We start from the raw sequence: 72089 nt of genomic DNA, 5'->3' as shown, positions 1-72089 counted from the left end.
ACTTTAGCTACGGAGCTAACGTGATAGCATTGGGCTTAACTGCAGATAGAAACAAATAAATAAACCCCTGATTGGAAGGATAGACAGAAAATCAACAATACTATTAAACCATGGACCTGTAACTACACGGTTAATGCTTTCCAGCCTGGCGAAGCTTAACAATGCTGTTGCTAACGACGCCATTGAATCTAACTTAGCTACGGACCTCGACAGAGCTATGATAAAAACATTAGCTCTCCACCTACGCCAACCCTCATCTGCTCATCAACACCGAAGCTCACCTGCGTTCCAGCGATCGACGGAGCGACGAAGGACTTCACCCGATCATCGATGCGGTCGGCGGCTAGCGTCGGATAGCGCGTCTGCTATCCAAGTCAAAGTCATCCTGGTTGTGTTGCTGTAGCCAGACGCTAATACACCGATCGCATCTACAGCTTTCTTCTTTGCAGTCTCCATAGTTCATTAAACAAATTGCAAAAGATTCACCAACACAGATGTCCAGAATACTGTGGAATTTTGCGATGAAAACTGAGCTTTTTGTATTGGATACAATGGCGTCCCAATACTTCCGTTTCAACCGTCGACGTCACGCGCATACGTCATCATACCTAGACGTTTTCAACCGGAAGTTTCGCAGGAAATTTAAAATTGCACTTTATAAGTTAACCCGGCCGTATTGGCATGTGTTGCAATGTTAAGATTTCATCATTGATATATAAACTATCAGACTGCGTGGTCGGTAGTAGTGGGTTTCAGTAGGCCTTTAAGGACTTACTGCAAGAATGCTAGTCAAAGATCGTATAAATGACAAATATTTGTATACCGACACGTAACTTCTTCCCGGAAGCGAAAATATGTGGTGCTCAACCCATCCAAGTTGGCTGTTGTACAGCAAGCAGCGCGCAAACTATCGGAGTACCAAATAGGCTTAAATCTTCCTGCAAAAAGAAGATACAAGCAAAAATGTAAACTGTGCAATAGAATCTATCCCTATACTTTATCCAAAAAAAAGTGTCAAGTGATATCAAGGATTATACGTCGGTCGCCTTCCCTTATCAAAACATATCAAACTGTTGTCCATTTATACACGACAAAACAGGTGGAAACATGGCAAGGCATGGAGGTCTACAACTTCTTTGTGTGTGGCTGGGTTAAGGAAATTGGTTGCCCCGGGAGAGGGGGGGGGCACTGAAATTCGGGAGTCTCCCGGGAAAATCGGGAGGGTTGGCAAGAATGGTGTGTGTGTGTGTGTGTGGTACACAGAACATAAAATTCCACACTTCTATTAGCCCCGGGTCCAGTGGACCAGGACATCCTATATGTAATAGAAATGTGTAGGGGGGGTGTGTGGTCATTAAATATGTATTCTGATATATGTTCTTCACAGAAAATGAGCCAAAGTCAGTGAGTCTCAGTTTGAAAAATTAATTAATTGTATCATTTTTCTTTGAATAAAAAATGAAAACGGGTCCCACAGACCCGAACACCACACAAGGGTTAAGGAAAAAAGCGGTAAAAAATGGATGGCTGGATAAACCGAATAAAGGTGACGTCACACACAAACAGCTGCACTGTATGTCGTATACATACACGACTGTAGCGAATATTCTGCCATTAGGTAGTGTCTTATAAATCCATGTTAATACCCAAATGAACATTTCTACGCAGAAACGTAAATGCCTCACAAACACAGCTACACATGAAAACGTTTTTATGCAGCTACGAACGACAAACGTAACTTATTTCAGGCTAGGAGCTAGCTGGCTAGCTATCGAGTATCAGCTTTAACAGAACTTACCAGAACAGAAGTCATCATGTCTGCTGCTGGAAGCAAAGCGAGGACTACTGGAAGGAAGAAGATACCTCAATGTGTTATTTTAGGAGTGACACGGTGCTTAAAGGAGATAGATAATGAAGCCGTCGACCGGCTACCGTTAGCTACTTGTAGGTAGACTAGCTTAGTAACAACAACAACGTTTTAGTTTCCGCGCCGCTATTGGGCGGGCGACTTCCGGTCGGAGTCCTTAAAGGGGACGTTGCACATTTCATGCAAAAAAAAAAAAAAAAAAAAAAAAAAAGGCTAAATATATTAAAATGAAATCATAAGGCGTAGTATGCTAGAATGTGGAATTCCACAAGGTTCGGTTTTGGGACCAAAATTGTTTATTTTATATATTGGGCGGGCGACTTCCGGTCAGAGTCCTTAAATGGGGACGTTGCACATTTCATACAAAAAAAAAAAGGAAAAATATACTAAAATGACATCATAAGGCGTAGTATGCTAGAATGTGGAATTCCACAGGGTTCAGTTTTGGGACCAAAATTGTTTATTTTATATATTGGGTGGGCGACTTCCAGTCAGAGTCCTTAAAGGGGACGTTGCACATTTCATACAAAAAAAAAAAAAAGAAAAAAAAAGGAAAGGAAAAATATACTAAAATGACATCATAAGGCGTAGTATGCTAGAATGTGGAATTCCACAAGGTTCGGTTTTGGGACCAAAATTGTTTATTTTATATATGTGGAATGTGGAATTCCACAAGGTTCGGTTTTGTGACCAAAATTGTTTATTTTATATATTGGGCGGGCGACTTCCGGTCGGAGTCCTTAAAGGGGACGTTGCACATTTCATGCAAAAAAAAAGAAAAAAAAAGGCAAAATATATTAAAATTAAATCATAAGGCGTAGTATGCTAGAATGTGGAATTCCACAAGGTTCGGTTTTGGGACCAAAATTGTTTATTTTATATATTGGGCGGGCGACTTCCGGTCAGAGTCCTTAAAGGGGACGTTGCACATTTCATACAAAAAAAAAAAAAAAAAAGGAAAAATATACTAAAATGACATCATAAGGCGTAGTATGCTAGAATGTGGAACTCCACAAGGTTCGGTTTTGGGACCAAAATTGTTTATTTTATATATGTGGAATGTGGAATGTGAAATTCCACAAGGTTCGGTTTTGGGACCAAAATTGTTTATTTTATATATTGGGCGGGCGACTTCCGATCAGAGTCCTTAAAGAGGACGTTGCACATTTCATGCAAAAAAAAAAAAAAGAAAAAAAAAAAAGGCAAAATATATTAAAATTAAATCATAAGGCTAGTATGCTAGAATGTGGAATTCCACAAGGTTCGGTTTTGGGACCAAAATTGTTTATTTTATATATTGGGCGGGCGACTTCTGGTCAGAGTCCTTAAAGAGGACGTTGCACATTTCATACAAAAAAAAAAAAAAGGAAAAATATACTAAAATGACATCATAAGGCGTAGTATGCTAGAATGTGGAATTCCACAAGGTTCGGTTTTGGGACCAAAATTGTTTATTTGATATATTGGGCGGGCGACTTCCGGTCAGAGTCCTTAAAGGGGACGTTGCACATTTCATGCAAAAAAAAAAAAAAAAAGGCAAAATATATTAAAACTAAATCATAAGGCGTAGTATGCTAGAATGTGGAATTCCACAAGGTTCGGTTTTGGGACCAAAATTGTTTATGTTATATATGTGGAATGGGGATTGTGGAATTCCACAAGGTTCGATTTTGGGACCAAAATTGTTTATTTGATATATGTGGAATGTGGAATGTGAAATTCCACAAGGTTCGGTTTTGGGACCAAAATTGTTTATTTTATATATTGGGCGGGCGACTTCCGATCAGAGTCCTTAAAGAGGACGTTGCACATTTCATGCAAAAAAAAAAAAAAGAAAAAAAAAAAGGCAAAATATATTAAAATTAAATCATAAGGCTAGTATGCTAGAATGTGGAATTCCACAAGGTTCGGTTTTGGGACCAAAATTGTTTATTTTATATATTGGGCGGGCGACTTCTGGTCAGAGTCCTTAAAGAGGACGTTGCACATTTCATACAAAAAAAAAAAAAAAGGAAAAATATACTAAAATGACATCATAAGGCGTAGTATGCTAGAATGTGGAATTCCACAAGGTTCGGTTTTGGGACCAAAATTGTTTATTTGATATATTGGGCGGGCGACTTCCGGTCAGAGTCCTTAAAGGGGACGTTGCACATTTCATGCAAAAAAAAAAAAAAAAAGGCAAAATATATTAAAACTAAATCATAAGGCGTAGTATGCTAGAATGTGGAATTCCACAAGGTTCGGTTTTGGGACCAAAATTGTTTATGTTATATATGTGGAATGGGGATTGTGGAATTCCACAAGGTTCGGTTTTGGGACCAAAATTGTTTATTTGATATATTGGGCGGGCGACTTCCGGTCAGAGTCCTTAAAGGGGACGCTGCACATTTCATGCAAAAAAAAAAAAAAAAAGGCAAAATATATTAAAACTAAATCATAAGGCGTAGTATGCTAGAATGTGGAATTCCACAAGGTTCGGTTTTGGGACCAAAATTGTTTATGTTATATATGTGGAATGGGGATTGTGGAATTCCACAAGGTTCGGTTTTGGGACCAAAATTGTTTATTTTATATATTGGGCGGGCGACTTCCGGTCAGAGTCCTTAAATGGGGACGTTGCACATTTCATACAAAAAAAAAAAAAAAACGGAAAAAAATACTAAAATGACATCATAAGGCGTAGTATGCTAGAATGTGGAATTCCACAAGGTTCGGTTTTGGGACCAAAATTGTTTATTTTATATATTGGGTGGGCGACTTCCAGTCAGAGTCCTTAAAGGGGACGTTGCACATTTCATTCAAAAAAAAAAAAAAAAAAAAAAAGGAAAGGAAAAATATACTAAAATGACATCATAAGGCGTAGTATGCTAGAATGTGGAATTCCACAAGGTTCGGTTTTGGGACCAAAATTGTTTATTTTATATATGTGGAATGTGGAATTCCACAAGGTTCGGTTTTGTGACCAAAATTGTTTATTTTATATATTGGGCGGGCGACTTCCGGTCGGAGTCCTTAAAGGGGACGTTGCACATTTCATGCAAAAAAAAAGAAAAAAAAAGGCAAAATATATTAAAATTAAATCATAAGGCGTAGTATGCTAGAATGTGGAATTCCACAAGGTTCGGTTTTGGGACCAAAATTGTTTATTTTATATATTGGGCGGGCGACTTCCGGTCAGAGTCCTTAAAGGGGACGTTGCACATTTCATACAAAAAAAAAAAAAAAAAAGGAAAAATATACTAAAATGACATCATAAGGCGTAGTATGCTAGAATGTGGAACTCCACAAGGTTCGGTTTTGGGACCAAAATTGTTTATTTTATATATGTGGAATGTGGAATGTGAAATTCCACAAGGTTCGGTTTTGGGACCAAAATTGTTTATTTTATATATTGGGCGGGCGACTTCCGATCAGAGTCCTTAAAGAGGACGTTGCACATTTCATGCAAAAAAAAAAAAAAGAAAAAAAAAAAAGGCAAAATATATTAAAATTAAATCATAAGGCTAGTATGCTAGAATGTGGAATTCCACAAGGTTCGGTTTTGGGACCAAAATTGTTTATTTTATATATTGGGCGGGCGACTTCTGGTCAGAGTCCTTAAAGAGGACGTTGCACATTTCATACAAAAAAAAAAAAAAAGGAAAAATATACTAAAATGACATCATAAGGCGTAGTATGCTAGAATGTGGAATTCCACAAGGTTCGGTTTTGGGACCAAAATTGTTTATTTGATATATTGGGCGGGCGACTTCCGGTCAGAGTCCTTAAAGGGGACGTTGCACATTTCATGCAAAAAAAAAAAAAAAAAGGCAAAATATATTAAAACTAAATCATAAGGCGTAGTATGCTAGAATGTGGAATTCCACAAGGTTCGGTTTTGGGACCAAAATTGTTTATGTTATATATGTGGAATGGGGATTGTGGAATTCCACAAGGTTCGGTTTTGGGACCAAAATTGTTTATTTTATATATTGGGCGGGCGACTTCCGGTCAGAGTCCTTAAATGGGGACGTTGCACATTTCATACAAAAAAAAAAAAAAAACGGAAAAAAATACTAAAATGACATCATAAGGCGTAGTATGCTAGAATGTGGAATTCCACAAGGTTCGGTTTTGGGACCAAAATTGTTTATTTTATATATTGGGCGGGCGACTTCCGGTCAGAGTCCTTAAAGGGGACGTTGCATATTTCATACAAATAAAAATAAAAAAGGCAAAATATACTAAATTGACATCATAAGGCGTAGTATTCTAGAATGTGGAATTCCACAAGGTTTGGTTTTGGGACCAAAATTGTTTATTTTATATATTGGGCGGGCGACTTCCGGTCAGAGTCCTTAAAGGGGGACGTTGCACATTTCATACAAAAAAAGGAAAAATATACTAAAATGACATCATAAGGCGTAGTATGCTAGAATGTGGAATTTTACAAGGTTCGGTTTTGGGACCAAAATTGTTTATTTTATATATGTGGAATGTGGAATTCCACAAGGTTCGGTTTTGGGACCAAAATTGTTTATTTTATATATTGGGCGGGCGACTTCCGGTCAGAGTCCTTAAAGGGGACATTGCACATTTCATATAAAAAAAAAAAAAAAGGCAAAATATACTACAATGACATCAGAAGACGTAGTATGCTAGAATGTGGAATTCCACAAGGTTCGGTTTTGGGACCAAACTTGTTTATTTTATATATTAATGATATATGTGAGGTATTGAAATGTGTATTATTTGCGGACGACACCAACTTTTATAGTTCCATCCATCCATTCATCTTCTTCCGCTTATCCGAGGTCGGGTCGCGGGGGCAGCAGCCTAAGCAGGGAAGCCCAGACTTCCCTCTCCCCAGCCACTTGGTCCAGCTCCTCCCGGGGGATCTCGAGGCGTTCCCAGGCCAGCGGGGAGACATAGTCTTCCCAACGTGCCCTGGGTCTTCCTCGTGGCCTCCTACCGGTCGGACGTGCCCGAAACACCTCCCTAGAGAGGCGTTCGGGTGGCATCCTGAGCAGATGCCCGAACCACCTCATCTGGCTCCTCTCGATGTGGAGGAGCAGCGGCTTTACTTTGAGCTCCTCACGCTATCTCTAAGGGCGGAGGAAACTCATTTCGGCCGCTTGTACCCGTGATCTTGTCCTTTCGGTTATAACCCAAAGCTCATGACCATAGGTGAGGATGGGAACGTAGATCGACCGGTAAATTGAGAGCTTTGCCTTCCGGCTCAGCTCCTTCTTCACCACAACGGATCGATACAGCGTCCGCATTACTGAAGACGCCGCACCGATCCGCCTGTCGATCTCACGATCCACTCTTCCCCCACTCGTGAACAAGACTCCGAGGTACTTGAACTCCTCCACTTGGGGCAAGATCTCCTCCCCAACCCGGAGTATAGTTCAGGACATGTCTTAAAAGCGTTATCAAACATTATTGAACAGGAAATGATTAACCTTAAGAGATGGTTTGACGTCAATAAATGATCATTAAATGTAAAACAAACAAAGTTTATGATTTTTTTGTAAGAGGAAAAGGGAGGAAACGATCAAACTGTCAATAGATGGAATTGATATTGAAAGGGTTTCTGAACTTAGATTTTTAGGAGTGATACTGGATGACGGTCTGACATGGAAATCTCATATTGCACATGTACGGAAAAAGATGTCTAAGAGTATTTTTCTATTAAATAAGGTAAAATATGTGTTAGATTATAGAATTGTGCACTCATATTGCCATATATCAGCTACTGTGTGGAAGTGTGGGGGAACACATTAGAGTAACATAAAGGCATCGTATTAACTACAGAAAAGAGCTATAAGGATTATTCATTAAGCAGATTATCTAGAACATCCATCCATCCATCCATCTTCTTCCGCTTATCCGAGGTCGGGTCGCGGGGGCAGCAGCCTAAGCAGGGAAGCCCAGACTCCCCTCTCCCCAGCCACTTCGTCCAGCTCCTCCTGGGGGATCCCGAGGCGTTCCCAGGCCAGCCGGGAGACATAGTCTTCCCAACGTGTCCTGGGTCTTCCCCGTGGCCTCCTACCGGTCGGACGTGCCCTAAACACCTCCCGAGTGAGGCGATCGGATGGCATCCTGACCAGATGCCCGAACCACCTCATCTGGCTCCTCTCGATGTGGAGGAGCAGCGGCTTTACTTTGAGCTCCCCCCGGATGACAGAGCTTCTCACCCTATCTCTAAGGGAGAGCCCTGCCACCCGGCGGAGGAAACTCATTTCGGCCGCTTGTACCCGTGATCTTGTCCTTTCGGTCATAACCCAAAGCTCATGACCATAGGTGAGGATGGGAACGTAGATCGACCGGTAAATTGAGAGCTTTGCCTTCCGGCTCAGCTCCTTCTTCACCACAACGGATCGATACAGCGTCCGCATTAGTGAAGACGCCGCACCGATCCACCTGTCGATCTCACGATCCACTCTTCCCTCACTCGTGAACAAGACTCCGAGGTACTTGAACTCCTTCACTTGGGGCAGGGTCTCCTCCCCAACCCGAAGATGGCATTCCACCCTTTTCCGGGCGAGAACCATGGACTCGGACTTGGAGGTGCTGATTCTCATCCCAGTCGCTTCACACTCGGCTGCGAACCAATCCAGCGAGAGCTGGAGATCCTGGCCAGATGAAGCCATCAGGACCACATCATCTGCAAAAAGCAGAGACCTAATCCTGTAGCCACCAAACCAGATCCCCTCAACGCCTTGACTGCGCCTAGAAATTCTGTCCATAAAAGTTATGAACAGAATCGGTGACAAAGGGCAGCCTTGGCGGAGTCCAACCCTCACTGGAAACGTGTCCGACTTACTGCCGGCAATGCGGACCAAGCTCTGACACTGATCATACAGGGAGCGGACCGCCAAAATCGGACAGTCCGATACCCCATACTCTCTGAGCACTCCCCACAGGACTTCCCGAGGGACACGGTCGAATGCCTTCTCCAAGTCCACAAAACACATGTAGACTGGTTGGGCAAACTCCCATGCACCCTCAAGGACCCTGCCGAGAGTATAGAGCTGGTCCACAGTTCCACGACCAGGATGAAAACCACACTGTTCCTCCTGAATCCGAGGTTCGACTATCCGGCGTAGCCTCCTCTCCAGTACACCTGAATAGACCTTACCGGGAAGGCTGAGGAGTGTGATCCCACGATAGTTAGAACACACCCTCCGGTTCCCCTTCTTAAAGAGAGGAACCACCACCCCGGTCTGCCAATCCAGAGGTACCGCACCCGATGTCCACGCGATGCTGCAGAGTCTTGTCAACCAAGACAGCCCCACAGCATCCAGAGCCTTAAGGAACTCTGGGCGGATCTCATCTACCCCCGGGGCCTTGCCACCAAGGAGCTTTTTAACTACCTCGGCAACCTCAGCCCCAGAAATAGAAGAGCCCACCACAGATTCCCCAGGCACTGCTTCCTCATAGGAAGACGTGTTGGTGGGATTGAGGAGGTCTTCGAAGTATTCTCTCCACCGATCCACAACATCCGCAGTCGAGGTCAGCAGAACACCATCCTCACCATACACGGTGTTGATAGTGCACTGCTTCCCCTTCCTGAGGCGGCGGATGGTGGTCCAGAATCGCTTCGAAGCTGTCCGGAAGTCGTTTTCCATGGCTTCCCCGAACTCCTCCCATGTCCGAGTTTTTGCCTCCGCAACCGCTGAAGCCGCACACCGCTTGGCCTGTCGGTACCTGTCTGCTGCCTCAGGAGTCCTATGAGCCAAAAGAACCCGATAGGACTCCTTCTTCAGCTTGACGGCATCCCTCACCGCCGGTGTCCACCAACGGGTTCTAGGATTACCGCCACGACAGGCACCAACTACCTTGCGGCCACAGCTCCAATCAGCTGCCTCGACAATAGAGGCGCGGAACATGGTCCACTCGGACTCAATGTCCAGCACCTCCCTCGTGACATGTTCAAAGTTCTTCCGGAGGTGGGAATTGAAACTCTCTCTGACAGGAGACTCTGCCAGACGTTCCCAGCAAACCCTCACAATGCGTTTGGGCCTGCCAGGTCTGTCCGGCATCCTCCCCCACCATCGCAGCCAACTCACCACCAGGTGGTGATCGGTTGAAAGCTCCGCCCCTCTCTTCACCCGAGTGTCCAAAACATGAGACCGCAAATCCGATGACACAACTACAAAGTCGATCATGGAACTGCGGCCTAGGGTGTCCTGGTGCCAAGTGCACATATGGACACCCTTATGTTCGAACATGGTGTTCATTATGGACAATCTGTGACGGGCACAAAAGTCCAATAACAGAACACCACTCGGGTTCAGATCCGGGCGGCCATTCTTCCCAATCACGCCTCTCCAGGTTTCACTGTCGCTGCCAACATGAGCATTGAAGTCCCCCAGTAGAACGAGGGAATCACCCGGGGGAGCACTCTCAAGTACTCCCTCGAGCGAATCCAAAAAGGGTGGGTACTCTGAGCTGCGGTTTGGCGCGTAAGCGCAAACCACAGTCAGGACCCGTCCCCCCACCCGAAGGCGGAGGGAAGCTACCCTCTCGTCCACCGGGTTGAACTCCAACGTGCAGGCTCTGAGCCGGGGGGGCAACAAGAATTGCCACCCCAGCCCGTCGCCTCTCATTGTCGGCAACGCCAGAGTGGAAGAGAGTCCAGCCCCTCTCGAGAGAACTGGTTCCAGAGCCCTTGCTGTGCGTCGAAGTGAGTCCGACTATATCTAGCCGGAACTTCTCAACCTCGCGCACTAGCTCAGGCTCCTTCTCCCCCAGCGAGGTGACGTTCCACGTCCCAAGAGCTAGCTTCTGTAGCCGAGGATCGGACCGCCAAGTGCCCTGCCGTCGGCTTCCGCCTAGCTCACAATGCACCCGACCTCTATGGCCCCTGCTATGGGTGGTGAGCCCATTGGAGGGGGGACCCACGTTGCCTCTTCGGGCTGTGCCCGGCCGGGCCCCATGGGGACAGGCCCGGCCACCAGGCGCTCGCCATCGTGCCCCACCTCCGGGCCTGGCTCCAGAGGGGGGCCCCGCGTGACCCGCGTCCGGGCGAGGGAAATCTGGGTCCTTTATTTTTATTCGTCATGGAGGTCTTCGAGCTGCTCTTTGTCTGAACATCAGAACACACTAACATATTATTTATTAATTCTGGTTTATTGAAATTACAGGAGCTAGTAAAGTTACAGACATTATTTGTTATGTTTAAGGCTGAAAGTAAAGTATTACCAGCAAATTTACAAACAAATGTTTGTCATCACTTCTGAGAATGAAGAGCATAGAAGAAAAGGTCATTTCCAACATCAGTATTCAAGGACAACTTTAAAACAAATGTGTATATCAGTGGTGGGGGTTAAACTATGGAATTCTCTTTACAATGAGATAAAAGATTGTAAAAATATATTTCAATTGAAAAAAATATATAAAGACAGAACAATAAGATCATATGGACAGCCATAAGTGTCTACATTTTGCTTTATATTTATTATTTTACTTATTTTTTGTCTGGTTGTGTATCATCCCGTGAGGTGTATATTACTTTTTTTGTTCAGTTTGTACTTCATGAAGTTTTTGCACTTGTTTTTTTTGTTTGTTTTCATTATATTTGGATGTATTTGTTTGGTTTGTATACTTGTGAATCTGGGCTATGCATTGAGTAAGACTACTTATTATGTTGAAGGGGGCAGGAAATATAAGATTTTCTTCATCCTGTTCCTTCTCAAGCATAGGTGTGTAAATATGTGTTTAGTCGCTAAAGTTGAATTGTCTATTGATCAAAAATGCGCATCAATGAAAGAGATGAATAAAAATGAGAATGAATGAATGAAATGTAGTTATGTAATTGATTGCTTGATTTATTTATGTATTTATTTTTTATTTATTTTGTTTTATTTTTTATTGAACAACAAACACACGTATATAATGCACACAAAAGTCAAGGCACTTTCAACATCACCGACACATGTCAAGGAAAGAAAACAAAAGCAAATACAGAGTATTTAATAATAAAAATAAAAACATATGAAAAAAGACAAAAGGGGCTACTTAAATCACTTTAAATGTTTTTAACAAAGATATCAATTTAAGGGCTGTTGTACTCTTAAGCATCCTCCAAGATTTGATTGATAATTGGAAACCATTAAGCCAATTAGAAAATGTAGGTCTTACTTTAATAAATCGACATTTATGTAGAATTTTTTTTGCCAAATGGTTGATAGATTGAATGAGTTTTTTCAAACTGCAATCCCAGCCTCTCACCAGCAGATGTCAGCAGTGTGCTGTACTGAACCAGTTTGACCTCTTTGAGTTGTTCCTGTGTGTCACCTTTCAAGGTTGGTTACTTAAAAACGAAACAAAAAAGACTTTTTGTTAAATTTTTTGTTTGTTTTTTCATTGTATCGGAATATGGTGAAGACTTGAATTATTTCGAACACGTATACAGTTACAATATGATACATCATATAATTTACAAATTTGTCGAAAAGGAGTAGGAAGAGAAGCAAAGCGTATTTAATCCTAGCCCTTTTCCAATTCATAGCAATTATTTTATTTTGTCCATTTTGTAAAATAATGTCCATTAATTATTATAAATCTGAACTTTAAATGTTTAATTTGTATGTATTCATAGATTCTCCCCCAAAAAATGTGTCAATTATTTATTTAGCAATGACTTAAAAAAAAAAGTAATTAATTTATGTACTTTTTTGAATAAAGTATTTCCTAACTGCACTATTATAAATATTATACGTTAGCTGAACGGATCATTAAAACGTGAGTTTATAAAACGCTTCTTTTTCTATATTATTGACTTTTGTCAACAAAAAAAATAAAAATGTAACGTTTGTTACTTTCCAGTAACAAACCAGTAATTACCAAATATGGTATCTTTAGGCGTTACCGTCCAGATATGGAAATATTGAAAGGCAATCATTTATACTGCAATGTTTCCAGGAAAGGCTGAGGAGCCGGAAAGGAAACTAGATTACAGGAATAATGATTGAGTACCAGTAAATGTTGTATATGGAGCTTTAAAATGAGCAGCTGAGTTTTCCTTATGTAAAAAACACATTTGTAGGTGTGAGGACTTGTTCATGTGCCTGCAGCCAAATATTTAAAGTGCATTCTCTTCATGTTTGCTATATGAGCTTAATTGCCTTATGTTTGTGTTCCTCTCTTCTTCTGTTTTGCTTCTCTTTGCGCAGTGTTTATGAAAATAGCATGTGAGTATGTTGTCAGTAACAGGCTTTAAATGTCACTCACAGGAATGACTTTGAAGGGTTTTGGACATTTATCAAAAAGTGTGTCCGTCTGTGAAGACTAAGAGGAAGTGGTTTTTTTTTTGTTCCGCACCTTAAAGACTTTCAAAACCTGCTTTTCCAGATGGCGTAATATTGTTACAGCCCACACAAACCATCCATTACTTTAAGTGGCCTACGAATGGTGCGAGAGATTTTGAGGACCTTGTACACCCGCTGCTCCTATCTGTTTGGAGTCATGATTATGTAATAAAAACACACATACTCAAATTCCAAAACCCCCAAAAAATCAATATGGAACCTGCAACTACAAAACCCAAAACCAGTGAAGTTGGCACGTTGTGTAATTCGTAAATAAAAACCGAATACAATGATTTGCAAATCCTTTTCAACTTATATTCTTATATTGAATAGACTGCAAAGACAAGATATTTAATGTTCCAACTGAGAAGCTTAATTCTTTTTTGCAAATAATCATTAACTTAGAATTTAATGGCAGCAACACATTGCAAAAAAGTTGGCACAGAGGCATCTTTACCACTGTGTTACATGGCCTTTCCTTTTAACAACACTCAGTAAATGTTTGGGAACTGAGGAGACCAATTTTTGAAGCTTTTCAGGTGGAGTTCTTTCCCATTCTTGCTTGATGTACAGCTTAAGTTGTTCAACAGTCCGGGGTCTCCGTTGTGGTATTTTAGGCTTCATATTGTGCCACACATTTTCAATGGGAGACAGGTCTGGACTACAGGCAGGCCAGTCTAGTACCCACACTCTTTTACTACGAAGCCACGCTGTTGTAACAAGTGCAGAATATGGCTTGGCATTGTCTTGCTGAAATAAGCAGGGGCGTCCATGAAAAAGACGTTGCTTGGATGGCAACATACCGTATGTTGCTCCAAAACCTGTATGTACCTTTCAGCATTAATGGTGCCTTCACAGATGTGTAAGTTACCCATGCCTTGGGCACTAATACTCCCCCATACCATCACAGATGATGGCTTTTGAACTTTGCGCATATAACAGTCTGGATGGTTCTTTTCCTCTTTGGTCCGGAAGGCACGACGTCCACAGTTTCAAAAAAAAATTTGAAATGTGGACTCGTCAGACCACAGAACACTTTTCCACTTTGCATCAGTCCATCTTAGATGAGCTCGGGCCCAGCAAAGCCGCCAGCATTTCTGGGTGTTGTTGATAAATGGCTTTTGCTTTGAATAGTAGAGTTTTAACTTGCACTTGCAGATGTAGCGACCAACTGTAGTTACTGACAGTGTTTTTTTTAAGTGTTCCTGAGCCCATGTGGTGATATCCTTTACACACTGATGTCGCTTGTTGATGCAGTACCGCCTGAGGGATCCAAGGTCACAACCTTGCCACTTATGTGCAGTGATTTCTCCAGATTCTCTGAACCTTTTGATGATATTACGGACCGTAGATGGTGAAATCCCTAAATTCCTTGCAATAGCTGGTTGAGAAATGTTGTTCTTAAACTGTTCGACAATTTGCTCACGCATTTGTTGACAAAGTGGTGACCCTCGCCCCATCCTTGTTTGTGAATGACTGAGCATTTCATTATACCCAATCATGGCACCCACTTGTTCCCAATTAGCCTGTTCACCTGTGGGATGTTCCAAATAAGTGTTTGATGAGCATTCCTCAACTTTCTCAGTCCTTTTTGCCACTTGTGCCAGCTTTTTTTGAAACAAGTTGCAGGCATCCAATTCCAAATGAGCTAATATTTGCAAAAAAATAACAACGTTTTCCAGTTCGAACATTAAATATCTTGTCTTTGCAGTCTATTCAATTGTTGAAAATGATTTTTAAATCATTGTATTCTGTTTTTATTTACGATTTAACCAAACCATTTCATGAAACGGGATCTGCTATTTTGCCTATAATTCACAATCCCTATGTAAGACAAGACAGCATGTTTTATTTTTTTATGAAAAGTAAAATACGGCAAGTGTGATATGGCTAACAATGAGGCTAAAGGGATGTTACGTTCCCAGATGGCTCTGAGTCTAGGGATCTTAGGAGAACGCAACATAAAAATGCATAAACTAAATGAACAAACCACCAGTACGTGGAACGTAACAAGGGAGTACACTATTCCACCCATAACGCCCTCTAAAACTAAAAACTATTAGCAATATTCTTATTATAAGCGCTAAGGCAGATTAGATCACGGCATAATTTATTAATAAATAATAATTAAAAAGAAGAGTAAAAACTGAAGTACAAAGAACAGTCACAAAATAGGAGCAAAAAGAAGAGTTAGAAAAAGAACAGTAGCAAAAAGGAGAGTAAGAAGATTAGAAAGAAGAAGAGTAACAAAATGAAAAGTAAGAACGGTCAGTAAAAGAAGAGCCACAAAAAAACCCCACTGACAACAGGAAGAGTAAGAAGAACAGTAAGAGGAACAGAAAGTAAAATGAGAGTAACAAAAATAAGAATAAGAGGAACAGTGAGAAGAACAGTAACAACAAGAACAGTAAGAAAAAAGTAGCAAGAAGAGTAATAAAAGAAGAGTAATAAAAGAACAGTAACAAAAAAGAGTAAGAAGTACAATAAGTAAGAAGAGTAACAAAAAGAAGAGTAAAAACAACAGTAACAAGAACAGTAAGAAAAAAGAGTAAGATGAAGAGAAAGAGTAAGAAAAGAAAAGTAACAAAAGAAGAGTACTAAAAGAAGAGTACTAAAAGAAGAGTAAGAAAAAGAGTAATAAAAGAAGAGTAATAAAAGAAGAGTAGGAAGAAGAAGAGTAATAAAAGAAGAGTAAGACTAAGAAGAGTAAGAAGAAGAAGAGTAATAGAAGAAGAGTAACAAAAGAAGAGTAAGAAGAAGAAAAGTACTAAAAGAAGAGTAAAAAAAAGAAGAGTAAGAAGAAGAGTAATAAAAGAAGAGGAAGAAGAAGAGTAATAAAAGAAGAGTAGGAAGAAGAAGAGTAATACAAGAAGAGTAAGAAGAAGAAGAGTAATAACAGAAGGGTAATAAAAGAAGAGTAAGAAGAAGAAGAGTAATAAAAGAAGAGTAGGAAGAAGAAGAGTAATAAAAGAAGAGTAAGAAGAAGAAGAGTAAGAAGAAGAAGAGTAATAAAGGAAGAGTAAAAATAAGAAGAGTAATAAAAGAAGAGTAGGAAGAAGAAGAGTAATAAAAGAAGAGTAAGAAGAAGAAGAGTAATAAAGAAGAGTAAGAAGAAGAAGAGTAAGAAGAAGAAGAGTAATAAAAGAAGAGTAGGAAGAAGAAGAGTAATAAAAGAAGAGTAAAAAGAAGAAGAGTAATAAAAGAAGAGTAAGAAGAAGAAGAGTAAGAAGAAGAGTAATAAAAGAAGAGTAAGAAGAAGAAGAGTAATAAAAGAAGTGTAAGAAGAAGAAGAGTAATAAAAGAAGAGTAATAAAAGAAGAGGAAGAAGAAGAGTAACAAAAGAAGAGTAAGAAGAAGAAGAGTACTAAAAGAAGAGTAATAAAAGAAGAGTAAGAAGAAGAGTAATAAAAGAAGAGTAATAAAAGAAGAGTAAGAAGAAGAGTAATAAAAGTAGAGTAAGAAGAAGAGTAATAAAATAAGAGTAATAAAAGAAGAGTAATAAAAGAAGAGTAGGAAGAAGAAGAGTAATAAAAGAAGAGTAAGAAGAAGAAGAGTAATAAAGGAAGAGTAAGAAGAAGAGTAATAAAAGAAGAGTAAAAAGAAGAAGAGTAGGAAGAAGAGTAATAAAAGAAGAGTAAGAAGAAGAAGAGTAATAAAAGAAGAGTAAGAAGAAGAGTAATAAAAGAAGAGTAAAAAGAAGAAGAGTAATAAAAGAAGAGTAACAAAAGAAGAGTAAGAAGAAGAGTAAGTAGAAGAAGAGTAATAAAAGAAGAGTAAGAAGAAGAAGAAGAGTAATAAAAGAAGAGTAAGAGTTCTGATTAATAAATTTAATTTATAAATTAAATTACAAATAATGAGATTATATTAATTATAATTATTATTAATCTAATGATCTAATAAGCTCATGAGCTTAAGCTGCTATCTTTACATATTGAACTGGTGAGCTGCTGCGTCGCCTCTGAGTTGGTGAAAGTTCATGCCTCTCACCTGGATAGTGGAAGGTTGTGACCATAAACCGAGAAGCTGGTCAACTTTGACATCCAACTTCGGCCCGGAGATGTCAAGGAAGACATGAAAAGACGCTGGTTTGCGGCAACTTTAAAAAAAAACTTGCATGACGATTATGATTAATCCCTCATCTAAACGGGAAGATATGAACATCTCATCAGTCGGCATCCCAGTGAGAGCAGACATGGTACAGTAATGTTAATTTTGTATAACAATAATTATGTTTATTGTTTGTTTAGCACTGAATCTGCATCTGTTTAGTACTAAGCTTCTAAAAACGTGTAGCTCATCCTCCTTATATTCAGGCTCAAAAATATAAGGTTGTGGATAATCATTTGTTTCTGAATAGTCTTTGATGTCTCTCATGAAGTGTGCCGTGATTAGTTGTTGTTGGGGCGGCAAAGCTCGATTGGTAGAGTGGCCGTGCCAGCAACTTGAGGGTTCCAGGTTCGATTCCCGCTTCCGCCATCCTAGTTACTGCCGTTGTGTCCTTGGGCAAGACACTTTACCCACCTGCTCCCAGTGCCACCCACACTAATGTAACTTAGATATTGGGTTTCACTATGTTAAGCGCTTTGAGTCACTAGAGAAAAGCGCTATGTAAATATAATTCACTTCACTTCACTTGTGGCTGGTTCTATGGTTATCATCACACTTAGAATCCTGACAGAGAAGCCCCAGAAATGTACCGCTTGTTGGCCTGTTCCTTTGCATGTGTACACTCTTCTTTCACTTTCTTTCCCTGCAGAGCTAACATTCGTGAGGACCCGGAAGTTTCCAGCAAAAAATCCAACCCGGTTTGACGGCTTTTGGACCAGAGCAGGGTGACGTTTGTTGGAAGTACGTTTCCTTCTTTGGAGGACTTCCTTGTTCCTGGTAAGAATTCACTTGGGCGTGGACAAAGTGAAGGTTGCGTGTATCGAGGCAAAACACACAACAAAGATCCCTTTTAAACGACACAATAATGTTTATCTTTTTTTTTTTTTTTTTGTCCTGAAGCCACTTTAGTACATTCCTGGAAATTGCATGCGAGTGAGGGACCAGCAAGAACACTGTGGCAAAGTGGTCAGAATGTATGATAACAACAAGAAGAAGAACAAAAAGGAATGTATGATACCATGAACAGACTGTATTAAAACATATATGTTCAAATTATACCTACTCAGTGGCCTAGTGGTTAGACTATCCGCCCTGAGATCGGTAGGCTGTGAGTTCATACCCCGGCCGAGTCATACAAACCCCGTTTCCATATGAGTTGGGAAATTGTGTTAGATGTAAATATAAACGGAGTACAATGATTTGCAAAACCTTTTTAACCCATATTCAATTGAATGCACTACAAAGACAACATATTTGATGTTCAAATTCATAAACTTTATTTTTTTTTTGCAAATAATAATTTACTAAGAATTTCATGGCTGCAACACGTGCCAAAGTAGTTGGGAAAGGGCATGTTCACCACTGTGTTACATGGCCTTTCCTTTTAACAACACTCAGTAAACGTTTGGGAACTGAGGAAACACATTTTTTAAGCTTCTCAGGTGGAATTCTTTCCCATTCTTGCTTGATGTACAGCTTAGGTTGTTCAACAGTCCGGGGGTCTCCGTTGTGGTATTTTAGGCTTCATAATGCACCACACATTTTCAACGGGAGACAGGTCTGCACTACAGGCAGGCCAGTCTAGTACCCGCACTCTTTTACTATGAAGCCACATTGATGTAACACGTGGCTTGGCATTGTCTTGCTGAAATAAGCAGGGGCGTCAATGGTAACGTTGCTTGGATAGCAACATATGTTGCTCCAAAACCTGTATGTACCTTTCAGCATTAATGGTGCCTTCATAGATGTGTACGTTACCCATGTCTTGGGCACTAATACACTCCCATACCATCACAGATGCTGGCTTTTGCACTTTGCGCCTACAACAATCCGGATGGTTCTTTTCCTCTTTGGTCCGGAAGAACACAACGTCCACAGTTTCCAAAAACAATTTGAAATGTGGACTCGTCAGACCACAGAACACTTTTCCACTTTGTATCAGTCCATCTTAGATGAGCTCAGGCCCAGCGAAGCCGACGGCGTTTCTGGGTGTTGTTGATAAACGGTTTTCGCCTTGCATAGGAGAGTTTTAACTTGCACTTACAGATGTAGCGACCAACTGTAGTTACTGACAGTGGGTTTCTGAAGTGTTCCTGAGCCCATGTGGTGATAACCTTTACACACTGATGTCGCTTGTTGATGCAGTACAGCCTGAGGGATAGAAGGTCACGGGCTTAGCTGCTTACGTTCAGTGATTTCTCCAGATTCTCTGAACCCTTTGATGATATTACGGACCGTAGATGGTGAAATCCCTAAATTCCTTGCAATAGCTGGTTGGGAAAGGTTTTTCTTAAACTGTTCAACAATTCAGTGGCCTAGTGGTTAGAGTGTCCGCCCTGAGATCAGTAGGTTGTGGGTTTAAACCCCGGCCGAGTCATACCAAAGACTATAAAAATGGGACCCATTACCTCCCTGCTTGGCACTCAGCATCAAGGGTTGGAATTGGGGGTTAAATCACCAAAAATGATTCCCGGGCGCGGCCACCGCTGCTGCCCACTGCTCCCCTCACCTCCCAGGAGGTGATCAAGGGTGATGGGTCAAATGCAGAGAATAATTTCGCCACACCTAGTGTGTGTGTGTGACAATCATTGGTACTTTAACTTTTAACTTTAATTTGCTCACGCATTTGTTGACAAAGTGGTGACCCTCGCCCCGTCCTTGTTTGTGAATGACTGAGCATTTCATGGAATCTACTTTTATACCCAATCATGGCACCCACCTGTTCCCAATTAGCCTGTTCACCTGTGGGATGTTCCAAATAAGTGTTTGATGAGCATTCCTCAACTTTATCAGTCTTTATTGCCACTTTTCCCAACTTCTTTGTCACGTGTTGCCGGCATCAAATTCTAAAGTTAATGATTATTTGCAAAAAAAAAAAAATGTTTATCAGTTTGACCATCAAATATTTTGTCTTTGTAGCATATTCAACAGAATATGGGTTGAAAATTATTTGCAAATCATTGTATTCCGTTTATATTTACATCTAACACAATTTCCCAACTCATATGGAAACGGGGTTTTTACCAAAGACTATAAAAATGGGACCCATTACCTCCCTGCTTGGCACTCAGCATCAAGGGTTGGAATTGGGGGTTGAATCACCAAAAATGATTACCGGGCGCGGCCACCGCTGCTGCTCACTGCTCCCCTCACCTCCCAGGGGGTGAAGAAGGGGATGGGTCAAATGCAGAGGAAAAATTTCACCACACCTAGTGTGTGTGTGACAATCATTGCTACTTTAACTTAACTTAACTTATCAGATATTGGCAAAAACATTTGATATGTATCCGTGCCGTATGACATCCAATACAACCATATAAAGTGCCTCATATATTTTTGTCTCATTCCTGTGAGAATCCTGCGTGTGACTAAAGCTACCCAGGACTAGCTGCAGTGTGCTAAAACTAGCATCTGTGATCAGATAATACCGTGTCATCGCTTTCTCTTTCAGACTTCTCCGGGCTTCACATCGAGGAAACGCCATTGTTCACCCACGCTTTAAGCGAGGAACGAGGCAAAAACGAATCCAGACCGAGTGACAATACCATATACATGTAACTTGGGTATACTTTTGAGTAGTGGGTGTACAGCATATATAGCAGTATGTATTTACTATCCACCGAAAATGAGTCAACACACAGGCATTGTTGTCTAAATAGCTGGCTATTTTTAGCCCTTTGAGACACTTGTGATCAAGGGCTGTATAAATAAACTTTGATTGATTGATGTATAAGAATCCAATGTGAATATTTAGTGCAAGCACCATTTTTATTTACAAACCCCGTTTCCATATGAGTTGGGAAATTGTGTTAGATGTAAATATAAACGGAATACAATGATTTGCAAATCATTTTCAACCCATATTCACAACATTGTTTTTGCAAATAATCATTAACGTTAGAATTTGATGCCAGAAACACGTGACAAAGAAGTTGGGAAAGGTGGCAAAAAATACTGATAAAGTTGAGGAATGCTCATCAAACACTTATTTGGAACATCCCACAGGTGTACAGGCTAATTGGGAACAGGTGGGTGCCATGATTGGGTATAAAAACAGCTTCCCAAAAAGTGCTCAGTCTTTCACAAGAAAGGATGGGGCGAGGTACACCCCTTTGTCCACAACTGCGTGAGCAAATAGTCAAACAGTTTAAGAACAACGTTTCTCAAAGTGCAATTGCAAGAAATTTAGGGATTTCAACATCTACGGTCCATAATATCATCAAAAGGTTCAGAGAATCTGGAGAAATCACTCCACGTAAGCGGCATTGAATGACCGTGACCTTTGATCCCTCAGACGGCACTGTATCAAAAAGTGACATCAATCTCTAAAGGATATCACCACATGGGCTCAGGAACACTTCAGAAAACCACTGTCACTAAATACAGTTGGTCGCTACATCTGTAAGTGCAAGTTAAAGCTCTACTATGCAAAGCGAAAGCCATTTATCAACAATACCCAGAAACGCCGCCGGCTTCGCTGGGCCCGAGCTCATCTAAGATGGACTCATGCAAAGTGGAAAAGTGTTCTGTGGTCTGACGAGTCCACATTTCAAATTGTTTTTGGAAATATTCGACATCGTGTCATCCGGACAAAAGGGGAAGCGAACCATCCAGACTGTTATCGATGCAAAGTTCAAAAGCCAGCATCTGTGATGGTATGGGGGTGCATTAGTGCCCAAGGCATGGGTAACTTACACATCTGTGAAGACACCATTAATGCTGAAAGGTACATACAGGTTTTGGAACAACATATGCTGCCATCTAAGCGTCGTCTTTTTCATGGACGCCCCTGCTTATTTCAGCAAGACAATGCCAAGCCACATTCAGCACGTGTTACAACAGCGTGGCTTCGTAAAAAAAGAGTGCGGGTACTCTCCTGGCTCGCCTGCAGTCCAGACCTGTCTCCCATCGAAAATGTGTGGCGCATTATGAAGCGTAAAATACAACAGCGGAGACCCCGGACTGTTGAACGACTGAAGCTCTACATAAAGCAAGAATGGGAAAGAATTCCACTTTCAAAGCTTCAACAATTAGTTTCCTCAGTTCCCAATCCTTTATTGAGTGTTGTTAAAAGAAAAGGTGATGTAGCACCAGTGTTGGGTTAGTTACTGAAAACCAGTAACTAGTTACAGTTACTAGTTACTTTATTTCAAAAGTAACTCAGTTACTAACTCAGTTACTTACACCAAAAAGTAATGCGTTACTGTGAAAAGTAACTATTTAGTTACTTATTTTTTTCTCCTTTTTTTTAAGGCTCCCATTAATGCCCTTTTAGCCTTCGTTTCAGTACTGTTATTGCACTGGAGAATAATACAATGTGTTGATCAACTTGACATGCATTTGCATCACTGAACTCTGCTAAGCAATGTGGTCTACATACAACACACAAAGACAAAGATATGTTTCAAAGGGCCAATTTATTTCAGGCCACAACAAATTGACAAAACTATTTGAAATAGCTGCAACATAACATACATAAGTAACAAACCGCATAATAACAACATATCTGTAAAGCTGGCTTCACCCAAGGAAGGCACACATGACATACACAAAGCCTAATCAGGCATTTTTCTTCTCTCAAGGAATTGTGAAATAAAATGTATTCAGGAGATCAACACTGTAGTGAAGCCCAGAAGACTCTACACATTTCCCCAGTTTTAGTTTAGAGAAAATGAAAGATTGGCCTGGCCCACTAGCATCCCTCTTTATGTTTGTGAACTTTATAGTCTATACATTTAGAGTGATGTGATAATCAAACACTCTAGAAGTCTAGAATGAAATAGTATATAAGAGAATTGATAGAGTGTGTACCTTCAATGATGAGCAGAGGCAGAGTTTGGAGTGTTTTCTTTAGCTCGCTTTCCATGTTTATGTACTCACTGTCCAGGTACTTGGAACATGTTTTCTGTGCCATTTGTTGTTTGACGCCGGTATCATGCTATTTAGCTGCCAGAAAACGGGTGACTCCACTGTAGAAATAGCCTGCATGTCTTCTAGCACATACGCTGCAATGGCTCTATCAATGTTGTCCTGGCTAGCATTGCCTCCGTTAAAATCCTTAGGTGGAGGTGAAGTGGCATCGGAGTCTGTGTCTCTCTTTACTAGCTTCGTCAAAGCATGTTGCTTATGTGGCGTGGCGAAGTTGGGAGAGTGGCCGTGCCAGCAATCTGAGGGTTACTGGTTCAATCCCCACCTTATACCATCCTAGTCACGTCCGTTGTGTCCTTGAGCAAGACACTTCAACCTTGCTCCTGATGGGTCCTGGTTAGTGCCTTGCATGGCAGCTCCCGCCATCAGTGTGTGAATGTGTGTGTGAATGGGTGAATGTGGAAATAGTGTCAAAGCGCTTTGAGTTCCTGAAAAAGGTAGAAAAGCTATACAAGTATAACCCATTTACCATTTATGTAGCTGTTTCAGCAGATTTGAATTGCTGTTTTGGGCAGTATTCCCGGGTGCGGTCACTGTTGCTACTCACTGCTCCCCTCACCTCCCAGGGGGTGATCAAGGGTGATGGGTCAAATGCAGAGAATAATTTCACCACACCTAGTGTGTGTGTGACAATCATTGTCACTTTAACTTTAAGTAGATGGGATCTTTGATCCAAGACACAACTTACATTTAACTAAAATGTTATTTTCTTTGTGCTCGACAAAAGAAAAGTAGTGACAATGTATCCATGTTAAGAACCTCGACTTCTGGCTTCGCCATGATGTCTTTTTAGTTGTTATGAGATAGCGTGTGTGTGTGTGTGTGTGTGTGTGGCCCTTTAAGAAATGACAGCATGTGAGGTGAGTGACGTCAGTGAGTGAGTGGGCGAGAGAGGTGAGGGAGCGCAACAGTGGATGCGTGCAGGTGCTCTAGCTTGGTGGATGGCTACGTGCAAGACACCAAAAAAGTCACAAAATTGCAACAAACCGCCGGCCTCGTCATTCACCCTCGAGTCCGGAGCTGTAAAGACCCACTGCCGGGTAAAGTGAAGGGTGTTAGCCCCGAAGTACATAGGCCCTGGAGGAACGTCTCCCCTGCGCTCCGCTCCTCGGTCGAGGAAAGCACGCCTTTTCTTTTCCTTGTGAGACAGAAGGACGACACTTCTTCTGTTTCTAGCCGATACTACATTAAAAAATAACGTAAAATAACGCAGTAACGCATCATGTCGTAACGGTAACTGAGTTAGTGAATATAAAAAAATAACGCGTTAGATTACTAGTTACCGCCGAAACTAACGGCGTTACAGTAACGCGTTACTTAGTAACGCGTTAGTCCCAACACTGTGTAGCACAGTGGTGAACATGCCCTTTCCCAACTACTTTGGCACGTGTTGCAGCCATGAAATTCTAAGTTAATTATTATTTGCAAAAAAATAATAAAGTTTATGAGTTTGAACATCAAATTTCTTGTCTTTGTAGCGCATTCAATTGAATATGGGTCGAAAAGGATTTGCAAATCATTGTATTCCGTTTATATTTACATCTAACACAATTTCCCAACTCATATGGAAACGGGGTTTGTAGTTAAACATCACTTTCTGCTTCAGTTGGAAGGACATCTTGAAATGTTTCTCCTCAATGAGTAGCACTTGTGCAGCCCCAGACCATGATGCTACCACCGCCACGGCTTGACTGTAGACAGGGTGTCCCAGTAAAAAAACTTTTCCACTTCTGATACAAAGCGCATTTCTGAGCCTTGACTATTAGCCTAAACAAGCCGATACCATATCAACACAAAATATACACACTTGTATTATTTTTCCGTGTGGAATGTGAGTAAAAAATTGTTCAAGTGAAATGAGTAAAAACACACAGCAGTGGTAGGTACGAAAAACACTAACCTATTTATTAACTGTCTGGAATGAACTAATGTCTTTAAGTTGAAGTGGAGTTCAAGTTAAACTCCCAACACAGGAAGTTGAGTGACGCGGACACATTTGTTTCTGGATACTTTTTAATACGCTTCTGCCTTGGAGGCTCCGTATGTGTAAGTAATATACAAACTAGTTTACATTGACAAATGTGCTGTTTTAGACGGCAATATTGTTCAATTAAGTACACGTATTACGTATGTCTAGTTTGTGTGCTATTGTGTGCATAGCTGTTGTGTAGCTGCAAGCCGCTATAATTCGATTCTTGTTTATGAATGTGTAATTCACTTGTGTTGCCATATTTAGACAATAATGGCAGTGTCGAGACTTTTTCTGTTGATCGTACATCTCCACTGCTCTACAAGCTGTACACTGACTACCCTAAAGTCTATCCAAGTGCTTTCTGTGTGAGTATTTGGAAAGAAGGGACAACATTTTGATCAGGTCGAAAGTAATTTACATACATAAACATGACCTTTTCCCACCTTGAAGATGCTTTTTTTGCCAGGCGTCGACGAGCTGCTTTTACAAAACCCAAAACCAGTAAAGTTGGCACGTTGTGTAAATGGTAAATAAAAACAGAATACAATGATTTGCAAATCCTTTTCAACCTATATTCAATTGTATGGACTGCAAAGACAAGATATTTAGAGTTTGCACTGAAAAACAGTATTTTTTTGCAAATATTAGCTCATTTGGAATTTGATGCCTGCAACATGTTTCAAAAAAGCTGGCACAAGTGGCAAAAAAGACTGAGAAAGTTGAGGAATGCTCATCAAAAACTTATTTGGAACATCCCAGAGGTGAACAGGTTAATTGGGAACAGGTGGATGCCATGATTGGGTATAAAATGAGCATACAAGGAGCAAACAAGGACGGGGCGAGGGTCACCACTTTGTGAACAAATGCGTGAGCAAATTGTCGAACAGTTTAAGAACAACATTTCTCAACCAGCTATTGCAAGGAATTTAGGGATTTCACCATCTAAGGTCTGTAATATCATCAAAAAGTTAAGAGAATCTGGAGAAATCACTGCACGTAACATTGAATGCCCGTGACCTTGGATCCCTCAGGCGGTACTGCATAAAAAACCGACATCAGTGTGTAAAGGATATCACCACATGGGCTCAGGAACACTTCAGAAACCCACTGTCAGTAACTACAGTTCGTCGCTACATCTGTAAGTGCAAGTTAAAACTCTACTCTGCAAAGCCAAAGCCATTTATCAACAGCACCCAGAAATGTCGCCGGCTTCGCTGGGCCCGAGCTCATCTAAGATGAACTGATGCAAAGTGGAAAAGTGGTCTGACGAGTCCACATTTCAAATTGTTTTTGGAAACTGTGGACGTCGTGTCCTCCGGAACAAAGAGGAAAAGAACCATCCGGACTGGTATAGGTGCAAAGTTGAAAAGATAGATAGATAGATAGATAGATAGATAGATAGATAGATAGATAGATAGATAGATAGATAGATAGATAGATAGATAGATAGATAGTACTTTATTGATTCCTTCAGGAGAGTTCCCTCAGGAAAATAAAAATTCCAGCAACAGTGCACAGAATTGAGATCGAATTTAAAAAGTAAAAAGTAAATAATGGGGGTAAATGGAAATAAAATAGAAAATATTACAATAACAATAAAAATAAAAAGCAACAATAAGAATAAAAATATAACAATAAGAATACGAATATAACAAGAGAAAATAGGCAGTAGTGACCATGTTATGAAAAAGTATTGCACTGTTATTGTTTTGCATCCCCCTGTTACAAAGTAACGCGTTACTGTAACGCCGTTAGTTTCGGCGGTAACTAGTAATCTAACGCGTTATTTTTTATATTCAGTAACTCAGTTACCGTTACTACATGATGCGTTACTGCGTTATTTTACGTTACTTTTTATGTAGTATAAAGTGTGTTTTATCGGAGCGCTACTGTGTCATCGTTCTGATTCTTCTTGCGTCACAAGCCGGAGAAGAGAGAGAGACATGCGCTCTGTGTGTGTGTGTGTAAGTGTGGGGAGGGAGGAGAGAGAGGAGAGGGGGCGTGTCTGATCATGGCGGAGCCAGAAGTCGAGTTTGCTAACATGGAGATATTTTCACTACTTTTCTTTTGTCGAGCACAAAGAAAATAACATTTTAGTTAAATGTAAATTGTGCTTTGGATCAAAGATCCCATCTACTGCCCAAAACAGCAATTCAAATCTGCTGAAACAAGCTACATAAGCAACATGCTTCGACGAAGCTAGTAAAGAGAGATAGAGACTCCAATGACACTTCAGCACTGAAGGTACACACACTCTGTCAATCAATGTTCCCTCTAATTGTTCATGTGTGTGAGCAAACGCAAAAACTCCCTGAGCATTCAGTGGAGCACATGTGAGCAACATCAGAACTGTGGCTACACCAGCAGCACACCTGTCCCAAACCTGACCAAATAACAAGTTCAATCTCCATCCATCCATCCATTTTCTACCGCTTGTCCCTTTCGGGGTCGCTGGAGCCTATCTCAGCTGCATTCTGGCGGAAGGCTGTGTACACCCTGGAAAAGTCCCCACCCATCGCAGGGCCAACACAGATAGACAGACAACATTCTCTTATTATTATAATCAAATGACAGCAGTCATTTCCATTTTTAACATAAGTGTTTAGGCCCACTTACAATGACAATAACAACAACTATTGTTTTTCATGAACTGTGTACTTGTATTGTTTGTCTGGGTGGAGGTCCTGCTTTGGAAATAGTTTGTACCCCTTTCAGACATTGCATTTAGTTCCCATTAAAACATTCACATGTTGCACAATGAAATGTAAGCAGGGGATCATGTGTACATTCCTGCAACTTCCTGTTTGTAAAAAATATATTTTTATTAGTATGTATTTAATATATTAACAGCATTTAATGATTAATATTTATAAATTAAGATTCCTAATAAATGATACTAGAATAGGCACACATTTGATTGGTAAATCATAGAGTAACGACCTGGAATTACACTTTATGTGTGGTGTTGGAGTTGTCCGACTTTTTGTGTGGCTGTAAACGCATCACTCTAAATGTATAGACTATAAAGTTCACAAACATAAAGAGGGATGCTAGTGGGCCAGGCCAATCTTTCCTTATCTCTAAACTAAAACTGGGGAAATGTGTAGAGTGTTCTGGGCTTCAGACATGATTTTGTGTCAGAATTTCTTGAGGAAAAAATGCCTGGTTAGGCTTTGTGTATGTAGTGTGTGCCTTTCTTGCTTTACAGCTATGCTGTTATGCTGTTTGTTACTTATGTATGTTATGTTGCAGCTATTTAAAATAGTTTTGTCAATTTGTTCTGGCGAGAAACAAATTGGCCTTTGTAACATATCTTTGTCTTTGTGTGTTGTATGTAGACCACATTGCTTAGCAGAGTTCAGTGATACAAATGTATGTCAAGTTGATCAACAGATTGTATTATTCTCCAGTGCAATAACAGTACTGAAATGAAAGCTAAAAGGGCATTAATTGGAGCTTTAAAAAAAAAAGAAGAAAAAAAGAAGTAACTAAATAGTTACTTTTCACAGTAACGCATTACTTTTTGGTGTAAGTAACTGAGTTAGTAACTGAGTTACTTTTGAAATGAATTAACTAGTAACTATAACTAGTTACTGTTTTTCAGTAACTAACCCAACACTGCTCCTCAGTTCCCAAACATTCACTGAGTGTTGTTAAAAGGAAAGGCCATGTAACACAGTGGTGAACATGCCCTTTCCCAACTACTTTGGCACGTGTTGCAGCCATGAAATTCTAAGTTAATTATTATATGCAAAAACAAAAATAAAGTTTATGAGTTTGAACATCAAATATCTTGTCTTTGTAGTGCATTCAATTGAATATGGGTTGAAAAGGATTTGCAAATCATTGTATTCCGTTTATATTTACATCTAACACAATTTCCCAACTCATATGGAAACGGGGTTTGTAGATAGTACTTTATTGATTCCTTCAGGAGAGTTCCCTCAGGAAAATAAAAATTCCAGCAGCAGTGCACAGAATTGAGATCGAATTTAAAAAGTAAAAATTAAATAATGGGGGTATGAATGGAAATAAAATAGAAAATATTACACCAACAATAAAAATAAAAAGCAACAATGAGACTACAAATATAACAGTAAAAATAAGAACATAACAAGAAAAACTATGCAGTCGTGACCATGTTATGAAAAAATATTGCACTGTTACTGTTTTGCATCTCCTGTCATCCTAGTACACGCCTACCCATTTTCCATTTAAAGTATACACAACTAAAAGCTATCTTTAAACCGATCAGTCCAGTGTAACTGCATATTTGCCTACAATTAAGTACTAAAATAGAATATCATGAAAAAGTTGTTTGCTAGACCTGTTAGTCAACGGAATTTCCATCCAAACTGGAACAGGAAGTATTAACTACAAGTATGGCATGCATTCATGGGGACTTTGTTGCAGCAATTATGTAGAGTCAGCACAGGCGTCATCGTAGTGTTTTTGGCAGCCTGGTAGTCAGTGTGAGTGAACCCACACCCACTAACCGTGTGCGTTGCGGCAATTCCAGCCCTAAAAGATGATTACTTTGATGTGTTCCTGTGTTATCAGAGATAATACAATGCGTACAGTTCACGCGCTCGTCATCAAAGTGAGTCACATGACCGCATTCCTGGAGGCCCCAAGGACCCGCAGTCAGGAAGGCTGCACGCAAGGCCAGATAACGCAACACATTTCCTTCTTACAAGGACGCCACTTTTGAATCCCAAACAAGCAACATTGATCCGGCGTCCGTACATGTGAGCCGATGAGGTCGCCTCTTTCTGCCGGCCAGATAACGTTACCAGGTGTCTCACCTTGAAAGGCGATACTGGAGTCCCAATAAGGGTTGTATTGTTTTCACAGCTGCAAGGACCAGATGCTAACTTTTCACTGGAATTAAAAAGAAAAAAATCAGCGCCGTATCCGAGCATCACATGATGACAAGACTGTGCAAAATGTAGCTATGTGCTGATATCAGCAGTTAGGCGCACCGGATTATAAGGCGCACTGCTGATGAGTGGGTCTAGTCAGGTCTATTTTCATACAAAAGGCACACCGGATTATAGGGCGCATTAAAGGGGTCATGTTATTTTAATTTTTTTCTAAATGTAAAAGACTTCCTTGTGGTCTACATCAGTGGTCCCCAACCACCGGTCCGTGGACCGATTGGTACCGGGCCGCACAAGAATAAAAAAAAAAAAATAATAAAAAAAAAAAAAAAAAAAAAAAAAAATTGTTTTATTTTTTTATGAAATCAACATAAAAAACACAATATATACATTATATATCAATATAGATCAATACAGTCTGCAGGGATACTGTTGGAATAATTGTTTGTAAGTTATCACAAAAGAAACGTTGTATTATTAATGCTGTCTTTCGAGGGCTAACAAGAGGAAGAAGGAAGAAGGCTCGTGAAACGCCACTGTGATTTCAACACGGACAGATGGCAGGATCTGCTCAACTTCCAGAGGAACTCTCTTTGAAGTGTTAAACGAACTCTCTCTGAAGTATTTCACAAACTCTCTTCCAACTATTTGGTAACCGAGGTCAACGCTATTTACGACCCGCTGCCCTCTTGAAGTCACTGTGGTCAGGAGACGGGAGGGGTTATCCATTGTCCTCCAACACCTGCCCCAGCTGGATCCAGGAAGAGCCCAAGCCCGAGAAATCCTCTTCTTGGACTTCAATGAGACCGAAAACAATGACTGTTTTAAATACTTCCCATTCCTGCTGTGACATGTGTTGGTGCGTGAACATTGAACATCTGAATAAAGGAGTAGACGAAAACCTTCTTCGTCAGAGCGTGGTGCAGGACTGTACAGAGAGTTCAGTGGCCATGTCTCTCCTCAATATTGAGTCCAAATTGAATTCTGTCTCTGTTTGATTCCTTGCCTTTTGTCTTGTTTAATAGATGTCCTGTGTTTGAACGTGACATCTTATTGGTCCTTCGAGCCGGATTCCAACACGTCTGACGATTCCAGCAAGAATGAGTGAAACCAGAAAGACCATGGCATCCAAATCCTGATTGAGGAACTGCTTTTTCTTCATTTCGGGCTGGAATTGAAAGACTGACGGAAAATCCGAGGACAACAGGAAGGAACGCAGAGAGCAGTGAGTACGTTTTAAATTGACGAAGAAAGAAACGACTAAGAGAAAGCGTGTGACGAGGGTTACGACGCATAAACAAACCCTGTAAATCCTAGGCTCTAACAGGTAAAAAGGCCAAAATTACTGCAGGACGTCGGTGTCCGCGAAAACTGAAATACCCGAAATAAACTAAAATTCTAAAACTGAAGAGGCCAATATACCGCAGGTAAACGGAACCGCGAAAACTGGAATCCGTAATATCCGTAAACAAATATACTAGGGGGAGGCGGAGCCCACAATAATTTGAAATATCCGTAAGCCATTATCCTGGGGACGACGGCTTCCAATGCAGACCTAAAATGGTCTATTCAGAATAAAAACTGAATTTTGTCCGTAAAAAACAATAACCTGGAGGGCGACGGGATCCTCATGAAATATTGAAATTTCCGTAGATCAATATACTGAAAGGTGTGAATGTGAGAGTGTGTGGGAGTAATCGCCATTAGGCTATCACTCCATATTAAAGTTGTGAGAAGTAAATAGTGGGTTATTGTGGATGCTCTAGGCAAGACACCTCCACTGGGGAACCATCTCCAGTAGAAGCGACGTGTACCACAATAGTAAATTAAACCACTATCTTACAACAAAGACAAAAGTAATCCTTATAAGTTCGGCTCTGTAGGGGACGACGGATTACTCCAAATTCTCAAAATGGAAAGAGGGACACAAAGAAACGCAGATCTAATATGGTCTATTACAATCTATTTCAACCAAAATAGGAGACCACAACAAAGACAGCGGTTACACTCTACTGCGTGTTGGCGTTGTGGCAAAGAGGGGCATTTTGCAAGAAACTGTCCTGAGAAAAAAAAAAAAAATTAACAATCAAAATAACTCAGCATGACTGTTAAAAGACGACACCAATTAGTCATGTTGTCAGCGTATGCCATTGGTGGTAAGATCGCTGCAAATGTGTTTGTTTGTTTGTTTGTTTGTTTGTTAGTGTGTGTTTAAGTGTGTATCTTTCCAGGTACAAATTGTGTAAAAACCCCAGAGGTTCAAATAAAAATAAAAATAGGTTAAAAGAAAAAGCAAATAGGAGAAAAATCTCAAAGTGCTAAAATGAGATAAAAGTAAAAATAGATGAAGAAATGGGAAGAAATTAGTAAGAAGAATTAATGCGAAATGGAATAAACTAATGTGTACGACAGAGATAATGGGGGTATTGAAATAAGAGATGAAGAAAAGGTAGACTGAAGATATACATGTATGTTTGGATATATAAAGAGCGCTTTTATATATACAAATATATATATGTATAATTAAATAATGGAACAAATAAAAACCTAGATTAATAACTATAATAAGAGTTGAGATGTATAGTATGATAAAATGATAAAGTGGGTTACATGTTCATTAGCTGAGGAAAGAAGAGAGAAAAAAGAAGAGAAATCTCTTCAAGTGTTGCTGACCTTTGCCCTCTAGGAGTGCACTCACGCACTTACACACCACCGTGTGTGTGTGTGTGTGTGTGTGTGTGTGTGCGTGGCGTAGTGGGGAGGTGTGAAAATGAATTTATTACATGTAAGTTTAAAGTAGGTTTAACTTTGAAGTGTAGTATAACATTCTTAGGTTAGATTATGTTTTAGACCTTTGCAACACCATACATCTGAGTGTTGAGCTAAGATAAGATAATGACATTACATAGAATAAATAAGGAGGTATGGCAATCAGGAAAACTATCATCTAGCGATAGACAACTGTTTGCTTTGAATATTATTGAATAGTAATTGCAAATAAAAAATATAAACAATGGGAAGAATGTAAATTCAGAGTTTAAAAGCATAGATTAAGTGACGTATAGACAGTTAAGTGATTTTAAAACATTACTTAAAAAATACATAAAGTAATATGTATAACATTTGAATTAGGAGGAAAAATAACATTAGCGTTATTAAATCATCTACATAGTGAAAGACACAAAATAAGCAAAATAAAAGTCCAATTATGCAAAAGAGAAGTAAAAGATCTAGGACGTTCTCTAAACAAAAATGGACGCACTATTGTGGAAAATAGAAAAACAAAGTACGACAAGTACAAAAACCACAAATAAAGAAGCAAATGAAGTAATTTTTAGGATTAACTAATTATTGTAGAAATTGGATACCAAATTATGCTGAAATAGTAGCTCCTTTAAGTAAATTAATGAAAAAATGAAAACATCTGTAGAGTGGAATTCAGAAGCTAAAGCAGCATTCTGTGAAATAAAAATAGAACAGAATGTGCGATTGTTACAGTAACGAAAATTTTGAAAGTTATGAAATGACCATCAAATTGCTCAATGAAAGCGGCAGAACTAGAAGCACTAATAGAAGCATGTAAAGTAATGAAAGATCATAAGGTCACAATATATATAAAGATAGCCAAAATATAGAAACGATAACGTCAACAGGAAAACCTGTAACACATGGAGAACTATTAAAATAATTAGTAGAAGCAGTACAGCTACCAGCTGAAATAGCAATATGCAAATGTGCGACACACACCAAAGGAACAGACACAGTATCAATAGGAAATGTGTTTGCTGACAAAACAGCAAAACAAGCAACAGAAAAGGAAATACATATTTCAAACTACAAACTAGCGCATGATATACTAAAAGACATGCAACAACAAAGTACTCCAAAAGAAAAAGATAAATGGATTTAAAAAACGGAGTCAGGTTGATCAAAGAAGACATCTATGTATGTCCACACAATAAACTAATCTTACCAAAAAATCTATATAAGTGGGTAGCAGTTTTGAGCCATGGTTGAACTCATGGCTCAACAGGAGGGATATGAATGCCCTTATACAGAAGTACTATACTTCCTATAGTTTAATTCTTATAAAAAAAAATTGTATAAAATATCTATGCAATTAACTAAATAAGAGTGAAGGAAAACATTATTGTCTGGTCATAGTAGATGCATTTTCAAAGTAGGTAGAAATATTTCCCAAAGGAAAAGCAGATGTGCTGACAGTAGCAAAAGCATTATGCAAATATTTAGTAAAAATGTACATTAACATTACAAGTACAACAGGACTAACACCATTTGAAAGATAGTGGAAAGACCAAGCTAAATACACTTAGCACATTGTAGAAAGGTCATATAATGGGAAAAAAGTATTTGGAATTGTATTTGTGTTATCAAAGGGACATGTTAACTAGCACACTACAAATTCCAATGTGACAAAGTTGTAAGCATACCATTTGATGGTGTGTCAAAGTTTGTTAATAATTGGTTCCTGTTTTGGTAATTAATTTGTTCCTTATGGCGGAGCAAGTGGAAAAGGCTACAAAAACTGATTGTGTTGTATGTATAAGCCCAGACAATTACTCAAGATGAGTCAAAAAAAGTTGAATTAAAGTAATGAGCAAAACAAAATTGACCCTGTAGCTAAAGAGACAAAACAGAAACCAATATTTGATAAATATGTGAAAAAGCTAATTACCGTATTTTCCGCACTATTAGCCGCACCTAAAAACCACAAATTTACTCAAAAGCTGACAGTGCGGCTTTTAACCCGGTGCGCTTTATATATGGATAAATATTAAGATTCATTTTCATAAAGTTTCGGTCTCGCAACTTCGGTAAACAGCCGCCATCTTTTTTCCCGGTAGAACAGGAAGCGCTTCTTCTTCTACGCAAGCAACCGCCAAGGTAAGCACCCGCCCCCATAGAACAGGAAGCGCTTCTTCTTCTACTGTAAGCAACCACCCGCCCGCGTAGAAGAAGAAAAAGCGCGCGGATATCACCGTACGTTTCATTTCCTTTGTGTGTTTACATCTGTAAAGACCACAAAATGGCTCCTACTAAGCGACCGGGATCCGGTTCATGAAAATACGCAATCTCTCCATCCGCACACGGATTACTATTTCACAGCAACTGATATTCCTGTGAACCGCACTGTGGATACAACGGGAGCACGTACGGTGAATATTCGCACCACAGGGAATGAGAAGTCATCCTTCACTGTGGTTCTAGCTTGCCATGCTAATGGCCAGAAACTTCCACCCATGGTGATATTCAAAAGGAAGACCTTGCCAAAAGAGACCTTTCCAGCCGGCGTCATCATAAAAGCTAACTCGAAGGGATGGATGAAGAAAAGATGAGCGAGTGGTTAAGGTAAGTTTAAGTTTACGCGAAGAGGCCGGGTGGCTTTTTTCACGCAGCTCTGTCCATGTTGATATACGTATGTTTGTGATTGCACATTTGCGTACATTTTGGGAGTGAACAGAGTTGTTAGAACGCTGGTTTTTAATATATTATTAAAGTTTGACTGACCTATCTGACTGTTTTTTTGACATTCCTTTAGCGCAGTTAGATGCGGCTTACAACATGGGGCGGCTTATTGGTGGACAAAGTTTTGAAATATGCCGTTCATTGAAGGCGCGGCTTATAACCCAGGGCGCCTTATGGTGCGGAAAATACGGTATACCTGCATTAACATGCAAGGCTCTGTACAACAGTTAGGAAGTGTATCATCAGATAACTGTATACACATAGTAAAAGTATCTATATTTGTACAAGAATTGTTAACACGCCTGAACAGTTTGATATCTGAACATTGGAAAATAACTAGACATGATGTAAACTGGCAAAGTGTTGTAGATCCAACTTATATTGATGGGTGTCCAAAGAAGTATATCTGATGACTATAAATTGGTAAATCAAGTTAAAGCTGAATTTCAATCATACGTCTACTGGTGGTGTACGATTAACAAGAATGTTGACAGAATAAACTACGTCCACTACAACGTACAGAGATTGGAAAATTACACAGGCCAAGACTTGAAGCCGTCGCTGATCAACGCCGCCACCTTCGTTATGGCCTTTCAAAATCGTATGGCGCTGGACATGTTGTTAGCGGAAAGAGGGGGTGTGTGCGCAATATTTGGTGAACAGTGTTGCACGTTCATACCAAACAACACTGATGCAGAAAGTAGCCTGACCAAAGCACTGGAAGGCCTGCACACCCTTAACGGTAAACTGAAAGAGCATTCAGGCATAGATACATCTATGTGGGATGGGTGGTTGGACGTGTTTGGCAAATACAAGTCTTTGGTATCTGGTATCTATGGCCGTGTTCAGCAGTACTGACATTGTGTGGATGTTGTTGTATTCCCTGTCTGTTCTCTGTTTAACCGTCTGATTACCACAGCGATTAGCCCAGCAGATGATAAAACTGTTCAGATGTACTTCCTGGTGGACGACAAGGAAGATGAATCTGAAGACGAGGATACCTACCAGGATGGTGTTCCTGATTTATTTCCAGAAATGTCATAAATATGAAGAAAAATGTATGTTCAATTCTGAGTGTAAACATAACTTTGTCGTAAGGAAATTAACCATTAACTGAAAATTGCAAGAAGAAGTTATTAGGGATAAGGAGATTATGGGAACGTTTTTTGCGATAAACAGGAGGGAATTGTTGGAATAATTGTTTGTAAGTTATCACAAAAGAAACGTTGTATTATGAATGCTGTCTTTCGAGGCCTAACAAGAGGAAGAAGGAAGAACGCTCGTGAAACGCCACTGTGATTTCAACACGGACAGATGGCAGGATCTGCTCAACTTCCAGAGGAACTCTCTTTGAAGTGTTAAACGAACTCTCTCTGAAGTATTTCACAAACTCTCTTCCAACTATTTGGTAACCGAGGTCAACGCTATTTACGACCCGCTGCCCTCTTGAAGTCACTGTGGTCAGGAGACGGGAGGGGTTATCCATTGTCCTCCAACACCTGCCCCAGCTGGATCCAGGAAGAGCCCAAGCCCGAGAAATCCTCTTCTTGGACTTCAATGAGACCGAAAACAATGACTGTTTTAAATACTTCCCATTCCTGCTGTGACATGTGTTGGTGCGTGAACATTGAACATCTGAATAAAGGAGTAGACGAAAACCTTCTTCGTCAGAGCGTGGTGCAGGACTGTACAGAGAGTGCAGTGGCCATGTCTCTCCTCAATATTGAGTCCAAATTGAATTCTGTCTCTGTTTGATTCCTTGCCTTTTGTCTTGTTTAATAGATGTCCTGTGTTTGAACGTGACAGATACAGTCTGTAAGCACACATGATTGTATCTCTTCATGACAAAAAAATAAAAAATAAAATACCATAACCCCCCCCACACACACACACACACACACTACAATATACCCCCCCCTACACACACACACACACACATATACACACACCTTGTAGCGTCTCGGAAGAGTTAGTGCTGCAAAGGGTTCTGGGTATTAGTTCTGTTGTGTTTATGTTGTGTTACTGTGCGGATGTTCTCCCGAAATGTGATTGTCATTCTTGTTTGGTGTGGGTTCACAGTGTGGCGTGTATTTCTAACAATGTTAAAGGTTTTTATACTGGCACCCTCAGTGTAACCTGTATCGCTTAAGATCAAGTATGCGTTGCATTCACTTCTGTGCGCGTGCAAAAGCCGCACATATAATGTAACTGAGCCAGCACTCATTGGACTGGATGAAAAGGGGACGTTTCAATTCTCCGTAGGGGCACTGAAATTTGGGAGTCTCCCGGGAGGTTTGGCAAGTATGAGAATTAGCGGTGTACCGCGGCACCGCCGCTATATATAATCGGCGGGCCAGCCCTAGTGTTAATTTGATATCACCTCACGGGCCAAGTGAAATTACACGGCAGGCCAAATTTGGCCCGCGGGCCAGAGTTTGACACCCATGTTCTATATTTTCAATGGAACATATAACATTTTGGTGTTGTTTACTTGAGTCATATTGCAGTCTACACGTATCTCTTTAGTGTAACTGCCATCATATTGCAGTCTTCACATATCTCGTATGTGTGACTGCCATCTACTGGTCACACTTATCATTACATCATGTACCAAGTAAAATAGCTTTGAGGTCGGTAAGCAAAACCAGAATTATTCCGTACTTAAGCCGCACCGGGTTATAAGGCGCAATGTCGAGTTTTGAGAAAATGAAAAGATTTTAAGTGTGCCTTATAGTCCGAAAAATACGGTAAACCATACGAAAGATGAGGCATACGAAACCCAAGGTAGTATTTTGTTGATCTCATTACACGGTCTTTTACCAGGGTTATTCAACTAAATTGTTTTGGGGGGCACATTTCTAGAAATCTAAAGACCTGATTGCTGGACTTCTCCCTTCACTATTAATCTTTTTTTGTATTTTCAGAAGAACAATCTGCTGTTTTTGAGGACCCCCCACACTTTTTTTTACTGATTTAAGAAGACCACCAGTTGAATAGCCCCAGGGGTGTCAAACTCATTTTAGCTCAGGGGCCGCATGGAGGAAAATCTGTGCACACACGGGCCGGACTATTAAAATCAGAGAATTAAAACTAAAAAATAAAGACAACTTCAGATTGTTTTCTTTGTCTTACTTTGGCCAAAAATAGAACAAACCCATTCTGAGAATATTACAATAAAAATATAGAAAAAATACCGGCAGTGTTAAAGTTTAGATTCATGAAGGAAAGAAGAAAGTGAATGAATGTTTATAACTGAATACATTTACATATGCATAAAAATTTGTTTTCCATCCATCCATTTTCTACCGCGACAAAAATGTTTAATAATAATAACTAATATTAATCTAAGTACTATAGTAAACAATAACAAAAACTATAAAAAAAATATGTGATAATAAAAAATATAGGTTTACAGTAATTAAACTAGTAAAGAAAATAACAAAAAATATGATAAATAATGTTAATCTAGTTATTATAGTAAACAATAACAAAAATTACAAAAAATATGTGATAATCTTTTGTATTATTTTTTTTATGAATTAAGTAACGTTTATGACAACCTTTGTCCAAAACACAATATAGAATGTGAGATATAACATGATAATGCATACATTTATCATTTGTTTTCAAAACGGTTACAAAAAAGTGGGACCCCAAAAATTTACTGTGGGACCCCATTTTTATGACTTGATGGGGTCCCTGGGACCCCATTTTGTAAATTCATAGCACCAACACTGATGGAGTATTGGTCCGTGCAAAACAGCAGCAGGCGGCTGTGGCTTGCGGGCCAGTTCCAATACTAATCAAATATCATCCCGGGGGCCATAGATCATCCATTCGCGGGCCGGATCTGGCCCGCGAGCCTTGACCTTGACACATACAATAGATTAAAAAGAGAGGACCTAAAATGGAACCTTGAGGAACACCCCTAGTATAGCTGAATAAGTTGAACAAATGACTACTGACTGCACCTGGAGTAATCAAGCTACAGCAACACCCTAGTTACTTAAATCAGATTAGCAAAGAAATGTCTAACTGCCAAAAAGGAGAGGATTTAAAGGCATACCAGAGAATTACATAACACATCTGTTAAGTAAATCACAAGTTTAAACCCAAGTATTCGCGAACAAGGTTTAAATGTTAATGCAAAGATGTGCCAATGTGTTTACAGTGTTACAAGTTCTTCTATACAACAGGAGCACTCTGGTGTTTTTAGGAATTTGCAGCCAAAATGTTTGTCTCCCAAGTTTTGAACTGAACTCAGGGGCTGCTGTTATTTTGCTCGGGTCGCATTTTACTGCGCGGATCGTTCTCCCAAGGAACTCCGGAGGCAAGGTGCAGGTAAGACGATGATTTATTCTTATAAATCATTCGAAAATAAAAACAAGTGTGCCGATAGCACGGGGAGCTAAGGCCAAACTTAGCACAGGAACCAAAAGATAAACAGGCATAGGCACCAGAAGCAAGATATACACAAACGTAACTTGTTGCTTACAGCAAACAAGACAGCCAGACAGAGTGTGGCGAAAGGCAGGAATAAATAACTCTCTGATTAGTGCCCAGGAGCAGGTGAGCGTCCCGAACACTAATCAGAGGCAGGTGAAAATAATCAGCACCCATGACAACCAAGAAACCCAAACCCAAGGGTGCTAAAAACAGAACTAAAACAAAACATGATCCAGGCAATGGATCATCACAGTATCCCCCCTTAAGAACAGATTCAAGATGTCCCCTGAAAAAAAAACTAAGAAGTTCAAAAGTCACAGGAGGGCAGAGGGGGGACCTGGTGGTGGGTCGCCGGGCCAAGTGTCCCTGAATCCACCCGGGACGAGTCAGGTGTGGTTGTGTCTGTGCTTGTGTTTTTGTTCTGTTGTTTTTGGGTATGTTAAGAAAGCAATGATGCACTGTGCCCAAGACAAATTTCCCCACGGGGACAATAAAGTTGAACCTTGAACCTTGAACCTTGAACCTTGAGGTGGTGGCGGCGAGTGGAACGCCGCTGCAGCAGGCGAGGCGGGCAACCACGGAACGACCTCATCCGTGGCCGTCGAGAAGGTGGACGCGAGTGGCGCCAGGACTTCATCAGCCAAAGGGTTCTATGGGCGTCGCTGCTGTTGGCGCAAAAAGTGTCCGCCTTTTCGACGGCCACGAATGCGGCTGTTCCGTGGTCGCATGCCTCGCCTGCTGCAACGGCGTTCCACTCGCTGCCGCCACCTGATTCGTCCCCGGTGGATTCGGGAACACTTGGTCCTTTGTTCCATTTCTAATAAACACAATATCAAACTGATTTAAGGATCTCAAAACTTTTCAAGTATTATTGTTTGAATGCCCAATACCCACAAAAAAATTCATAAATGTATTATTATTCGTCCAAATGTGCTAAGGTTTGCCAGAGGCCCAAAGTTTTCACTCAAAACCTTGTATGAAAATTTTCAAAAATTCACAGTTTTACCGAAATTCCCCAATTTCCAGGAAATTCACATTCAAATGAATGGACATATTCATAATTCGTAATTTTGCACATGTTTAAAATCCGATTCCAAACTTTCAACCATTCACCCACACTGCTCTTCCCATATTGTATATTAACGCAGAACATGTTTTCCCTTTCCCCAAATTCCCGGTGTTCCAAGAATTTCCGGTAATTTTCTTTCCATTGACAATGGATAGGAAATATACAATCGACTGCATATCCCGCATTTCTCATCTGATTTGAACCATTCTAACATCGACACACTCCACTCACCCTAGACATTCAAGTCAGCATGTTTCCTGTTTACGATGATCTGATTACCCAGAATTATCAGGAATTTCCCACCTTTGAAAATGAATGGGCAATATACACTGAACAAAAATATAAACGCAACACTCTTTCATGAGTTGAACTCAAAGACCTACAACTTTTACTATATACACAAGACCTATCCCTCTCACATATTGTTCATAAATCTGTCTAAATCTGTGTTAGTGAGCATTTCTTCTTTGCCAAGATAATCCATCCCACCTCAAATGTGTGGCATGTCAAGATGCTGATTAAACAGCATGATTAATTCCTCCCACCTCCAAAAACATGCACCTGGGGATAGGTTGATTGGCAACACTAAATTGGCCCTAGTGTGTGAATGTTGTTTGTCTATCTGTGTTGGCCCTGCGTTGAGGTGGCGACTTGTCCAGGGTGTACCCCGCCTTCCACCTGAATGCAACTGAGATAGGCTCCAGCACCCCCCGCGACCCCAAAAGGGACACGCATTAGGAAATGGATGGATGGATGGATTATTACACAGGTGTGCCTTAGGCTGCCCACAATAAAAGGCCACTCTAAAATGTTCAGTTTTTATCACACAACACAAAGTCACAAATGTTGCAGGTTTTGAGGGAGCGTGCAGTTGGCATGCTGACTGCAGGGATGTACACCAGAGCTGTTGCCTGTGAATTGAATGTTAATTTCCCTACCATAAACCGTCTTCTAAAGGCGTTTCAGAGAATTTGGCGGTACATCCAACCGGTCTCAGAACCGCAGACCACATGTAACCACACCAGCACAGGACCGCCACATCCAGCAGGTGCACCTCATGATCGTCTGAGACCAGCCACCTGGAGAGCCACCCGGATAAGCGGAAAAAGATGGACTAGTTTCTTACACAGTCTGAATTCTACTCGGTTTTTAGTCGTGGTCCATCCATGTCTGTCTGACCTACTTCACTGTTTTGTGTGAGGTTGCTGGTGAGACTTGCAAGGATGATGATGATGAAGATAAGGGAACATGTGTGCTGCTGCTTCTGTTGTTGTTAAGACCCTCAATGGAGGTTTGGGTCAGGTTGCTTAGCAACACTTATGTCATTTCCGCACAGGGCAGTGGGTTAGTAGGACATCTCGGTCAGTCCAAGACTGACAAAAAGTGACACATTTAAAAGTGTGCTATAAGAGGTTGGACATGTACTCGTTTGTGTAAGACCCGAAATAGCGTGTTTGTTTATTATCGGATTCTGTTAAATGATAACGCGGGTTTTACGTAACTGTGTTGCTAAGAAAAGCAGGTGAAAAGACAAATCCAGCATTCTATACAAGGGTGTTTGTTAGTCACCCATTCCAAATCGAATCATTTTTTTTACCATAAAAATATGTAAATCCATCTTACACACAAAAATATATGCAGAAAATACATTGTAATATTAATTGTACATGCAGAAAACCATGTGAAATACATAGAGATTATTAATTAAATTACTGTAATTACAAAACCCAAAACCAGTGAAGTTGGCACGTTGTGTAAATGGTAAATAAAAACAGAATATAATGATATGCAAATCCTTTTCAACTTATGTTCAATTGAATAGACTGCAAAGACAAGATATTTAATGTTCCAACTGAGAAACTTAGAATTTAATGGCAGCAACACATTGCAAAAAAAGTTGTCACAGGGGCATGTTTACCACTGTGTTACATGGCCTTTCCTTTTAACAACACTCAGTAAACGTTTGGGAACTGAGGAGACCAATTTTTAAAGCTTTTCAGGTGGAATTAAAAAAGATAAGGTAGTGAATCCTAATTTGTCCAAAAATAGTCGTCTCCGTTGTTTGTTACCGAATCTGCCATGATTAGAAGACTCTCACTTTGTTTGTTTCCGAAAGAAGGACACACAGTTGTTGCCATAAGTCAGACGTGCGCTGCTATGGAATCAGAAATAAATGCGCAATCAGAATCAGAATCAGAATCAGAATCAGAATAGTTTTTATTGCCATTGCTTGAGAACGGGTTCACAAACTAGGAATTTTTCTTGGTGCAATCGTGCAAAACATACGACACGTATAACACAGAATAGGTAATAAAATGAGCTGTAACTGAGCTATCAGATCTTGTTATCGTTCATGTTTGGTTTTTTTTGTTTGTTTTTTTGTTGTTTTATTTAGACCAGTTGATCTGCCGTTTCTTTTCTTTTCTCCTCTGCTCCCCCCTATCCCTGTGGAGGGGGAGACACACAGGTCCGGTGGCCATGGATGGGGTGCTGGCTGTCCGGGGTCGGGACCCGGGGTGGACCGCTCGCCTGTGTATCGGTTGGGAACATCTCTGCGCTGCTGACCCGTCTCCGCTCGGGATGGTTTCCTGCTGACCCCACTGTGGACTGGACTCTTACTGCTATGCTGCATCCACTATGGACTGTACTCTCACAATATTATGTTAGACCCACTCGACATCCATTGCATTCGGGGTTACCCACATATGCGGTCCTCTCCAAGGTTTCTCATAGTCATTCACATCGACGTCCCACTGGGGTGAGTTTTTCCTTGCCCTTATGTGGGCTCTGTACCGAGGATGTCGTTGTGGCTTGTGCAGCCCTTTGAGACACCTGTGATTTAGGGCTATATAAATAAACATTGATTGATTGATTGATTGATGTGTCTGATGGCCGAGGGGAAAATAACTGATCAGGTGGCGGGAGGTGTGGGTCTGGATGGACCGTAGTCTCCTGCCTGAGGGGAGAAGAGATAAAATGATTGAATAAAATGAATGAATAGAATGACTAACATACAGTAAATATTGTACATATTACATATTGTTATGATCGTGTCTGTTACTACATTATATATAGACTTGCAGTGTTGTATATAATACGTTGGAGGGCTTTGAAGGCTACAACGGTTACTCCCCTTAGCGTTTTCTATTATCTTTAAAATCCCAAAAATAAAGAGACACGTGTGTTCTTGTCTCTCATAATGATTGTGAAAAATTCCCCAAAAAGTGCAGTTCCCTTTTAAGGCCTGCCCTACTTGGGTTGACTACTTGGTTTTGTACTTCATTTGGCGTCTACTTCCTTGATCTTCAGGCCTGCCGACTATACTTTCTATTGTTTTAGAGACATAGATGCGTGTTTGGCTATTTCAAATGACTTGCTCAAGGCGAAACAATGATGACTCTGTGTAACCTCAAGTTCAAGCTCTCCTCCAGTGGTACAAAAGGAGGCACTATTTTTAAACTATGGTAATTATTTTAATTAGCCACACATTTTTTGACAATAATTCCCCTTATCAAAGCCTTGGACTCGCCGCCACCCTTGTAAAACCGTGGGCTCTTTGATCGGGTAGACTTGTCTGCTCTTTTACTATAAAGAACAATTCCCAATCGGGGCTCACTTCTGCAGAGACTGCTTTGTGGACAGACTTCTTCTGCGGGAGTGAGACCAACGCTGTTACAATTTCCCTGTGACCTGTTTTAATGAAGGCTTGTGAAATCTTCCAGACAACCTGACCTCTGACTGTTCAACAAAAGAATGCGGCTCGAGTCTTGACAATTGTATCTCTTGTTGTACATTTGTTTGTCGTGTGATGCGTGATGCGCCAAGAAGACGCCAACGAGGAATCGTCGAACAAAAAGCTTTATTTGTTTCAGCGAGCCTCAGACTGGAACTGCAGCTTCCAGGAAAAAGAGTGGGCCTGATCTCTCTTCTGCTGTCTTCTTGGACAACTGTCCTTAAATACCTTTTACACCAAGACCCTTACTCTTTGTACAAACCCCGTTTCCATATGAGTTGGGAAATTGTGTTAGATGTAAATATAAACGGAATACAATGATTTGCAAATAATGTTCTACCCATATTCAGTTGAATATGCTACAAAGACAACATATTTGATGTTCAAACTGATAAAAAAAAATGTTTTTGCAAATAATCATTAACTTTAGAATTTGATGCCAGCAACACGTGACAAAGAAGTTGGGAAAGGTGGCAATAAATACTGATAAAGTTGAGGAATGCTCATCAAACACTTATTTGGAACATCCCACTGGTGAACAGGTAAATTGGGAACAGGTGGGTGCCATGATTGGGTATAAAAGTAGATTCCATGAAATGCTCAGTCATTCACAAACAAGGATGAGGCGAGGGTCACCACTTTGTCAACAAATGCGTGAGCAAATTGTTGAACAGTTTAAGAAAAACCTTTCTCAAGCAGCTATTGCAAGGAATTTAGGGATTTCACCATCTACGGTCCGTAATATCATCAAAGGGTTCAGAGAATCTGGAGAAATCACTGAACGTAAGCAGCTAAGACCGTGACCTTCGATCCCTCAGGCTGTACTGCATCAACAAGCGACATCAGTGTGTAAAGGATATCACCACATGGGCTCAGGAACACTTCAGAAACCCACTGTCAGTAACTACAGTTGGTCGCTACATCTGTAAGTGCAAGTTAAAACTCTCCTATGCAAGGCGAAAACCGTTTATCAACAACACCCAGAAACGCCGTCAGCTTTGCTGGGCCCGAGCTCATCTAAGATGGACTGATACAAAGTGGAAAAGTGTTCTGTGGTCTGACGAGTCCACATTTCAAATTGTTTTTGGAAACTGTGGACGTCAAGTCCTCCGGACCAAAGAGGAAAAGAACCATCCAGATTGTTATAGGCGCAAAGTGTAAAAGCCAGCATCTGTGATGGTATGGGGGTGTATTAGTGCCCAAGACATGGGTAACTTACACATCTGTGAAGGCGCCATTAATGCTGAAAGGTACATACAGGTTTTGGAGCAACATATGTTGCCATCCAAGCAACGTTACCATGGACGCCCCTGCTTATTTCAGCAAGAAAATGCCAAGCCACGTGTTACATCAATGTGGCTTCATAGTAAAAGAGTGCGGGTACTAGACTGGCCTGCCTGTAGTCCAGGCCTGTCTCCCATTGAAAATGTGTGGCGCATTATGAAGCCTAAAATACCACAACGGAGACCCCCGGACTGTTGAACACCTTAAGCTGTACATCAAGCAAGAATGGGAAAGAATTCCACCTGAGAAGCTTAAAAAGTGTGTCTCCTCAATTCCCAAACGTTTACTGAGTGTTGTTAAAAAAAAAGGTGATGTAACACAGTGGTGAACATTCCCTTTCCCAACTACTTTGGCACGTGTTGCAGCCATGAAATTCTAAGTTAATTATTATTTTCAAAAACAAATATAAAGTTTATGAGTTTGAACATCAAATATGTTGTCTTTGTAGTGCATTCAATTGAATATGGGTTGAAAAGGATTTGCAAATCATTGTATTCCGTTTATATTTACATCTAACACAATTTCCCAACTCATATGGAAACGGGGTTTGTAGTTCCAGCCTTGGAGCCGGTCGGTCTGGCCAGTCAATCTTTCCTTGACATTATTCCTCTGATCAGTTCGAGTCGGGCGACCTCCGGCCCCTATCCTCTACTCCTACCTGTGGGGGCTTCCTACCAGATGTTGCTGATGTTTTTATTATCACTCCTGAACTCCAAACCTGCATTCATGTACGATTACAATCTCCTGGGGGAAATTGCCACCACTCTCTGGAGAGTTTGTGATTGACATGTGCACCTTTGAAGTTATGTAAGGGCATATTTCCTTAGTAGAATAATCCTCTAAAGGATTCTGTGACCAAATACAAACCCATGCTAGTTAACAATCATATAAGAAAATGGTACATGGCATAATTCACCTCACTCTAACATAACGTCAATGTTTACGGAACAAAAACTAGATTTTGTTTATGACTTAATGAAGGCCATTAAGCCTCCCATCGGCTCAACAACCCTGTGTGAAGGAACCTGCTTCACTGTTTGTTTGAGCAACAAATCAGTATTCCAGCAACACAAACCTGTTTGGTGGTCTTCTTTTGTGCATTATTTCAGCACAATTGCTGCTCGCACGCTCAGGTTTCGATGGCGCCCACACCATGCACAATGAAGATGTATACGCCCAGCTCATGTGATGGTAACATTATACTTACACTTGCTTACATAAAGCTTTCTACTGACTAGTCTTTGAAAAGATAGTAACCCAAAACCAGTGAAGTTTTTGGCAAATAATCATTAACTTAGAATTTAATGGCAGCAACACATTGCAACAAAGTTGTCACAGGAGCATTTTTACCACTGTGTTACATGGCCTTTCCTTTTAACAACACTCTGTAACGTTTGGGAACTGAGGAGACCAGTTTTTGAAGCTTTTCAGGTGGAATTCTTTCCCATTCTTGCTTGATGTACAGCTTAAGTTGTTCAACAGTCCGGGGTCTCTGTTGTGGTATTTTAGGCTTCATAATGCGCCACGCATTTTCAATGGCAGACAGGTCTGGACTACAGACAGGCCAGTCTAGTACCTGCACTCTTTTACTAAGAAGCCACACCGTTGTAACACGTGCAAAATGTGGCTTGGCATTGTCTTGCTGAAATAAGCAGGGGCGTCCATGATAACGTTGCTTGGATGGCAACATATGTTGCTCCAAAACTTGTATGTATCTTTCAGCATTAATGGTGCCTTCACAGATGTGTAAGCAGTGTTGGGACTAACGCGTTACAAAGTAACGCGTTACTGTAACGCCGCTAGTTTCGGCGGTAACTAGTAATCTAACGCGTTATTTTTTTATATTCAGTAACTCAGTTACCGTTACTACATGATGCGTTACTGCGTTATTTTACGTTACTTTTTATGTAGTATAAAGTGTGTTTTATCGGAGGGCTGCTGTGTCATCGTTCTGATTCTTCTTGTGTCACAAGCCGGAGAAGAGAGAGAGACACGCGCTCTGTGTGTGAGTGTGAGTGTGAGTGTGGGGAGGGAGGAGAGGGAGAAGAGGGGGCGTGTCTGATCATGGCGGAGCCAGAAGTCGAGTTTGCTAACATGGAGATATTTTCACTACTTTTCTTTTGTCGAGCACAAAGAAAATAACAATTTAGTTAAATGTAAATTGTGCTTTGGATCAAAGATGCCATCTACTGCCCAAAACAGCAATTCAAATCTGCTGAAACAAGCTACATAGCAACATGCTTCGACGAAGCTAGTAAGGAGAGATAGAGACTCCAATGACACTTCACCTCCACCACCACTTAAGGATTAACTCTGCCTCTGCTCATCTTTCAGCACTGAAGGTACACACACTCTGTCAATCAATGTTCCCTCTAATTGTTCATGTGTGTGAGCAAACGCAAAAACTCCCTGAGCATTCAGTGGAGCCCATGTGAGCAACATCAGACGTACACAATGTGGCTACACCAGCAGCACACCTGTCCCAAACCTGACTAAATAACAAGTTCAATCTCCATCCATCCATCCATTTTCTACCGCTTGTCCCTTTCGGGGTCGCTGGAGCCTATCTCAGCTGCATTCGGGCGGAAGGCTGGGTACACCCTGGACAAGTCCCCACCTCATCGCAGGGCCAACACAGATAGACAGACAACATTCTCTTATTATTATAATCAAATGACAGCAGTCATTTCCATTTCTAATATAAGTGTTTAGGCCCACTTACAATGACAATAACAACAAATATTGTTTTTCATGAACTGCGTACTTGTATTGTTTGTCTGGGTGGAGGTCCTGCTTTGGAAATAGTTTGTACCCCTTTCAGACATTGCATTAAGTTTCCATTAAAACATTCACATGTTGCACAATGAGATGTAAGCAGGGGATCATGTGTACATTCCTGCAACTTCCTGTTTGTAAAAAATATATTTTTATTATTTATTTATTATTATTTATAGTATGTATTTAATATATTAACAGCATTTAATGATTAATATTTATAAATTAAGATTCCTAATAAATGACACTAGAATAGGCACACATTTGATTGGTAAATCATAGAGTAACGACCTGGAATTACACTTTATGTGTGGTGTTGGAGTTGTCCGACTTTTTGTGTGGCTGTAAACGCATCACTGGCTAAGTGCCATATGTGCATGTGTTGGCGCAAGTGAAAAAGAGCGAGCGGCTGCTGCTGATATAACAGTGATGTGTTTATGGCCGACAATAAAGAGTTTTGCTCAGTAAAGTGATGGATGGAATTCATGTCCTCAAAGCGTCTCGACAAACGTATTATTATATTTGAACAATGATGATGAAAATGGTTTTCTCTGTCGTGTCCGTGTCGTGTCGAAAATTGTTATGCGCTTATTTTTTTATTTGATTTTGTGCGTGGCATAGATTTGTCGTGCGCAGAGGACGTTTGAGCAGTGCGCAATTGCACAGGCGCGCTCCTTAGAGGGAACGTTGCTGTCAATTCTCTTATATACTCTTTCATTTTAGACTTCTAGAGTGTTTGATTATCACATCACTGTAAATGTATAGACTATAAAGTTCACAAACATAAAGAGGGATGCTAGTGGGCCAGGCCAATCTTTCCTTATCTCTAAACTAAAACTGGGGAAATGTGTAGAGTGTTCTGGGCTTCAGACATGATTTTGTGTCAGAATTTCTTGAGGAACAAATGCCTGGTTAGGCTTTGTGTATGTAGTGTGTGCCTTTCTTGCTTTACAGCTATGCTGTTATTATGCTGTTTGTTACTTATGTATGTTATGTTGCAGCTATTTAAAATAGTTTTGTCAATTTGTTCTGGCCAGAAACAAATTGGCCTTTGTAACATATCTTTGTCTTTGTGTGTTGTATGTCGACCACATTGCTTAGCAGAGTTCAGTGATACAAATGTATGTCAAGTTGATCAACAGATTGTATTATTCTCCAGTGCAATAACAGTACTGAAATAAAGGCTAAAAGGGCATTAATTGGAGCTTTAAAAAAAAAAAAGAAGAAGAAAAGAAGTAACTAAATAGTTACTTTTCACAGTAACGCATTACTTTTTGGTGTAAGTAACTGAGTTAGTAACTGAGTTACTTTTGAAATGAAGTAACTAGTAACTATAATTAGTTACTGTTTTTCAGTAATTGACCCAACACTGTGTGTAAGTTACCCATGCCTTGGGCACTAATACACCCCCATACCATCACAGATGCTGGCTTTTCAACTTTGCGCCTATAACAATCCGGATAGTTATTTTCCTCTTTGTTCCGGAGGACACGACGTCCACAGTTTCCAAAAACAATTTGAAATGTGGACTCATCAGACCACAGAACACTTTTCCACTTTGCATCAGTCCATCTTAGATGAGCTCGGGCCCAGCGAAGCCGGCGGCGTTTCTGGGTGTTGTTGATAAATGGCTTTCGCTTTGCATAGTAGAGTTTTAACTTGCACTTACAGATGTAGCGACAAACTGTAGTTGCTGACAGTGGTTTACTGAAGTGTTCCTGAGCCCATGTGGTGATATCCTTTACACACTGATGTCGGTTTTTGATGCAGTACCGCCTGAAGGATCGAATGTCACGGCCTCGCCACTTAAGTTAAGTTTCAAGTTTATTCACAATACCATAGAACAATTACAATAGTCGTGAATATCATTTAAGGATGGTGGTAAGTGAAAGGGTCGCCCAAATAACCTAGAAGAAGCTTTTGCCAGGTGCTGAAACATGGTGGCAAGCACAAAAAACGCTATATGATAAACACAAAATAATAGTACTAAAGCAAGCATACACATACATACATACATTCATTCATTTAACTTACGTGCCGTGATTTCTCCAGATTCTCTGAACCTTTTGATATTACGGACCGTAGATGGTGAAATCCCTAAATTCCTTGCAACAGCTCGTTGAGAAATGTTGTTCTTAAACTGTTCAACAATTTGCTCAAGCATTTGTTCACAAAGTGGTGACCCTCGCCCCATCCTTGTTTGTGAATGACCGAGATTTAATGGAAGCTGCTTTTATACCCAATCATGGCACCCACCTGTTCCCAATTAGCCTGTTGACCTGTGGGATGTTCCAAATAAGTTTGATGAGCATACATCAACTTTCTCAGTCTTTTTTGCCACTTGTGCCAGCTTTTTTGAAAGATGTTGCAGGCATCAAATTCTAAATGAGCTAATATTTGCAAAAAAATAAAGTTTTACAGTTCGAACGTTAAGTATCTTGCCTTTACAGTCAACTGAATATAGGTTGTAAAGGATTTGCAAATCATCGTATTCTGTTTTTATTTACCATTTACACAACGTGCCAACTTCACTGTTTTTGTATATTAGAGCATGTACTTCAGGACTGACCGGTGAAAGTTCATATTTTGCTTGGACAAGGCAAACAGTAGGAGGCAGGAGGTTTATCTCAATAGTAGTTCCTGGTAATCAATAATGGATTCCACAGACAATGCAAAAGTTTCCAGCTCATATTTTATTTGAAGCATATATAATCTAGAACCAGAGTATTTTATAATGTTAAATAATGTATGAGACATCACGACATGTATAGGACTGGGCTGGGCGTGTTTGTGCCATCTGGAGCCCGACGTTGACGATGGAAACAACGATTGATTATGCGTGGGCTGAGATAGGGTGGCTGAGGCCGCTGAAGTATGACTTCTCTCTCTCGTTCAACAGCTCAAAGTGCAGAGGCTGCTGACAGAAGGTGCACTCAGCTGACGAGTGAGGCTTCAGCTGCAGGCCCACCTCCTTCCACGTGTGCACCAACCTCTCTGTACACAGCAAAGGGGAAGAGTTTAGGGTACTATGTCAACTACATATACATTATACGTGGTAAGGATTAGGGATGTAATGGTAAACCATGGAAAAACTGACAGTATGACTGTTTTTTAAGTTAAAATGATCGTGAATCTGCCCTTTGATAAGGTACAGATGCCAACATGACAACAAGAAACATTAACGTCTTTCCCCAATAAGAAACGACATGCCCAATTCTCAACGTACTGATATTTATGATGTTCAATCGTGCACATTGAAATTACAAGCTGTGCTCTCTTAGAACAGGGTGATCGTTCTATACTTCCAGGAATAGACATGTCTGAAGAAGATATATGCAGCCGGAAGTGACGTCACAGACTGCAAGTAAATCGCACAACATCCATTTTGACTTTATAATTAAAACAATAGACTGACCACCAACCACTATCGGCCAACACTGTATTTATAATTAGTCACCCGGCTGATAAGAAGCTAGGAGTTATTTATGTGTCTCCATAAATGGAGCCAATCCATAAGATGTTAATAATCACCTCCATTACGCCAAATAAACTGCAAAAGTTTGCATCTTATGTATCATAATCACTGGAGGACGAGGCTGAACATACTGCACACCGAGAAAGAAAATATGGAACTAGTTTAAATATTGTATTGATATTATTTAACTGTAAATAGCACTCACCATAAATACATTTAAAAATGTAGTACAGTTAATACATGTGATCGGTATCGTACAAGCTCACTCATGGATGTGAATAACGTGGCTTGCCCAAAGCTGACGAAAAAGTCACATTCAGCTCGCTTTGCCGTTTAGACTGAAGTCTCATTTGTAAAGATCTGATTCCAAATGGATTTGGCCTGAATCTGATGCGAAAAGATCAGATTAAAAGCACTTTAGAGCATTAAGACTGGCAAAAAAACTGATCTTTGTCATTTGAGGGCAAAAAATAAAATAGGGCTTAAGTTGTGATTTATATTGCACGTCAAATAATCTTACAGCGAGTTGGGTATGGAATTTTCTTACTCCTACAGTGCTGAGATTTATTCAACATTTTCAATCAATAATTTAGGATGCTTACCAACAAAATATTTCATCATCTCAGGAGTGTGGTGAGGTGTTGGTGCAATGCGCAAAAGCTCCTCCCCTTTTGCCACGGTGGGATAGTTGATGGCCTGCACGTAGATATTATGGCGACTCATCATGAGGTCGCAAACCTCCGTGTTCTTTTCAGCGTTGGACACCTTGAAGAGGACAGCGGGACATTAGGACCAAGCCTCTGTTTCGGTCGACTGAAGAACGTCGTTTATGGCGACTTACCCGCACGGGGATGATGTGGCTTGGGCAGTGCACCACGGGGAGCCCGGAGTCCATCAGCATCTGTCTGAGCAGCTTGACGTTGCGCTGGTGTTTGCGCCTCAGCATGCGGCCCTCCTCGCCCTTGAGGACCTGAATGGACTGCTTGGCGCCGCTCAACAGCATTGGCGGCAGCGAGGTGGTGAAGATGAAGCCGGCGGCGTAAGAGCGGACCGTGTCCACCAGGGAGGAGGTGCTGGCGATGTAGCCCCCCACACATCCGAATGCCTTGCCTGAAAGCAGGATGAGACAAGAGATGGTTTTAATTTAATGGATGCTGAAAAATATATGCCGACTTTGTGACACTTGGAAAAAAATCCCGATTTTTTGACATTAGAAAAAATCCCGACTTTTGACATTAGAAAAAATCCCGACTTTTGACATTAGAAAAAATCCCGACTTTTGACATTAGAAAAAATCCAGACTTTTGACATTAGAAAAAATCCAGACTTTTGACATTAGAAAAAATCCAGACTTTTGACATTAGAAAAAATCCAGACTTTTGACATTAGAAAAAATCCAGACTTTTGACATTAGAAAAAAATCCCGACTTTTTTCCGTCCAACTGCTGCTACCCTAAATAAGTGACAGAACAAATCCCGACTTTGTGACATTAGAAAAAATCCCGACTTTTTTCCCTCCAACTGCTGGCACTCTGAATAAGTGACAGAACAAATCCTGACTTTTTGACACTTAGAAAAAAATCCTGATTTTTTTGACATAAGAAAAAAATCCAGACTTTTTGAAATTAGAAAAAATCCAGACTGTTTGACATTAGAAAAAATCCAGACTTTTTGACATTAGAAAAAATCCCAACTTTTTGACATTAGAAAAAAATTCAGTTTTTTGTGACAATTTTGTGACACTTAATAAAAAACCCAAAAAAACATTTTGACAACCCCAAAAGGCCTCCAATTCCCCGGGAACAACTGCTGGACTCCTCTGCCTCACAAAAATATGTGAAACTGTGCAAAAAGATGCCCAGCAAGAGGGCTGCGATTCCCCGGGAACACCTGCTCGACTCCTCAGCGTCACAAAAATGTGCCAATCTGTGTAAAATTAGACCCCCAAATGACATCACTTGCTCGTTATTGGGGTCTCGTTTGCCGGGATTCATTGCTTGTTCTCACGCCCCCGGCGATTTTTTTTTTTTTTTTTTTTATAAATTTGATTTGCGTGCAATTCAAGCCTCTGGTCTCCTAGCAACCAGGGAGCTGCTCGCAGCCCCTTTAAGCCCTCTAGCAGATGGGGTGACACGGCTCAGTAGAACAAGATATTCCTACTATGGAAGACACTTGTTCCATTTTGGATGGAAGGGAAAAACACCTTGTGAATAGAATATGCTTACCCAGAGTCCCTGAGATGATATCCATCTTGTGCATGATGCCGTCACGATCTCCAATGCCGCCTCCCCTCGCGCCGTATAGACCCACAGCGTGGACTTCGTCTACAAATGTGATGGCGCCGAATTCATGAGCCACATCGCACATCTCCTCAAGCGGGCACACGGCACCTATCATGGGAGGAACAAGACAACACAAAAAATGTGTCATTTCCTAGACAATTGATTTGCGAATGCAACAAACACGGAGTAAGTCAAGGGAAACTGACCATCCATGGAATGGACAGTCTCAAAGGCGACAATCTTAGGTTTCGTGGGATCTCCCGTCAGCAGCATCTCTCGGAGGTGAGCGACGTCATTGTGGCGGAAAATGAACTTCTTAGCTCCGCTGTTCCTGATTCCTTGGATCATCGACGCATGGTTGCCCGCATCGGAGTAGATCTCACAACCTACAAATAACGCAGAACGTTTTAGGACAGAGCGGATCATTTGGAGTACTTACAAGATTTAGAGAACTACCTGGCAGCATCTTGGCCAGAGTGAAAAGGGTGGAGTCGTTGGCCACGAAGCAGGAAGTGAAGAGCAGCGCTGCGTCCTTTTTGTGGAGGTCCGCCAGCTCTTGTTCAAGCTCCACATGGAACTTGCTGGTCCCGGAAATGTTCCGAGTGCCTCCTGCACCGGAGCCGTGCTTTCGCAGCGTATCCCTGGAGGAAAACAAACAAAATTCAGATTTGCACAGTGGTAAAAACTAAACAAATGAGCAATTTATTTATGTAGGGCCTTTAAAGGATTGCCATGCAAACAATGGATGCATTGCCCTTGGGTGTCGTGTACTTTCAGTTCTAACTCGGATCCTTTGTGTCCAGCCAGTGGAGAAAACTCACAAAATCTATACGCCCTTTACATTTCAGCAAACATTTGTATGACAGTACATTTGATTCTCATAGGACAATATGGTAGAAATTCAACTTGGGTATACTTTAGAGTACCGGTAGTCAGTGAACAGCTTGTATACAATAGAGAACTATCAACTGAAAAGACTGATTAAAGTTAAACTACCACTGCTAGTCACACACACACTAGGTGTGGTGAAATTACTCTCTGCATTTGACCCATTCCCTTGTTCACCCCCTGGGAGGAGGGGAGCAGTGAGCAGCAGCGGTGGCCGAGCTCGGGAATCATTTTGGTGATTTAACCCCCGATTTCAACCCTTGATGAGTGCCAAGCAGGGAGGTAATGGGTCCCATTTTTAGTCTTTGGTATGACTCGGCCGGGGTTTGAACTCACGACCGACCGATCTCAGGGCGGACACTCTAACAACAAGGCCACTGAGCAGTTAAAATAGGGGGAATACAACCATCCTGAGATAGGAATAACCATTACTTTTTCTAGTAATGAGTAAACCAATTACTTTTATGTACATTACAACACTATTACTGTACCGATTCATTTAATGCAACATGGCACTCTACTTTTGAAGTGCTTGTGTTTGCGTCAGCAAGACAGCGTCAGAATCCCAGCAAGTGCACTTCACAAAAGTAGCTCCTTAGTAGTGCAAACAGCCAACAGCCACACTCATTCATACACAAACAGGAAGAATGAACAACAATTTAATGAAGTGAAAATCGTGTAATCCTACAATAACTTGTTTGTGGAGAAGGCGAGACAGCAATTGATGCACACTTTATTAACTACCAGTGAAGACATTCAACAGGAGCTGCTCTGAGCAACATGTCCTTCCAGTAAGTCACTGCCCGCAGACTACCATTTCTGACCTAAGGCCGCGACTCAAACTATGAACAAGCTCTTGCTAAGATCATGCGTCACTTGTCAACAGGCACTACCTTTTAAAAAAGGCACACACTCACGCACTCTGCTCTCATGAAACGTCTCCACTGCAAATGCCAGATATTTGAAAGTAAAAAAAAAAAGACAGCAATAAATACAGAATTAAATTAAAGTAATTAGCAATTCAATTACGTGCAATGCAAGCAAATACTGTACTAAAATACCTATGTCTTGCATAGGTCTGGGGCTGCATGAGTGCTGGCACCGGCGGGCTACGGTCCATGGACCAGGAATAAAATGTTTGTCTCTGTGAACAAATTATAATGGGATTGTTTGTGAATGCTGGTTGTCGTTACAACTACAGTAGGTGTAGGTGGCAGTGTGCATCGCAGCTGCCCTTCTTAACTCCAGGAGAACCGTTCACATATACGTAAACCATTACTGATACTGAACAGTACCGATTTCCGATACTTTTGTGTGTGCTCATGTGGTAAGAGATAAATATTTAATATTAAAATCAACATTTTTATAGACAACATCTAAAACCAAAGTGATAACTGCTGTACAGTTGTTATATCTTGCATGCAGTAATTTCAGCTTGTCCTAGCTGTGTTGCTGTAGTCAGAAATAGTCTTGAATGAGCTAGTCTTGTATAACTGAACAAAGTTAAGTATTTTGATTATTACATGCATCTAGATTTTGATTAACAAAAGGTGTTAAAAATGCCATGTAAAATTGCTAATGCTAATCTGTAGCATGTATATGGCATATCCAATGTAAATACGCATTGAGCCAGCGCATTTTAAAAAGTGGAGCTTTACTTTCGAGCACTTTCTATCAGGCTTGTTTACCTTGTTGGCATGGAAATTACATTGCAACATTACCTAGAGGTAGTCTGCTATGAATAGGCCCGTTTGCACGCCACGTCCTTGAGCCGGTGCGTAGTCTGCATTTGCATGTGATCTCATTTGCAACAAAAGAGTACCAAAATTTGATTGTAGCTTTGGGTGATTTGTTAAGATTGTTTTTAGAGTCTGTACTCCGTAGTACCGACAGATATCGTTTGGTACCTATACAAGTACCGATTTTGGTACTCACCTCTATTTCTGACACCTCACATACGCCTAGTTTACCAAAGAATAAAACGACGTAGCAGCATGAGGGGTCGCTGTTGCCAATTTGGTGACTTGACCACTTTATTTACCCAATATTAGGAGCCTTCAAAAAAAATTTCTTAAAAAAATATATATAACAAAATAGATAGCGTATTTTTCGGAGTATAAGTCGCACCGGAGTATAAATCGCGCCTGCCGAAAATGCATAATAAAGAAGGAAAAAAACATATGTCGCACTGGAGCCTGGCCAAACTATGAAAAAAACTGCGACTTATAGTCCGAAAAATACGATGCTTTTCAGGTGTTATTTGAGATGGACATGAAGCCACATATTGCTTTTTTGAAAGAGCAGCCGGTGCTGCTGTGCTTCCCTCCCCCATCAGAGCATTTGTTTTGTTTTAAATGTGTTTTTAATCTCATCTATAACATCCATTACAATTACACGCATCACAGCTAGACAGGCAAATTTAAAGAGGATGTGCTCTTGTGACTTCTAGGAGATAGCTAGCTAAAATGTGGGTGGTATACTCCTTCATGAGATACTGCGTATGGAGCCAGGTTAGAGTGACATTTTCTATCAAACTCACATTATCGATTGCACCACCCAAGGGTGTCGACTCATGCCCAGATAGTCGTTGCTGCACCAAACAGACACCTCCCTCTTGTCTTCCAAGGAGCCGGTGAAGTCTTCAGCCATGGGGAACTCACTCGCCAACCGGTTGACTGTTTTGAACACGCGGTAAGTGTGGTCGCTCTTCTTCTCTTCGATTTTCTTCTCGAAATAGCCGTCGTAGTGGAAGCGAGACGCTGTCAACAGGAGGAAGAAAGATGGCTTAATGCAATGCAACCGGTGTGTTGCAAATTGTTTCATCACTAAACAACCTGACCAGAAACTTACAGCTGCTTGGCAAGTTGTCCTGCAGCAAGTGAGACACCATCTTGGGTCGCTGCTTTAAGAGGGTCTTCATGAGGCCCTCGCTGGTGCTGGTCATGGACGGCTTCTTCAGCTGGTCAGGAGACACCTCTGAAATGAGTAAAAGAAGACATTTTGATGTTATGCTGCTTATCTGGTGAATTGGTCAATCATTTTGTAGTGTTATCTTACCTTTCTGAACAGTGCGGACTTCCTGAACATCCTCTTGGAACTCCATGCCAACCTGGCGGACCACGCTGCTGTTCTTTTGGCCCATCTCCGCCGCCAGAAAGGGGCATTTGGAGGCCACAGCCTGACCAGAGGACAGCATAGAGTGGCCAGCAGGCAGCTTGGTCTCCACCTCCGCTTTGGGGCCTAGAAGATACGCTGCCTTTAGATACAGCATATGCATTGCGATGGAGCAGAGTTGTGACGTCCACAAGTCACCTTCAGCAGTGGTGTTGTTCTCGGTCTTCTGGCGAGAAGAGGACGACGTACACAGGGCCCGTGCCAAGGGCGGGGCCATGGGTTTGGAGGCCAACTCCATCATAATGGGGCATTGCTGGGCGTAGGCGACCAAAGAGTTCCTCGGCTGCTGCTGCATGAAGGCCTGTGGCACGCGAGCCAGGAAAGGACACCGGCGCATTATGACGTCCATCATGATTATCACGTGAAAGCTCTGAAAGAGAAAAAGAAGAGGGAAACACATTTTATTCATAAAACTTATCTGTATATATTTTTATACATATAAACATATTTATATAGGCTCCAGGTCCCCCCGCGACCCCGAAAGGGACAAGCGGTAGAAAATGGATGGGATGGATGGATGTATATGCACACACACACACACACACACACACACACACACACACACACACACACACACACACACACACACACACACACACACACACACATTTAATTTTCATGACAATTTACATTGTAGATTGTCACTGAAGGCATCATAAATACGAATGAACACATGTGGAGTTATGTAGTTAACAAAAAAAAGGTGAAATAACTGAAAACATGTTTTATATTCTAGTTTATTCAAAATAGCCACCCTTTGCTCTGATTACTGTTTTGCACACTCTTGGCATTCTCTCGGCTTCAAGAGGTAGTCACCCGAAAGTGTTTTCACTTCACAGTTGTCATTGTCACAGAAGGCATCAAAACTATCTACAATGTAAATAGTCATGAAAAAAAAACAAAAAAAAACACATTGAAATGAGAAGGTGTGTCCAAAGTTTTGGCCTATGGGAAACACTGCACAATTACTCAGGCCATGATTTGCATCCATACTTCACATCAAACGTTTCAGTTGACAAGTCTTCAAGTCTACATTTTATAAAGTAACCGTTTTATTGTTATTACACACTAAACACATTAACTCGCCGTTGTGGCTGAAATCTTACTCATCTGCATGGAGTCGCACACAGCGAATATAGCCCCTGTATTTTTCTATGGTAGGCGTTACAGTGTTACATACAAGCTGTTACGTGGACTACCGGTACATAGTTTTGTTGACATATTTTGGCGTCGACGGGTATATTCCCTATTTGGCTTTTCAAAAGAGTAGAGCAAAGGTGAAACATTTTTAAATGATTCCTCAGGCTGCTACAATATGTTAAGTCAAATCAAGAGGGAGACTTATTGGAACACAGGCAATAACTCATATCTGACTATTTTAATAATCATTAACTCACCATAAAACAAATATAAAACCTAAATGACTTCATGATTACTTAACCTTGAGGCCAAAGTAGGTAAGAGTGTATTCGCTGCTGGCTGAATAGCAGCTGGGGTCACTGAGTGCCTCTCACGCTTGATCGCGCAATTAAGTAGCGACCAGGCCGCTGTTTTCAGAGTTCAACTGCGTTCACTTTGTTTTCATCATCACTCTACACCAATACTAATGATGTACAACACATATCCTATCCTTTTTCCAGAATATCCACATTTTCAGATTGAACACACACACACACACACACACACACACACACACACACACACACACACACACACACACACACACACACACACACACACACACACACACACACACAATTTTAAGTACTATAGAAATTGATCACAGTTGTTTGTTTAATAGAGGAATGTAGTTAATCATAAAACTATCACCCATTGTTATTAAAAAAAGTATTGATTTTGAACCGAGCGTCGTTCTGAATCGAAAATCGAATCGTGTGGTGCCCAAAGATTCACGGCACTGTTTCATGTAAATCAATTAGTTTTCAAAGGTTTACACACATACTCACATATCAGACTACTTAAATAATCGTTAACTCAAATTACAACAGTGATTCTCAAACTGTGTTACATGTACTGTCACTTAATTCAATATTCAAACAGTGTTTACTCATCAAACTCTGTGTAATGTTACGGTGGACAAAAATATTAAATAAACTTGTTCAATAAAACCGCTCTGGATTGTTTTCCTTTTTTTTTGTCCTGTCCAGCTACTCAGGCAAATCATATTGTTGATGTACAAATTTACTTTACAAAAGAAAAGTGTGGGATACTTCTCTTGTTGCATTATTTGTATTTGACTTATGTATTTGTTTTGTTATTATTTGGTGCAGCCGGGCCGGCCGGAGCAGGAGGGGATAGAAAAATAAAAAAAGGAAAACAGAGGGGGAAATTGCGGGGACAAGAGGGGGATAAGACAGACAACAACAACAGCAAACACAACAACAACAACAACATCAGCAAATAGGATGTGTACAAATATGATGTTAAAAGTGATAGCAAAGAAGCAGTTAGTGCAATACATATTAATAATAAAGAAATGACAATGAACATTATTAGACTACAAATGGAGCAGTACAAATACCAATAGAAATAGCACAATTGATAATGAATAATAACAATAACTAACTATCATCAACAATACATCCATCCATCCATTTCCTACTGCTTGTCCCTTTTGGGGCAATTGTACTGTTTTTTTTGGATTGTTTTCAATGAACTCTAAGGCCTACTACGCTACTGTATTTTAATATTGGTCATTGTGGTGGTACTTCGAGCCAAGTGTATTATGAGGTGGTACTTGGTAAAAAAAAAAAGTTTGAGAACCACTGCATTAGAACAAATATAAATCTCAACAAAATGATAAAGTGTCTTGGTGATTACTTATCCAACTAAACCTTGATGACAAATGGATATTGTAATCGTTTTAATCGATTTTCTAAGTTGAGTTTGAGTTTATTTGGAACATGCATGCATACAACACTATGCATCACAATTTCCAGTTCCTCTATTCAACATGTTCGAAAAGGAGGAGGAAGAAGCAGAGCTTATTTAAACCGACTCCTTTTCCTTTACATAGCAGTTGCTAAAACATTTGTTCACTTCCTGTTCTCAATTTATTCACAATATACTACATAAGTAATAACAATTAAAATATATAAATAGATAATTGGTGAAAGAAGTTATATTTAATCTGGTGCGATGAGTAAGATTATCTTGAAAATGAATGGATGGATGAGATAAATTCAGAATGTTTATCATGGTTCTTCTTCTTTGTATTTTGTAAACACTAAGTTTGAAGAGTTTCTTGAAGTGGATCATATTAGTACATTGTTTGATTTTTTTGCTTAACACATTACATCATTTAATTCCACATACTGATATACTGAAGGTTTTAAGTGTTGTACGTGCGTACAAAAGGTTTTAAATTAACGTATTTTTCGGATTATAAATCACAGTTTTTTTTTCATAGTTTAGGGTGTGATTTATACTCTGGAGCGACTTATGTGTGAAATGATTAACAAATTACTGTAAAATATTAAATAATATTATTTATCTCATTCACGTAAGAGACTAGACGTATATCAGCACGTTCTCAGTTGGTTATTTATGTGTCATATAACGTACACTTATTCAGCCTGTATATGTGTGTGTGTGTGTGTAATATATATATATATATATATATATATATATATATATATATATATACACACACACACACATATATATACAAAGTATACATATATATATATATATATATTGAACAATAGAAATATATATATATATGTTGAACAATTTCCCTTGTGGATCATTAAAGTTTTTCTAATTCATATATATATATATATATATATATATATATATATATATATATATATATATATATATATATATATATATATATATATATATTATTTTAAGTACTATAGAAATTGATCACAGTTTCTGTTTAGTAGAGGAATGTGGATCTGGAGTGACTTGTGTGAAATTATTAACACATTACCGTAAAATATCAAATAATAATATTTATCTCATTCACGTAATAGACTAGGCGTATATCAGCACATTCTCAGTTGGTTATTTATGCGTCATGTAACGTACACTTATTCAGCCTGTTGTTCACTATTCTTTATTTATTTTAAATTGCCTTTCAAATGTCTATTCTTGGTGTTGGATTTTATCAAATAAATTTCCCCAAAAAATGCAATTTATACTCTAGTGCGACTACGTTTTTTTCCTTCTATATTATGCATTTTCGGCCGGTGCGATTTATACTCCGGAGCGACTTATACTCCGAAAAATACGGTACATTGTTCTCTAAGTTTACATTTCTCCTCTTGTGTTTAGAAGAATTGTTGTACTTTCTTGGGTAGCAGATTGTAGTTTGCGTCGTGTATAATTTGAGCTGTTTGCAAATTAACTATGTCGTGGAATTTCAGTATTTTTGATTCAATAAATAAAGGATTTGTATGTTCTCTATATCCAACATTATGTATTATTCTAACCAATCTTTTTTTTAACACCATTAATGAATGTCGTGCACATTTGTAGTTATTTCCCCATATTTCTACACAATAACTCAGATATGTAACACTAATAAAAGGCAGTAAAAAAAACACAATATTTACCTCAATTACAACTTTGGTGGGGGGAAAAAATCCCTGGAATAGTTCTTATGCCTACTTAGCTGCTTTGGCCACTACTAGCTTTCACTTCCCAACACCGGTGTTACTTGAGTGTTCCTCAAGTTGAAAGCCTTTATTACAAATGACACTATTTTAGGTGGAAATATTTAAAAAATATATACTCGTTGTTATTGAGAGAAGGAGCGGCTTACATGGCAGCTAGCTTTTAGCCTCCCAGAAAGTGATGGCGGTGGTAAGGAGTGGTCAACGCTACGGAAGGAAAACAACTTACCGATAATAAAAACCTCAACAAGACAATCCACTTGGTCTAGGTCACTCTGGAGAGATGAGCACGCACAAGGACACACAAGGACCGGAGCAGGATAACTTAAGTTGGCCGCTTCGTTCTCCTACAGTGAGGGCGAACTACAAGGACGCGGATGTGCTGCTGCTTAAGTAAGGCTCGGAGCTTTAAGCTGAAGTCTCGCGAGACTTTGTCAGCCGTGAGTCATCCTCAGAAGTATGGGCTCGTTGTTTATACTTTGAATTGAAATTTGATCAGTTGGTTGAGTAAGCAGCGGAATTAAATAAACGATGAGTAAATTAATCATGGATTAAAAAATAATAAGCGCATAGTTACACAACAAAAATTGTGTAACAGCAATGACATTGTGTAACAAAAAAAAGGCAATGGTAGCTTGTTTTATTTATTTTCATCCATCAATCTATTTTCTACCGCTTGTTCCTTTCGGGTTCGCGGGGGGTGCTTGAGCCTATCTCAGCTGCACTCGGGCGGAAGGCGTTTTACACCCTGGACAAGTCGCCACCTCATCACAGGGCCAACACAGATAGTCAATGGTCATTTCCCCCCCTAATTGTGTTTTTAGAATGAGCTTTAAAACTTGGCAGAGACTTAACATTTTTGCAGCAGATTCCCGTAAACTGGCATACAGATGATCGCTTTACTGGAGGAGCTCCTTAAAAACAGCGTAAGAACTTGGACCAGTGGAAGAAAAAATAAGTCCATTTAAAAAAAAAAAGGAAAACAAATGCAAATATAAAAAAAGGGGAAAAATGTCAATGGAAAAAAAAAGGAAAACAATTGTCAATGCAAAAAAAAAAAAGGAAAACAAATGCAAATGTAAAAAATGAAAAAAATGGAAATGGAAAAAAAAAAGGAAAACCATTGTCAATGCAAAAAAGGGAGAAAAATGTCAATGCAAAAAAGGAAAATAATGTCAATGCAGAAACCAGGGGGGGTGGGGGGAAACGTAAAACTTTTGTATTTCCAGTATTATGTGTGATGTATTATTACTTTGAACTGCAAAGCGTATTTGAGTGCCCTGAAAAGCGCTATACCAAATAAAATGTATTATTATTATTATTAAAAAAAAATGTCAATACAAAAAAACGGTCAATGCAAGGATTTGCCAAACAATAAAAATTAGTAATAAGTTACATCAGATGCTAACACGTGTCCAAAATATGAAAGGAGAAGCAGGAAGAAAAAAAAAAAAAGGAAAACAATTGTCAATGCAAAAAAGAAAAGAAAAACGAAAACAAATGCAAATGTAAAAAATAAAAAAAATGGAAATGGAATAAAAAAAAGGGAGAAAAATATCCATGCAAAAAAGGAAAATAATGTCAATGCAGAAACCAGGGGGGGGGGGAAAAACGTAAAACTTTTATATTTCCAGTATTATGTGTGATGTATTATTACTTTGAACTGTAAAGCGTATTTGAGTACCCTGAAAAGCGCTATACCAAATAAAATGTATTATTATTATTTTTTTTTTTAAATGTCAATACAAAAAAACGGTCAATGCAAGGATTTGCCAAACAATAAAAAATAGTTATAAGTTACATCAGATACTGACACGTGTCCAAAATATGAAAGGAGAAGCAGGGAAAAAAAAGGAAAACAATTGTCAATGCAAAAAAGAAAAGAAAAAGGAAAACAAATGCAAATGGAAAAAAAGAAATAAAATGTAAATGGAAAAAAAAAGGAAAACAATTGTCGATGCAAAAAAAGGGAGAAAAATGTCCATGCAAAAAAGGAAAATAATGTCAATGCAGAAACCAGGGGGGAAAAAAACGTAAAACTTTTATATTTCCAGTATTATGTGTGATGTATTATAACTTTGAACTGTAAAGCGCATTTGAGTACCCTGAAAAGCGCTATACCAAATAAAATGTATTATTATTATTATTTAAAAAATGTCAATACAAGAAAACGGTCAACGCAAGGATTTGCCAAACAATAAAAATTAGTAATAAGTTACATCAGATGCTGACACATGTCCAAAATATGAAAGGAGAAGCAGAAAAAAAAGGAAAACAATTGTCAATGCAAAAAAAGGGAGAAAAATGTCAATGCAAAAAAGGAAAATAATGTCAATGCAGAAACCAGGGGGAAAAATGTTGATGCAAATTAATTTTATATTTCCAGTATTATGTATTATTACTTTGAACTGTTTGAACTGTAAAGCGTCTTTGAGTACCCTGAAAAGCGCTATACAAATAAAATTTATTATTATTATTTAAAAAAATGTCAATACAAAAAAACGGTCAATGCAAGGATTTGCCAAACAATACAAAATAGCAATTAGTTACATCAGATGCTGACACGTGTCCAAAATATGAAAGGAGAAGCAGATTTTATTTAATCATATACCCCTTCCTGTGTCAGTAAGTAATTATGTTCATTTATTGCAGGGGTGTCAAACTCATTTTAGATCAGGGAGAAAAATCTACTCCCAAGTGGGGAGTAGATCCACGGCATGATAACTTAAAATTAAAGACAACTTCAGATTGTTTTCTTTGTTTAAAAATAGAACAATCCCATTCTGAAAATGTACAAATCATAATGTTGTTGTTGTTGTTTGTTTGTTTTTTACACTTACATGTTGCGGATAATAGTATTCGATCTTTATTTGTCGTTATTTATACTTTCTGAATAAATGATGTGAAAATGTTCATCAGTCAACTCACTGGTGTTAATTTTCAATCTATCGAGTTAAAAAAATAATACCCAAATCAAATTACAGGATGTTATTAATGTAGTTTGCTCACTTTCCCCGACTGGTGCATTAACATCATGTGTTTATTTTTTATTGTTTTTGTTTTTTTACATATGTAGCATCATCTACAAAGGGCCGTACGTTTGACACCTCTGATTTATTGTGTTTTAATGTTCACTTGTTAAAGAGGAATTGCACTTTTTTGGAATTTTGCCCATGGGTCACAATCTCTACGTGAGACAATTATTTGTTTAATGCATTCTAATTTGTAATATTTGGCTAGTAATGCATGGCTAACAATGCAGCAAATGGGAGTAATTTATCCTGCCCATGAAGCCCCCCCCCCAACCCCCACCCCCCCAAAAAAAACCATCCAAAATACTCCATTTACATGTTGGGACATGCATATTAACCAAGTATTAGCGACATTGTTATTGTGAGAACTAATGCCAAGGAACTACTTTTAGCGGTGCCTTTATAACAGAGAGGTAACTAGACATAATGAGCCGGTGAGCTCCTGCATCACCTCTGAGCTGGTAAATGAACTCTAGATTATAAATCATGCATCACACTTGTATAGTCAAAGGTTGTTGCCATAAACAGTGAAGTTAGTCAACTCTGACATTCAATTTAGCCCTGAAAACATTGCAAGGTTTGACACAAAAAGATGCTCGTTTGCGTCACTTTTTATTTATTTTTATTTTATTTTTTACCTCAGTGAGGATTATAAGCAATTCTTCATCTAAACGGAACACACAAATCTTGAGAACAAACATTGTCCACTAAATTATTGTTTAAATATGTTTATAGTTTGTATTTCTTATTTAGCCCTTATCAATACTTCTGCATGATGCTTAGTGTTTCACAAAAGCCAGAGTCTAAAACTTGTAGCTCATCCTCTTTATATTCAGGCTCAAAAATATAAGGTTCTGGATCATCATTTGTCCCAAAGTAGACGTTGTTGTCTCTCATGAATTTTGCCATGAGTACGAGTGTTATTGTTGAAAGAAATAGCAAAAGTTGTGATGTGACTGAGAAATAAATGCGCCGCCGTATGCTTAAAATGAGCAAAATATGTTATTATTACCGTATTTTTCGGACTATAAGTCACAGTTTTTTTCATAGTTTGGCCAGGCTCCAGTGCGATTTATATATGTTTTTTTCCTTCTTTATTATGCATTTTTGGCAGGTGCGTCTTATACTCCGGTGCGACTTATACTCCGAAAAATACGGTGCATGTTTTTATGAATGTGCTGTTACCACATTATATATATACAGTACAGGTCAAAAGTTTGGACACACCTTCTCCTCATTCAATGCATTTTCTTTATTTTCATGACTATTTACATTGTAGGTTGTCACTGAAGGCATCAAAACTATGAATGAACACATGTGGAGTTATGTACTTAACAAAAAAAGGTGGAATAACTGAAAACATGTTTTATATTCTAGTTTTTTCAAAATAGCCACCTTTTGCTCTGATTACTGCTTTGCACACTCTTGGCATTTTCTCGATGAGGTTCCACAATTAGTTTATACACAAAAAAAAACGAGATGAGGCAACATTGTTGCATTTGACTTCCTCATAACTGAAAATGGATGGATGGATAAGGTGGCCTTGGTTTATTTGCAAAACTGCTGGAAATGTCTTCCCTGTGCGTTTCCACTCATTTTCTGATGTTTTGCTGCTCTCTGCTGGTGTCTCTAGGTATGACATTTTTCTGAATAATGTTTGCTTGCAATAATAATTTAATAATAAATAATAAACCAGTGCCATTTGTTTGTTAGTAAATATCTGACAAATAAATGAGTGAACTGACTTTTGGTTTTCCATGTAATGATCATTTGCTTGTGAGAATTACTTTTACAAAATAAAAATAAAAAGTTAGAGAGCTACTAATTTTGGTAACGTTAATTTTCATGGCTTATTTCAACCAAAACAAATGGAATACACTTTTTGTTGCCAGAATATTGACAACATTTTGGCATCCACATATTACATTTCAACATTTCTGTCAACGACGATTTGCTTCAGCCTGCAACACATAGTCATTTTGATAGTAGGCTATTATTGCTAATATAGACACTTACATCAAAAAGGTTAAAGTAAAGTTTATTCTTTGGTCAATGGTCAACAAAATAAACAAACAGTTGTACATTCATAGATTGAAAATGAAAATGTTGCAGACCGAAAGGGTTTAGGCTGAAGTTGAACACTTATAGCGCCTAACCCTATAAACAATGTCAAGTACAAAATGAACTTCCGAAAATTATGAAATGTCTTTTGTACAACATATTATAAATACACATCATACACAATATGAACACTGTTCAATTATATACACAGTAAAGGCATGTGAAATATCCTTATACGCGTGTTAAACCTTTGTACCAATTTATATACTATATACAAACAATTATACTTCCATTATTATTTATATCCCACATTTAGTATTTTAATTAACATTGATCATAGTATTAACTACTGTGTTGATTCAAGAGTGATATATTTTTCCAAGACTTTGGTCTTAAAGTGTTTTTTAAATGTGTGAATGGACCTGGAACATTTTAAGGGATCATCCAAGCTGTTCCACAGTTGAACCCCCCTGACAGAAACACATCTACTTTTTAAGCTTGTTCTTATCTTAGCTTTCTGGAAGACAGCTGAACCTCTGAGGTCATAGGGATTATCTCTGGGTATGAACCTCTCCTGTAGACACCGAGGCAGCATGTGGTTATGAGCTTTGTACGTCACAATAGCAGTGTTGAGGTCAACAAGATCATGCAGTTTTAATGTTTTTAATTTAATAAACAGAGCATTGGTATGGTCATGATAATCTGCATAATTTACAATTCTAATCGCTTTCTTTTGAAGTAAGAATATAGAGTTGATGTTTGTTTTGTAATTGTTACCCCAGATTTCAACACAATAATTAAGATAAGGGAGTACGAAAGAATTATATAACATATTAAGAGCCTTTTGATTTACGGAGTTTTTGATTTTATGTAACATAGCAATATTTTTTGCCATCTTTGTCTTAAGTATATTTATGTACAGTTTCCAATTTAATTTATCATCTATATAGATTTCCAAAAATTGTGTTGAATACACCCTTTCTATCTCCATATCATCAATTCTTATATGACACTGTATGTTATTTTTCCTATTTCCAAAAATTATATATTTTGTTTTATTTAGGTTGATTGACAGTTTATTGGCATCAAACCATTGCTTTAGTATGTGGAGTTCGCTCTCTACAGTCTCTAAGAGTTGGCCAAGGTCTTGCCCAGAACAGTACAGACTTGTATCGTCAGCAAAGAGAATACAATTGAGTTTTTTAAAGATTTTGCAGATATCATTAATATACAATAAAAACAATTTTGGTCCCAGTACAGAACCTTGGGGCACTCCATGTGTTATAATCTTTTTATCTGAATCTACATTGTTCATATGCACATACTGTTCTCTACCACCAAGATAACTTTTCAACCAATCATGAGCAAGACCTCTAAAACCATACCTCTGCATTTTGTCTTCATTATAACACTTATAGATAGATAGATAGATAGATAGATAGATAGATAGATAGATAGATAGATAGATAGATAGATAGATAGATAGATAGATAGATGGATGGATGGATGGATGGATGGATGGATGATGGGTGGGTGGGTGGATAGATAGATAGATAGATAGATAGATAGATAGATAGATGGATAGATAGATAGATAGATAGATAGATAGATAGATAGATAGATAGTACTTTATTAATTCCTTCGGGAGAGTTCCCTCAGGAAAATAAAGCAGCAGTGTACAGATTTGAGATAGAATTTAAAAGAATTTAAAACGTAATGGAAGTATAAATGGAAATAAAATAGAAAATATAACAATAAGAATAAAAATTGAAAGTAATAATACGAATAAAAATATAACAGTAAAAATTAGAATATAGCAAGAGAAACTAGGCAGTAGTGACCATGTTATGAAGAGAAAAAAATGAAAAAAGACGGTGTTACTGTGGATTATATGAAATATGTGATGTGTATATTGCACAATTAAAATGTATTGCATTGTTAATTGCACTGGTTTTTGTTGCAGTTTATTTCAGTATTATTATTGCTTATTATTTTATACAGCTTTTCATTTTTTGCTGCTCCAGACGGATTGTTTTTTTGTATTTTTGGTCCAATATGGCTCTTTCAACGTTTTGGGTTGCGGACCCCTGGACTATACTATAGGGAAGAGATGGATTATCATTAAACACACCCAAAATGGCTTGGGTGGGTGGGGCTGAAGGGATACAGTCAACAACAAAATGTCTTTGAGTTTGAGTTTGAGTTTATTTGGAACATGCATGCATGTTGATACATCACACATGCATGCATACAACATGATACATCACACATGCATGCATGCAACATGATACATCACACATGCATGCATACAACATGATATATCACACATGCATGCATACAACATGATACATCACATATGCATGCATACAACATGATACATCACACATGCATGCATACAACATGATACATCACACATGCATGCATACAACATGATACATCACATATGCATGCGTACAACACGATACATCACACATGCATGCGTACAACATGATAAATCACATATGCATGCATACAACACGATACATCACACATGCATGCATACAACATGATACATCACACATGCATGCATACAACATGATACATCACACATGCATGCGTACAACATGATACATCACACATGCATGCATACAACATGATACATCACACATGCATGCATACAACACGATACATCACACATGCATGCATACAACATGATACATCACACATGCATGCATACAACATGATACATCACACATGCATGTGTACAACATGATACATCACACATGCATGCATACAACATGATACATCACACATGCATGCGTACAACAGGATACATCACACATGCATGCATACAACATGATACATCACACATGCATGCATACAACACGATACATCACGCATGCATACAACACGATACATCACACATGCATGCATACAACATGATACATCACACATGCATGCGTACAACATGATACATCACACATGCATGCATACAACATGATACATCACACATGCATGCATACAACACGATACATCACACATGCATGCATACAACATGATACATCACACATGCATGCGTACAACATGATACATCACACATGCATGCTTACAACATGATACATCACACATGCATGCATACAACACGATACAGCACACATGCAAGCATACGACACGATACATCACACATGCATGCATACGACACGATACATCACACATGCATGCATGCATACGACACGATACATCACACATGCATGCATGCAACACGATACATCACACATGCATGCATACAACACGATACATCACACATGCATGCGTACAACATGATACATCAAACATGCATGCGTACAACATGATACATCACACATGCATGCATACAACATGATACATCACACATGCATGCATACAACATGATACATCACACATGCATGCATACAACATGATACATCACACATGCATGCGTACAACATGATACATCACACATGCATGCGTACAACAGGATACATCACACATGCAATTCATACAACATGATACATCACACATGCATGCATACAACACGATACATCACACATGCATGCATACAACACGATACATCACACATGCATGCATACAACATGATACATCACACATGCATGCATACAACACGATACATCACACATGCATGCATACAACATGATACATCACACATGCATGCATACAACATGATACAT

The 72089-nt window shown here is 39.6% G+C and overlaps 2 protein-coding genes across 2 annotated transcripts in view; both read right to left on the bottom strand.

The window, feature by feature from the left end:
* poc1a (POC1 centriolar protein A) overlaps positions 1-2016 on the bottom strand; it is a 57016-nt gene extending 55000 nt beyond the window's left edge. Inside the window, exon 1 of the mRNA XM_061938329.2 lies at positions 1799-2016. Within this exon, the coding sequence (XP_061794313.1) occupies positions 1799-1816 (18 nt within the window). The 5' untranslated portion in view covers positions 1817-2016. The remainder of the gene's footprint in view (positions 1-1798) is intronic.
* A 49506-nt stretch (positions 2017-51522) lies between these two features.
* Positions 51523-63707, bottom strand: alas1 (aminolevulinate, delta-, synthase 1). The gene is made up of 11 exons (XM_061938318.1): positions 63540-63707; positions 58806-59037; positions 58551-58733; positions 58344-58469; positions 58033-58252; positions 55062-55246; positions 54812-54991; positions 54549-54713; positions 53165-53433; positions 52926-53088; positions 51523-51842 (listed from the first exon to the last, which is right to left on the bottom strand). Exons 2-11 carry the CDS (start codon positions 59017-59019, stop codon positions 51682-51684), a joined length of 1866 nt encoding a protein of 621 aa, XP_061794302.1. The 5' UTR covers positions 59020-59037; positions 63540-63707; the 3' UTR covers positions 51523-51681.
* Between the last annotated feature and the right edge of the window lie 8382 nt (positions 63708-72089).

Source organism: Nerophis lumbriciformis, linkage group LG03 (assembly GCF_033978685.3).
Source record: "Nerophis lumbriciformis linkage group LG03, RoL_Nlum_v2.1, whole genome shotgun sequence".
In the NCBI taxonomy this organism is placed as follows: Eukaryota; Metazoa; Chordata; class Actinopteri; order Syngnathiformes; family Syngnathidae; genus Nerophis; species Nerophis lumbriciformis.
The sequence above is the reverse complement of the archived record's forward strand: the minus strand, read 5'-3'. Positions and strand labels throughout refer to the sequence as shown.

Excerpts from the sequence above, each read along its gene's own strand:
- alas1 (XM_061938318.1), bottom strand. The coding sequence starts at position 59,019 with ATGATGGACGTCATAATGCGCCGGTGTCCTTTCCTGGCTCGCGTGCCA. Across the intron at positions 58,734-58,805 it reads GAACAACACCACTGCTGAAG|GCCCCAAAGCGGAGGTGGAG; the intron begins GTGACTTGTGGA and ends CGTATCTTCTAG. Across the intron at positions 58,470-58,550 it reads AGTCCGCACTGTTCAGAAAG|AGGTGTCTCCTGACCAGCTG; the intron begins GTAAGATAACAC and ends TACTCATTTCAG.